General features: G+C 47.2%; 4 protein-coding genes, 1 long non-coding RNA gene and 1 pseudogene across 5 annotated transcripts; 5 read left to right on the plus strand and 1 right to left on the minus strand.

Annotated features, from left to right (window-relative positions):
• The first annotated feature begins 13,349 nt into the window (after positions 1-13,349).
• On the plus strand, positions 13,350-15,201 carry LOC117846844 (probable polyamine transporter At3g19553). The gene is made up of 2 exons (XM_034727945.2): positions 13,350-14,401; positions 14,498-15,201. The coding sequence occupies exons 1-2, from the start codon at positions 13,446-13,448 to the stop codon at positions 14,994-14,996; spliced, it is 1,455 nt and encodes a 484-aa protein (XP_034583836.1). The 5' UTR covers positions 13,350-13,445; the 3' UTR covers positions 14,997-15,201.
• A 6,385-nt stretch (positions 15,202-21,586) lies between these two features.
• On the plus strand, positions 21,587-23,495 carry LOC117850614 (uncharacterized). Its single transcript, XM_034732475.2, has 2 exons — positions 21,587-21,749; positions 22,061-23,495. Exon 2 carries the CDS (start codon positions 22,248-22,250, stop codon positions 23,226-23,228), a length of 981 nt encoding a protein of 326 aa, XP_034588366.1. The 5' UTR covers positions 21,587-21,749; positions 22,061-22,247; the 3' UTR covers positions 23,229-23,495.
• Positions 23,496-31,095: 7,600 nt separating this feature from the next.
• On the plus strand, positions 31,096-32,467 carry LOC117850615 (uncharacterized). Its single transcript, XM_034732476.2, has 2 exons — positions 31,096-31,567; positions 31,702-32,467. The coding sequence occupies exons 1-2, from the start codon at positions 31,478-31,480 to the stop codon at positions 32,218-32,220; spliced, it is 609 nt and encodes a 202-aa protein (XP_034588367.1). The 5' UTR covers positions 31,096-31,477; the 3' UTR covers positions 32,221-32,467.
• A 10,367-nt stretch (positions 32,468-42,834) lies between these two features.
• Positions 42,835-45,811, minus strand: LOC117850638 (uncharacterized). The gene is made up of 2 exons (XR_011897678.1): positions 45,642-45,811; positions 42,835-43,196 (listed from the first exon to the last, which is right to left on the minus strand). It is a non-coding gene; the product is annotated as an uncharacterized lncRNA (long non-coding RNA).
• A 7,402-nt stretch (positions 45,812-53,213) lies between these two features.
• Positions 53,214-55,141, plus strand: LOC117849353 (glutelin type-A 3). The gene is made up of 4 exons (XM_034730898.1): positions 53,214-53,505; positions 53,877-54,073; positions 54,296-54,670; positions 54,758-55,141. The coding sequence occupies exons 1-4, from the start codon at positions 53,214-53,216 to the stop codon at positions 55,139-55,141; spliced, it is 1,248 nt and encodes a 415-aa protein (XP_034586789.1).
• A 10,332-nt stretch (positions 55,142-65,473) lies between these two features.
• LOC140222298 (uncharacterized) lies at positions 65,474-66,667 on the plus strand (annotated as a pseudogene).
• The last annotated feature ends 1,209 nt before the right edge of the window (positions 66,668-67,876 follow it).

Here is a 67,876-nt window from a genome sequence, read left to right on the forward strand (position 1 = left end):
ACATTTGCCTGTGTTTTTATTGTCTGGACAAGTTGAGGTTGCCTGACTTTGCATATCTCCACTGCTGCCTCTTGTTTCGGATTCTAAAAAAATTTGTAGTGGGATGAATAACCAACAGTGGGACAATGAGCAGATGAAGTAGAGATGTAACAGGTGCCAGCATCACTACATGGGATGACTGATGCAACTATGCCTAACTAATCTTATTCAAGCGCCTGACACCAAACAGCTAGGCAAACAGAGCCACCAGACCAGACCTAGCACATCCTAGCCACCAAACGAGAGCATAGCACGGTTCCCCCGAGCGAGAGCACGAATGAATCTGAGATTAAAGGGAGCAGGGCAGGCGGACAAACCTTCCTAGCTCGGCTCCATGCATGCGGAGCCCCTCTCGGACGAGAAACGTACGAGCCCCCCGGCCGGGAGCGAGGGTGAACCTAAACCGGACGGGAAGAGCGGTGAGATTCAGCAGCAGTTGCGGTGGGGAGAGTACGGCGAAGGAGAGGCCCGGCCGTAGGGCTGCGGTGGGTTGGAGTGTAGAGAGGCAGAGAGAGAGGAGGAGGTGGAGCACCGTGGTGGAGAGAGATGGGGCTCGGGCATTAAAGAGAAGAACGGTGTGACATGGAAGCGAAAAGTGGAAGACACACGTGTTACAACTCCTGGAGAGAATCATATATATCTTTCAGATTTTTTTTTCTTATATATATCATATACTGCACGTCGCGTGTTTTTATTAGCCGAGAAAATCGAAGTGAGATGGGTTATTGTGCGTTGCATGAAGCAGCCATTGGAGTGGTGGAACCCGCTGGTCCACGGGTAAGGGCTACGAGTCAAGAATGTCAATGTGACGGCCACGTGAAATTGTTGGTCTCGCTTGTCCACATGCAATGGTTGTGGGTCCAACATGTCTACGGTGTAATTCTAGATCCCACCAGTCCACGTGTTAGGGTTTTGGGTCCAACGTCTTCATGGTGGTCACGTGTAACGGTGGACCCTTTGGATAATAAGTGAGCAAAAATATTGCTATCGCTCGAGTTCAAACCTAGGACCAAACGAAGCAACATAACAGCTCTACCATTGCACTACTAACCTTTTGTGTCTACCTCTTATTTTACCTCAATTTATTGAGGATTCATTTTGGCGTTGTGGGCCCGCATGACATTTGGTAGCTATGGGTCCGTTGTATCTGTGGCTGCCATGTGCAATTATGTCCCATTGTTCCACGTGTAAGGGTTGTGGATCTAGTATGTCTACATGGCAGCCATATGTAATTGTGGGTTCTGGAGGTATTTAGCGACCAAAAAACAAGCCGCTACTGAGTTTCGATCTCACGACGTGCAGGGGGAAGGTAGAACCTCCACTACCAATGCGCTATGAGATATTTTGTGTTTGCATGCACTTTTTTTAATTTACACTAAAATGCGGATACGGCAGCAATGGCGCATGTTCCTAACATGTGGACTCATAGGATATGAACGCGTGGACGAATTGAATCTAATACAAACATGTGGACTTACCATGTCTCGACACGTGGACTTAGGGTAGATCATCCTGATGGTAGGGTATTGCGCTCACCGGACATTGTTTTTGCCACGAGTACCCCCAGTTCATGTGCTATGTGTGACTGCCCTATCACATGTTCTGCTATAGTAAACACAAGATAGGAAACATTCCTTTTTCTAGGCAAGCCAACATGATTTTTCTACCATAGTAAACAAGCTAGAAAGATCTTTTTCATGGTGTACCGTGCTTTTTTCTTTTGGCCATATTTAATTTGGGTCATCTCGCATGCGAGAATCCATGAGGTTGGACTCCGCTGCCAGCATGTTGAGAAATTCAAACTGAAATAAAAGACACATAATAAGGGAAAGTGCGTGAGCCGCATGCTAGCAATAATCCCACGAGGGAGAGAGGAAGCATAGCAGGAGGAAGGCTTAGTCTTTAATTAAAGACAAGAAAAGAGAAGAAGAGAGGATGTGTGACACGGAGGAAGAGAGCATGATGCAGAAAATAGGCCAGGCCAGTGTTGTTGGGTTGATAGTCGACAAGAAACCGAAACGGAAAGCGGAAGGTAAATGTGGTACAGCTCAGTTAGGCGCTAGGGCTCCCTGTCATGTGCTAGGGGAGCGTGGCCACACGGTAGTCGCAGACGAAAATACTTCGGCCACCCATGCGGAGGAAATCCACACCGGCGTGTCCGCCACCTCCACCCTTCTCCTGCTGTGTGTGCGGTGCGCTCATTTTTTTGTGGGCCATCATTGCTTTCTTTTTCTTGGCTCGCCCATCACATGTTCTAACACAGTTAAAAAAAAGTTAGGAATCATTCCTTTTTCTACGCCAGCCCACCACAATTTTTCTACCATAGTAAACAAGCTAGAAAGATCGTTTTTCATGGTGTAGTGAGGTTTTTTCTTTTAGCTATATTTAATATGGATCTCGCATGTGAGAATCCATGTGGTTGGTCTCTGGTCTATGCCAGCATGTTGAGAGATGGAAACTGAAATGGAAAACACATAACAAGATAAAGTGTGTGAGCCGCGCAGTTGCAATAATCCCATGAGGAGGAGAGGAGGTGGAGTAGGGAGTTGGAGAGGGGGGCTCAAGCTTTAAAGACGAGACAAGAGAAGAAGAGAGAACGGTGTGACACAGGAGGAAGAAAGTGAGATGCAGAAATTGGTGCTGTGCTGACAGACGGAGAACAAGCCAGGCCCGTGTCTTTGATCTGGTAGTTGATAAGAAACCGAAACGGGAAAGTGTAAGCTCACATGGTACAGCAAGAATCCTACGTATCTTCTGGAAGAATTTTTTTTCTTACACATTGCACAGTGCACGTGGCGTCTTTTTATTGCCGATGAGAATGATGTTGAATGAGTTTTCATGCATGCTGAAACGGTATTTTCTTTTGTCCATATTTAATATGGGTCTTGCACGTGAGAATCCATGTGGTTGGGTTCTGGTCTATGCTAGCATATTGAGCAATGAAAACTGTAATGAAAAACACGTAACAAAGTAAAGTGTGTGAGCTGCGTGCCTGCAATAATCCCATGAGGGGGAGAGGAGGCAGAGTAGGGAGATGGATAGAGGGGGGCCTTAGGCTTTAAAGATGAGATAGGAGGAGAAACAAAGAATGGTGTGACAATGTATCATGAGCTTCCTTTGGGATTTCAGATTTCGGGCATGGTATTAGTTCCTGCCGTCGCCATCCTTGAAAAATGCGTTCCCTAACAATGTATTTTCTAATTTTTGCCCTTCTACAGTCCAACCATCTTTTATACGCATCCCTTTTGTAGAACTTCCCATAGTAGTATGAAAGCACATCACCAACGGTCTTTGTGCCCAGAAACCAGCTCAGCAGGTTGAAATTTTTCCCAAAAATATAGAACCCAAGGAGAAACAGCGCTGCCTCAAGATCAGTCCAAAGGGCAATGTGTGAATAAGGCAGAGGATTTAATTGTTCGGTTCCTATCTGCTGCATCGTTGGATAATTGGGGACGTTCAAGCCTTCGCAAGGAGCCATTTATCATCATGTGATTGATTAGTGTCACATTCACTCTGAACTGCTGGCACCACTGTATGTTGATCCTTGAATGTTGGATCACATTTGCCTGCGTTTTTATTGATTGGACAAGTTAAGATAACCTGATTTTGCATATCTCCGCTGCTGCCTCCTGTTTCGGATTCTGAAAAAAATTGCATTTGTAATTCCTCTTCCTTCTTAGTGACTTCGCTTGATGATGCCGACATGATCGGTAGAGCTAAACCAACCACGATAGGGTAACCATAGCCATGTGGTTGATTATGTGAGAATCCATGTGGTTGATCTCCGGTCTATGTCAGCATGTTGAGAGATGAAAACTGAAATGGAAGACATATAACAAGACAAAGTGTGTGAGCCGCGCAGTGTATGAGCCGCGCAGGTGCAATAATCCCATGAGGGGGAGAGGAGACGGAATAGGGAAGTGCAGAGGGGGGCCTCAGGCTTTAAAGACAAGACAGAAGAAGAAGAGAGAATGATGTGACATAGGGGGAAGAAAGAGAGATGCTGAAATTGGTGTTGTTGTGACTGACAGAAAACGAGCCGGGCCTGTGTCTTTGATCTAACGGTTGACAAGAAACCGAAATGGAAAGTGTAAGCTCACATGGTTTGGTTCTGGTGGGGATCCTATGTATCTTTTGGAAGATTTTTATTCCTACACATTGCACACTGCACGTGCGTCTTTTTACTGCCGAGGAGAATGATGTGGAACGGGTTTTTGTCCATGCATGAAACGGTATTTTCTTTTCGCCATATTTAATATGGGTCTTGCATGTGAGAATTCATGTAGTTGGGCTTTGATCTATGCTAGCATGTTGAGCAATGAAAGACGTATAACAAGGTAAAGGTAAAGTGTGTGAGCCGTGCTTGCAGTAATCCCATGAGAGGGAGAGGAGGGGGAGTAGGGAGATGGACAGAGGGGCCTTAGGCTAGATAGGAGGACAAAAATTGGTGTGACCAGTACCAATGCAACATACCTCAAACAATGAATCATGAGCTTCCTTTGGGATTTTAGATTTCGGGGCTGGTATTAGTTTCTGCCGTCCCCATCCTTGAAAAATGCGTTCCCTAACAATGTATTTTCTTATTTTTGCCCTTCTGCAGTCCAACCATCATTTATACGCATTCCTTTTGTAGAACTTCCACATCACCAACGGTCTTCGTGCCTAGAAACCAGCTCAGCAGGTTGAAATTTTCCCCAAAAATGTAGAGCCCAAGGAGAAACAGCGCTGCCTCAAGATCAGTCCAAAGGGCAATGTGTGAATACGGTCTTTCGAGAGGGACAGGTTAATGTTTTGAGGCAAGGAATTGACTTTCCTGGCCAAAACAAAGTAGTCGCAAGTCTTGCTTTAATAACAAATAAATACCACGGTAACTAGCATCATCGAAATGATCAGGTTCCAACAGAAAAAATGGCACCACACACAAATACAGGAAACACTAGCTTGCACAGTGGCGCTTGCAGGGAGGAAATGAAGTCAATGCCTATCATGCATAAGCTTCATCAGAGAGGAGCCATCGACGAAATGCCTCTCAAAACAACAAAAATCTCGTCTTTGATGGATTCGATTGAATCCACAATGAGTGCAAAATTGTTTATCGGCATCAAGCCGTCATAAACAGAACCTATCAACCAACACGTACGCTGCCCAACTCTCGATTCGTTGGCCATGTCGCCACAAACCTAGCTACATGACACCAAACAGGCAAACAGAACCACCAGAGCAGACCTAGCAAATCTGAGGCACCAAACGAGAGCAGTCTCGCATGTGAGAACTCACGTGGTTGGGCCCTAGTCTATGGTAGCATATTGAGAAATGAAAACTAAAATGGACAACACATAACAAGATCAAGTGTGTGAGCCGCACACAAGCAATAATTCAATGAGGAAGGGAGGAGGCGGAGTAGGGAGATGGAGAGGGAGAGAGAGGACTCAGGCTTTAAAGACAAGAGAAGAGAAGAAGTGAGAATGGCGTGATACCGAAGGAAGAGAGCAAGACGTAGATATTGGTGCTATGGTGACAAGCGTAAAACGGACCAGGTCATGGTGGTTGGACCGGTAGTCGACAAGACACCGAAATGGAAAATGGAAGGCTAATGTGGTACGGCTTCCGGTCACGCGTTATGGCTCCTATCACGCACTAAGGGGTGTGGTCATGCAGTATTTGCAGATGAAAATGCTCCGGTTCGCCCATGCAAACGAAATCGACGTGCTGACCGCCCCCTCCGACCTTCTCTTGCTGTGTGCGTGGTGCGCTATTTTTTTTGGGCCATCGTTGCTTTCTTTTTCTTGGCTGGCCCATCACATGTTCTGCCACAGTAAACACAAGTTAGGAAGCATTCCGTTTTCTGGGAGAACCCACCATGATTTTTCTACCATTGTAAACAAGCTAGAAAGATCATTTTTCATGGTGTAGCGTGATTTTTTCTTTTAGCCATATATAATATGGGTCTCGCTTGTGAGAATCCAAGTGGTTCGACTCCGGTCTATGCCAACATGTTGAGAAATTCAAACTAAAATGGAAGACACATAATAAGGCAACAAGTGCATGAGCCGCGCGTTAGCAATAATCCACGAGGATGAGGAGGTGGAGGAGGGAGGTCGAGAGAGAGGGCTCAAGCAAGACAAGAGAAGAAGAGAGAGCAGTATGACATGGGAGGAAGAGAGCAAGATGTAGAAATTGGTGCTATGGTGACCGGCAGCAAACAGATCGGGCCAGTATTGTTGGGCCCATAGTAGACAAGAAACCAAAATGGAAAGTGGCAGGCTAATGTGATACAGCTCCCGATCATGTGATACGGCTCCATATCAAGCGCTATGGGGCGTGGTCACGTGATAGTCGCATATGGAAATGCTCCAATCTTCCATGCGGAGTAAACCGACGCACCGACCACCACCTCCACCCTTCTCCTGTTCTTTGCGTGGAGCGCTGATTTTTTTTGTGGGCCATCATTGCTTTCTTTTTCTTGGCTGGCTCACCACATGTTCTGCCATAGTAAACACAAGATTCCTTTGTCCGAGCCAGCCCACCATGATTTTTCTACTATAGCAAACATGCTAGAAAGATCATTTTATGGTGTAGTGTGGTTTTTTTCTTTTGGCCCTATGTAATATTGGTCTCACATGTGAGAACCGATGTGGTTCGGTCCTGGTCTATGCTAGTATGTTGAGAAATGAAAATTAAAATGGATGGCACGTAACAAAACTAAGTACGTGAGCCGCGCTCTAGCAATAATTTCATGAGGGAGTGAGGAGGCGGAGTAGGGAGGGACGGAGGGACGGAGGGAGAGAGGGGGGCCTTTGGATTTAAAGACGGGATAAGAGAAAGTGAGAACGGTGCGACACAGGAGGAAGAGAGCAAAATGGAGATATTGGTGCTATATATGGTGATCGGCGGAAAACGGATTGTTGGGTCAATAATCTGACCTGAAACTGAAATGGAAAGTGGAAGGCTAATGTGGTACGGCTTCCGGTCACGCTAGGGGGGCCACAACACGAGGGTGGCCAGCTGCTCCTCGTGTACCTGAACTTCCCCATGGGCATGCATGGGCTGCTTCGTCACAGTTTATTGCTGGGTACCTTTACGCATTACAGGATGAAGACGAACACAGGGGTCGATCGTTTCTGTGAAGCGGGTGTCGACGAGCGGATCAACTCCAGCCGAGGAGAGAGCAAGAGTTGGCTGCTGGCGGATGCATGCGAACTACACGACACGACCAGAATCGGCTGGTAACCATGACACGACACGAGGGTGGCCAGAGCCACCGCGGAGCCTGCAAACGAGCTTACCTGCGTGGAGCGGTGAGTGACTACATGGCGCAGGAGAGCTTCTTCGAAGGCCGCCCGAGCCTCGGCAGCACGAGTCAGTCCATGCACGTACGCTACGCTGCAGGTGGGGCACAGCTCTCAGCATCAAACCACTTCCGAAGCGCAACCCCCTCCTCGCACGGGCCGTCGGCCCCGTTCACATGCACCCACCACCCACCCATATTGTTATGTTCTCGGAGTTAGAAACCAGCCCAATTCGACCTTCCACGGCCCACTTGCCCACCAACCCTCTCTCAAGTCTCCTCATCCTGTCCTGTCCTGTCCTGCTTCCTATGCGGCTATGCCAAACCCTGTCGCAAGTCTCCGTGAGCTCGGGCACACAAGGGGAGGCTTCTTCGGGTACATAATGCTTTTGGCATCGAGTGGATCGACTACGAATTTGGACGCCATCTGGTGATCACTCTTGACTTGTTGAGACAACATTGTCCAATTTATGGGAATCATAGCAGTAGTATATCTGAACAATCCAGGAACCAAGGACGCAATTCAGCTAATTCTGTGTAGTTTGAGTATTGGAATGCCCTTTTAGCACCTCAGAACAGACTTGTGACCCTAATGGGAGTTGACAGTTCCCGTTTGTACAAATCGGCACTAGACTTGACTAGTTGGGTTTTGCACCTAATTATATGAACAAAGATAGTTCCTTGCTGAAATCGGGAGTAAGATCGAAAACGTGAACAATTTGTATCCTAAATTGTCGATATCGTGGACTTGTATTTTTTATCAAAGCTACCCAACTAAAAAGGTCCTGGCTCCATGAAGAATTTCCATCGGTGATAGGGTATCACAAGGTGGCAGTTTCTTAGTGCACCATTGGTGACTAATGCTTTGCATGAGCAGTTTTCATCTCCGTCTTAATGCAGTGATGCGCAGCTCTCTTGCGTGTCAGAGAAAAAAGAATTTTCATACGGGGAAGATGGAAAAAAAAGCTACCTAGAGGGAAAAAAAGAATTTCCCCGGAAAAAAGGCATGAAAAAGGCTCGAGGCAGAACCTCATATATGTCTACTGGAGCTCAGATCGAATAAGTACGACGGGTCGTGGTCATGTGCTGCGCTACACCGGCCTGTCCGGTCAAATTCAAGCGCGCGCGCAATATAATAAGCTTCATTGGCATGGGCTGCTTCTCGTCACAGTTTATTGGGTAATGGAGGTACAGGATGAAGACGAACACAGAGGTTCGTTTCAAAAAAAAAAAAACGAACACAGAGGTCGTTTCTGTGAAGCGGGTACGGTGTCGACGAGCGGAAACTCCAGCCGAGGAGAGCAAGAGTTCTCAAGTCTCCGACAGCAAATCAACCAATTTCTTTATGGCTGGAGTATATGGATGGCTAGGAATGATTTCATCTTCAAAGCAATTGTGCCGGATGTCAATTGCCTGCTGGTGGCGATTCAAGAAAGAATTTGCTCTTGTTATTCACAGAGCAAAGGCATCACGCAAAAGCTCAATGCATTTATGGCTAGACTCAATTGTAATTCTACTTATCTTTTTTTTCCTTTTATGTTTCTTGACTTCTGTTTGTAAGTTCCAACTTCTCTTCTAATATTTATATATATAATTAATAGGGGCTCGCCTCTCCTGTTATCATAAAAAAAAGAGTTCGCTGCTGGCGGACGCATGCAAAATTGCAAGCTCGTGGTAGTTGGTGGTTGCTCTGATGGCGAGGGAGCAGCCACAAGTTGGCCAAGCCGTGTGGCCAAGGACGACGTGCCATGAGTAGGGTGGCAATGGATCATGGTCCTCATGGCTCCTTCACAATCCAACTCAGTCCTATTTATTTTTAGGTCAAAATCATATATTATTATGATCCAACCTTTATTGAACCCGATCCTTAAATTTATTAGGCTAAATTAGAGGATCCTTTACCACCTCTAGTCATAAGTGACTAGCGCGCAGTAACCTAGCACGCCTGCCTCTGTGTGACGAGCTCGTCCACAAGGCACAACAACTACCTCCTTGCATAGTTGCATTTCCATGTGTCTTCTCATGTGTCAACCACGTGAGCATTTGCCCTACCTCCTTGCCTTTCCACGAGCATCTCCCATGCTTTTGGAACACAACATTGCTCATGTTCCCAAAAATGTTTTCGCAATACAATGGACTTGAACTCGCAACCCACCCATAGAATGGAGCACAATTCAGCGCTGATCTACGCTTCTTTCAATGATTTTGTTATGGATCTCAACATATTTGAACCGAGTTGAACTGCCAACCGCAAAACAAAAAGACATTGATCAGTTGTCGCACCCAGTTTTAAAATAAAATCAAGTGCTACCTATATGTACATACATATAGTGACATTATTAGTGAATAACAACAACAGTATCACGTAAAGGAATATAAATAAAGACTTACGATTAATCCTGAAAACGGAGGCTTCAAACTTCACAGGCAATCAACTGGAGACTGCGTACGCCTAGAACTCAGCATCATCTTTAGGAAACTTCACACACCCTCCTCTTCTAAGCAGCAGTAAGTAAGGGTGAGTACACTTACAGTTGGTACTCAGTAAGGCCACAAGGAATAACCAGAATAACGATTTAAGTCCATCTTCAAGTTTATTAATCATGTAAGGGGCCGCTCTTAACCATGAGCACGGCTGTTATAACAGTTTTACACTCTGTAGAGGTTGTACACTTTCACCACAAGTCGCGTAAAAGTTCAGAAGAACTTTGGATCCAACCATGCTGTGCAAATTTAGCCACTTATCATACTACCGAGGTGTGACTGCATAAGAACGTTATGAGGCCTCCAGTTGAAAATTCTAGATAAATCATTTAACTCACAAAAAATAAGTTAAAAATCCCAAAAATTTCAGGAAAATTCCTAGAGATAGATTGGGACACAATCAATCCAAATAAAATACTTGGAGCTTGTGAAAATAATTCTAGAGCCTTCCAAAAATTGGATTTAGCTCTTAGAAAATTAGAATAAATTTCAGGAAATTCTAAAAGATTCTCGGAAGAACCTAATCATTATCTAAGCGCGTTTTTAAAATATTTGCACTCATGAAACACCAAAATGCATTGGCATGAATGCAACACACAGAACAACCTTATTTAATTTTAAAAAAATAAACAATTATTTTTCCTATACTAAATTTCCTGTAAGGAAAAATAAATGTTGGGAAAAAAATTTAAATTATGAGAAAATTATTATTTATTTATTCTTTTTAATCACATCCTGAAATTTAAATATTTCAGGGTGTGACAACATTTGGATGTCAGGTCCAATCTTAGTGATAGCTATGACTATGTCTAGGGAAAAAAAACTTGTTGACGTCCCCATGGCATACTGCATTTGTTCAATTGTTATCAATCTTGCGTTGCCTTGAGGCCTTGAGGATGAGGGGAGGTGAAGGGACCGTGGATGTGGCCAGTTGGTTTTTTTGGACGTGGCTACGACGAGAAGGTTCTCCTGATAAGCATCGGTCGAAAACCCTCCGCCTCCTTCACGCCTTATCTACTGTCCAACGAACCAACGGAAAAAAAGAGGAACGACACGCTTTTTTCCCAAACCCCGAACCAACCGAGAGCCTTTGTCTTCCTTCCGCCACCGCCCGCACAGATCCACCCTGCGACCGACCTCCACTTCACCGGCGTCGGAGCTGACACCGAGGACCGCCTGACCTCCACCCACCTCTCCCCTCCCCTCCTCCACCTTCCCTCCACCCAAATCTCCAGAGACTGACTTCTCCGACGAGCATCCTTCTTGTTTTCTTCATCTCCGGCACGCGCCCCGCCACTGTCGGCCTCCACCACCACCCACGGTGACCTTGCCGCCATGCCGTTCCGCCCACCCACCGCCGCCGCCCCTTCCCCCGTCCTTCCTAACCACTCCTCTTGCTAGCCCCCGCTGCAAGCCCCGGCCATGGGATATCCTCCACCCCCGGCTGGCGGCATCACCGCCGCCTCCCCGGCCATTCCTCTAGGGCTCGCAGGCAGAAATCATCCCCTTCCCAACCTCGAAACCCTAACCCCAACCCAAAACCCTAACCTGAATTGGAGCCTGCCGGAGTTGGAGTCATCGCCGGAGAGGAGGTGGTCATGTGGTGGAGTTGTTAAGAGCAACTCCAAGAGTTTCCCAAAAAGTTCTTCCCCAAAACTATGTATTGGGGGCTCTTCGAAAAAATTTCCCCCAAAAACAAATCAACCCATAGTAGATCGCTAATAATTAGCCCCTAATATTTCAAAACAGGCCACATTATCATAATTAGGCCCATTAGTTGGGATGCTCACCTTAACCAAGAACAGCATGGGAAACCTTAGCCCCTCACACTCCACGCAGAAGAACAGGTCCTCCGTTGGTTGCTCAAACGGTGGCTCATCGTTGACATTGAGCCCCCAACGCCCAATGTCGCAGAACACGACAGGCACTTCCTGCCTCTTCATGCACGCCAGTGTGTCCTTCATCTTCGGCTAGAACCACGCCAATGAGACCCTGTACACCTAGCACCGCCCCATCGTGTCGTTGGGGGTGATGTCGGTGGTCCGTATCCATGGGTCGTCATCGTTGTCGGGCGGGTCGATGGGCACCGGTTGGTGGATGTCGTCGGCCGCCGCGCGGTAGTACAACAGGGGCGCGACAGAGAGCCGGAGGAGCAGTGAGTCGTCGGCTTGGAACGCTATGACCTCGACGGTCTCGAGGAAGGAGAACTCGAGCTTGATGTCGCAGCGCAGCACCATCGGGGCCCCGCAGGCGTCGGGGAGCGCAAACGCGGCATCGCAGGAGAACACCAGCCGGCAGGCGCCATCAAACGGGTCGACCTCGAAGTCGCCCCCTTGCTGGCGCAGTAGTGTTAGTGTCCTCCGGTTCCGGGGCGCGCCAGGCGACGACGAAGGCATCGGGCGCCCAGGGCTCAGTGGTGTCCCAGTAGTGGGGATTGGGGAAGGACCGGACCCCGCATATATGCGGGGCAACGGAGGTGTATTTAGCATCCACATATTTTTACAGTAAGGATAGGAGAGTTGTTAAAGGTAAGTTTTTTTTGTTTTTCCCCTAAATAAGGTTTTGGGGCAATTTTAAGCGAGCTTTTAGAGTTGCTCTTAGAGCAACTCCAAGAGACTATTAATCTTACCCCAAATACTTTTTTTTGGAAAAAAGAGAAAAAACGAACTCCAACAGTCCACTCAAACCTTCCCCAATTTTTTAGCAACGCTAAAAAACAGCCTACCACCGCGTATATTTTAGCGTTGGCATTCCTCCCCCAATCCTAATTTCCGCACGCTCGTGCGTCCCTTCCGATGGGCCCAATATGATGACGTGGCCTGTTTTAAAATATTGGGGGCTATTTATTAGCGATCTGCTATGGATTGATATGTTTTTGGGGGAAATGTTTTTTGGAAGAACCCCTAATACATAGTTTTGGGGAAGAATTTTTTAGAATACTCTTGGAGTTGCTCTTACTTCCTTGATTCGATTTGTTACTTTTTTTTTCATTTCATTTTCTTTTTTGTCTGGCCCGACATCTCCTCCTATTTCCAAATGTAGGGGCTCTCTCGATAGCACTAAATCGAGAGGCCTCTCCCCCTAGGATTTACGTTTTTTTCCTGTTTTCATCCGTTGAATGAAAAGTAAAATTGAAAAATGGGATGATATTATGCTACAACCCAATGCATTGAAAAATGCATGCACGCAGCACACGAGTACAATTTTTTAAAAAACAAACAAGCAAAAAAAAAACGGAGACAGAATTGAGAGTTGAATGGAAACGACAAGAAGTACCAATAATATAGACTACCTTCCCATCACCAACAATGATAACGATAAGATATTATCCAAACTTAATCACACCATTAGGCACGTGAAGAACACTCGCGCGCCACCGACAGGTGGGCCACAGCCAGCTCTAACCTTCAGGACCCCATTCACAACCTCGTGCCCGCTTGGATAAAGAATCTTCCCAGTCGCCGGGATCAGATATCCGGCCCCACCTGTCATTCTCCAAACCAACCCCCTAATAATATCTCTACCAACAACAGGAACACGCCACTACTCCTCTGCTCACCCGCCCACCTCACCCCTGATTTGTCAACTCCTCCGCGCGCGCGCGTGGCGCCGGCCGGCGTCGGCCGTTGACGCGATGACCGGCTCCCCCGCGGATCCCCCGGCGCGGCCGCGGCTGACGGTGCTCCCCCTCATCGCGCTCATCTTCTACGACGTCTCCGGGGGGCCCTTCGGCATCGAGGACTCGGTCCGCGCGGGCGGCGGCGCGCTGCTCCCGGTCCTCGGCTTCCTCGTCCTCCCCGCCCTCTGGTCGCTCCCGGAGGCGCTCGTCACCGCCGAGCTCGCCTCCGCGTTCCCCACCAACGCCGGCTACGTCGCCTGGGTCTCCGCCGCCTTCGGCCCCGCCGCCGCCTTCCTCGTCGGGTTCTCCAAGTGGGCGTCCGGCACGCTCGACAACGCGCTCTACCCGGTGCTCTTCCTCGACTACCTCAGGTCCGGCGGCGGCCTCGTCCTCCCGCCGGTGCTACGCTCGCTGGCGATCCTCGCGCTCACGGCCGCGCTCACCTACCTCAACTACCGCGGGCTCCACCTCGTGGGCCTCTCGGCGCTGGCCCTCACCGCCTTCTCGCTCTCCCCGTTCGTCGCGCTCGCCGTGCTCGCCGCCCCCAAGATCCGCCCGTCCCGCTGGCTCTCCTTCAACACCGGCGCCGTCAACCTGCGCGGCTACTTCAATTCCATGTTCTGGAACCTTAACTACTGGGACAAGGCCAGCACGCTCGCCGGCGAGGTCGAGGAGCCCAGGAAGACGTTCCCCAAGGCGGTGTTCGGCGCAGTGGGGCTCGTCGTCGGCGCCTACCTCATCCCGCTGCTGGCCGGCACCGGCGCGCTGCCGTCGGAGACGGCGGCCGAGTGGACCGACGGCTTCTTCTCCGAGGTCGGGCGGAGGATCGGCGGGCCCTGGCTCCGCGTGTGGATCCAGGCCGCCGCCGCCATGTCCAACATGGGGCTCTTCGAGGCCGAGATGAGCAGCGACTCCTTCCAGCTCCTCGGCATGGCCGAGATGGGCATGATCCCCGCCATCTTCGCCCGCAGGTGAAATCAAATGCTTCTCTTTTGTTGCGAAATGTGAAGCATTCCTCCATGGACAAAAATCGAATCTTCTTGTCGATTGCGAATTCGCGATTGCAGGTCCAAGCACGGGACGCCGACGTTCAGCATCCTGTGCTCGGCGACGGGGGTAGTGATCCTCTCCTTCATGAGCTTCCAGGAGATCATCGAGTTCCTCAACTTCCTCTACGGGCTCGGGATGCTCGTCGTGTTCGCGGCCTTCGTCAAGCTGCGCGCCAAGAACCCGGACCTCCCCAGGCCGTACCGGATCCCCGTCGGCACCGCGGGGGCCGCCGCCATGTGCGTCCCGCCCGTCGCGCTCATCACCACCGTCATGTGCCTCGCGTCGGCCAGGACCGTCATCGTCAACGTCGTCGTGGTCGCCGCCGGCGTCGCGCTGTACTACGGCGTCGAGCACGCCAAGAGGCACGCGTGGGTCGAGTTCCTGGCGCCCGTGCCACCGCCGCCTGACAGCTCCAACGGATCAACCACGGCGCTTGAAGACGCCGACGTCGAGGACGTCCGCGCCGGGCTGCTCGCCGACGAGACCGCTGACGAAGGCGGCAGCAAGGTCGAGTAGCTTGCCGTTCGGTATACAGCAGTTCAGTAAGGCCTTGTTTAGTTCGGCAAAGTTGGCGTCGCCAAAATCACTGCACGGCACCGTAGCACACTATAGCGTTTTGTTTGTATTTTTGAATTATTGTCCAAATATTGACTAATTAGGCTCAAAAGATTCGTCTCGCAAAGTACAATCAAACTGTGCAATTAATTTTTAATTTCGCCAACATTTAGTACGGTGTTCATCAGAAAATTCAGAACTGCAAACCAATTTCTTCATAACGAAGCCTGAGCCAAGCTCAAGCATCTAATTGGGCCACGTCGCCTGTTTTCTCCCACCATCGGATGTTGATCGGCGTCAGAAGCAAGTGTGTAGCATTTCTCGAGCCTTCCCGAATCCCGAGCTCTGCCTGCTATCGCTGCTACTTTCCCGCCTGGCCGCCGGCGACGCTCGTCCAGGCAGGGAGTCCCCAACGCTCGCCGGCGACGCTCGTCCAGGCGCGTAGTCCCCCAGGCCAACAGCATCGTTCCTCCACCATACGCTCCGAGGATGAGGGTCGCGGAAAGGCGAGGTGTGCTGCGACGCGATGTGGTCATCAATCGGCAGGCGGCGGCAGTGGCAAGAGGCGTGCACGACCGAGGCATAAGCGGCCGCGCGGCCGAGAGGGCCCCGTCCCCGTGGGCAGGAGAGCGTGCACGTGCTCAGAGGAAGTGCACGCTTACCCTCCGTCGCCTGCTTCTGCGCCTACCTCCGGACTCTAGTCGTTCCTGACACGCGCTGCCTGCCGCTCGCGAAGGAGCAGCGGTGTCCGCGCCGGCGCCAAGAAAGGCACACGCGACGAAGCAGGCAAGCAGTGCTGGTCCTTTGTAGCTCTCTTGAACCCCTGTGCGCCCTCCCGCTCAGCAGAGAACACCCTAGCAGGCGGGTCAGTCGTTGACATGGAGGACGCCCATTAGCTGCTCGATGAAATTCCTCCAAGGCAAGCCGCTACTCATCGGGAAGAACCATGCCATTGTCGCCGTGTGTGCTTGTGGAGCTATAGATGCAACAGCTTGCGAATCACTGCAGCCACTCATTTTGCAAGCTCTAGCTCCATCAAAGCCAATATGTTTATAGAGTCTGCAAGCTTGCCTGTAGACTCGATCGAGTCGATTCCTCGCGATTCCGCTCAGCCAAAAACCTTATCCCCAGTTCCCCACCACCTCGCAAGCATTGAGAAGGCCAAGCCACGGGCGTGCTTCCATCGCTGCCGCCTTCTCGCCCTGCTGCAGCCTGATCCTCGCTGCTGCTTCCTGTCCCCTCCCCTTTCCTCCCTGATGCTTGATGGTATGCTCTTCTTGCTCACTATGGATTTGTCAAAATGATTCACCGGAGGTTTGATGATATCTCACGGTGATGTATACTTGCAACAGGCTATTCATTTAATTTGTTGATTTTATTTGCAGAAAAACAGCAATTCTCCACTCATAGTACATGCAATTCCTTGCTCTTTTATTCTCAAACTATCTTTTCATGAGTGAGTCACTGGCTCAATGCTGTTATATATATGTGGATCATTAAATTCATATGCCTGATTTGACACGGCATTCTAAGAAGTCACTTAATTAGCTAAAAAAGCAATAGATCATCTGAATGTTAAATTAGATTCTGTATGTGTGGAAGCACCAGAATCGTAGAAGAAAATGATGCAGTTTCAGGCGTTTTAATGGCTTTTCTCATCCTTTATACTTCATTCAATAGATAACAGTAAATTCTGAACTTTTGATTTATGCTACAAACTTGAAAGTAGCAAGATTTACCATTTGAGTGAACTCTGCAAATCTTAATTTTGATCATCTGCCTGTTTGCATCCCTTAACTATACTGGAACCACATAAAAAGCACACTTGAAGTAAGTTGCTGTATAAAATTTACAGGCAAATAGGCAATGCATTTCAAATTTAACGTTATTCTCCACTGAAAGTAAAATATTACATATCCAGTACAATTTGTGGAAAGGAAAATCCTACCTTTGCTTTTGCTTGGAAGATAGAAATCTGAAGCATTTACCATGTTGTCTGTTTCCTACTAAAGCAAGTGACACCAATCTTGTTACTTCGTAATTTTATCCAGTTTAACGTGTGGGATAAGGAATCCTAAAAAAACATGTGGGATAAGGTGAACCATTTATTTTTCTTTGCTTGACGACACTGCCATTTTGGCTCTCAATTCACCACCATTGCTGATGTATCGATCTTTCACCCATACAGGTTGCAAATAGCTTGCCGTCAAAGGCAATAGCTTTTCAAAAGGTACAACGTGCTCAGCTTCAGGAAGGAAATACAATCTTATATTGCTGAAAATATTGCTAATTTTTTTTAAAAGGCCACTCTATAAACATATTGGCCTTCCCATGGGCACTCACCCGCTCGCTGATTGTTGATTCAGGTCTTCCAGAAGAAGGTACCACAATTCCTCCATCTATCATTTGTGTGCTCTGAATAGATTTGTAACTCGTGATTCCTAAGTGAAATATCACAGAAGATCACTGGTTCCAATTCCAAATGTTGCCAAAAGGATATTGTCAAATATACCATGAAGAAGAAGCCACTTACATGGATAAAGAGCAACATCTACTTAGGTGCTGAGATACCCTGCTGCATAGTAGTTTGAAATATATTAACTAAGAGCTTCATACTACTGATCCTTGAGATTCAGTTTCTGCCAGCAAGTTCTCATAGTTAACTATATTTTTTATTTATTTATACATTGTCATGTGCTGCACGGAGATGTTGTTATATTTTATTCTAATAATGTATCCTGCATCACTTTTTTATACTCAATGAAAGCTTAAGATTGCACGCATTTTGCCATAATTTATTTTGTCATTGTAGTGGTTCAACTTCTTCCATTATCTTTGCAAATAGTAGATAAGATAAAAAAACTGACCATTTGTCAAATAGCAAGTCTATTAAAGGGCGCAATCCAGTACAAGAAATAGAGCACGGACAAGTAAATGCTAAAAAGAACATCAGATCGAAAAAAAAAAAGAGTTGATGACCATTTCACAAGCCAGAGACCGAAGGGCTCTGGTTCACTCCGATGGGTGCGCGGCAAAGCCGCGCCTGTTTTCTAGTGCTTACTGAAGTCTGAACCCTGACCCTGAACATATCTCAACCTGTCAAAGTTACTTTTGTTTTGACACTTGAGTTTGGGAAGAAGCTGTGTTTGTTCAGCAAAGTGTGAAATAGTTTGTACTGCAGTCAACTTCATACCTCAGTAAAGTGACACAACACAGAAAACTCGTATGCAACCATTCAGAAACATGTTCCTTTCATTATTTAGATTATGCCTGAAGAAAATTCCATTCGACTTCGCCCGGCTGTTTCTGCAACTACTTTCCGAGGTGTTCTTTTCAAGTTTGAGCTCGAGCAATGGAACCTGAAAAGGATGAGAGGATGGTGATTTAGGCAAGGTTTTCAGCCTACTCCACCGATGATCTACATCAGACAACAGATGGCACGACTTGTTGGTTCTTGGTACCTCATGAGAACGATGTAAAGGTGTATATCACTACGCCATAAAAAATTTGCGTTGGCGGGTAAAATACATTTGCGTTGGCAGGTTGCCTAACCGCCAGCAACCTTGAGCCAGCAGAAATGGACATATGTGCTGGCGAGTAAGCACCTGCCAGCAAAAATAGATTTGTGCTGGCGGGCGCCTGCCAGCAGAGATGCTTAAGACGCCCACCGGCACAGATCGTTTTCCCCTTTTAATTTTTAATTTTCCCACCATTTTTTCTAATTTTATTTCCCACAAATTCTAAAATTATTATTTCCCGCCAATTTAAAATATGTATCTCTCGCCACAAAGCAAATTAAAACATGAACAATATATAATTTTTTATACCATTAAACATTCCACGGCAATATTACATAAATATGAAATATTCATATTTACTACTACATAAAAAACAAAAGAAAAATATATAAAATATAAAAAGAAAAATAAAATAAAAAAGAAAAAGAGGTCAGCGCGTCCCGCCGCCCTTGCCCCAGCGCTTGGGGCTGGCCGCTGCCGCTGTCCGCCACGCTATGGGTGCTGCCGCCGTGTGCCTTCCGCCCGCCACTCGCGTCTAGGGCCGGCCACCCACGCCCCCTGTGCGCGCCCATTGCTCGGCTACTCATGTTGCCGACTGATCGCATGGCGCTAGGGCTGTGCTGGCTGCCTGTGAGCTGGCCAGGGCCAGGGAGAGAGTGAGAGATGAGCGTGGGAGGGATTGAGAGAGATAAGTTTGAGAGAGATAAGGTCTAAGCGTGTGGGTAGGAGAGAGAGACAGGTGCTGAGCCTGGCCAACCTTGTTCAGCTAATGGGAGATCATCATTTTCAGAGGTGTGGATCGCTGGTGTGGCGACCACCATAAATTTAGAAAGCATTTGTGCTGGCGGGCAATAATGCCGCCCGCTAGCAGGGATTGATCTCTACTGGTAGGTGGCATTATAGCCCGACATCATAGATAATTTAAAAAAAAATAAAAAGTTTTTTAAAATTAGTAATTGAATCCAAACATGTCTTAAACTTGTACATATGAACATATATGTCACATAGTGCATCTAAAAATTACAATCGGATAGAAATCATAATTTTTTTTGAATGAGTTAGTTCACATGTTACTGTAGTACTACGTTTAGTTCACAAGTTTAAGGCCTCACTTGAGTTATATGAAATGTTGTAGGTGAAGTATAAATTTAAGAACAATATATATTCCAATTTTCTTATAACATATTGAAACTTTTATGTCAACATTGTGAACTCATAAAATGATTCCATACGAATTTATATAGTTTTTTTTTACCGCGTTTAGATATTATTAGAATTTATTTTCACTAAAAGTTTTAATAGAAGTGATAAATGTACCTAAAATCTTTGTGAATCTTTCATGAACTTTCATGGTTTGAGTTAAAATGAAACATGTATCTTTAGCGTCATTTTTCTGAATTTTTTTGATCTTATTTGTGAAAATTTTAGTTCAAATACATATTAATTCCAATAAACATCCTTATAATCATTTAAACCTTACAAAATAGTAAATCACTTATAAATTTTTTGCAACACCTACACAACAACATATACGTAGTCTAATATATGTTAAATATATATCGTGATGTGTAAAATAAAGTTTTTAACTAGTTTACATTTTTTTCCTTCCATCCATATAAATTGAAAATCATTTGTGCTGGCGGGTGACATAAGGACATGACCCATCAGCACAAATGGAGGTCATTTGTGCTGGCGGATTTTGACGAAGTGGGCCCACACCTTTTTGTGCTGGTGGGTGCCAACATCGCTCGCCAGTACTAAAAATCCTATGAGCCAGCACAAATCTTTTCTGGCCTAGTGTATGCAACTGCATATGTCAATTCGATTCCATCAACTCGTCACAGTGGCCTGATCGAGAAAAGCGACACAACACGTGTGTTGCGTGATTGGACTGAGAAAAGTAACAGAACACGTGGATTGTGTGATTGGACCGACAATTTCCTTCCGAAGGACAAGCATCCCAATAATACGGAATGTGGCCAACTGGATGCACACTTGAATAACTCAAGTTATTGTGTTGCAAAAGAATGTGCTACGAAGTGGTGGCGGTTCTAGCGCAACGAGCTAGAGAGGTTCATTTTCCTCACTCCTCATCTCCTTTTTTTTCCTTCCTTCTTTTCTTCTTCCTTCATTTTCTTTTCTTCTTCCTCTCTTCATCCATGGCTACAAGCAGCTCAGGAGAGGCTCCATTGCATCCAAGTTCAATGGAAATCACTGTTCTGCACTGTTCTAACTAGGAGCTGAACCCAGCTAGAAACGGCGCTGACCCCGCGCCCTTCTGAGCTAGATTCGCTCCTGTCCGCCCCTGGCTACGATACTCGTGCGCCAACAGTCTTACAAATAGATGAATGATTTTTACGTTTTCTCTTCATATTTTGAATATCTACAGTTTTTAAAATGCAGTATTTTTTCACTTAAAAGGTTAAAGAAAGATACAAGATTTGGTACCGCAACTTTTTGGTTTGCCCACAACGGAAGTGCTTTAAGAATACCACACCTATGATCAAAGATATAAAAAATAATAAGGGTCACCCAGACAAAGGTGAAGTAAAAATCAAGGCTATTTGTGATTTCAGTAAACTGTGTTAAGTGATAATTCTTCTCCTTCTGAAACTTTAGACTACTGTTCTTCTAAAAATATTGTTGAAATGATCTGGTTTATTGCATCAGTCTAGCCTACAGCACAAGCATTCTCGTTTAAGCCAAAAAAAACGTGCTGCAAGTCATGCACGTCATATTATGAGTTAATGAATTATGACATCGATTTCTTTCAAAAAAAAAAGAATTATGACATCGAGTGCCCAGTACTGTGCTGTCTCCCGGCACGAGCGCACGTGCCACGCTGACGCCATCACGACAGCCCAATGATGGTCTCACGTGACTCGTGAGACGCCTCTCGCACTGGCAGCCCGCAACCAGCAACGCGCTGACCACACCCTGACTCCCCGGCCCCACCTGCCATTGAGACATTAGCCCGACACCAGGGACGCGTAATTGCGCACGCGCCCCCAAATAGCGCCACCACTGTTCGTCCCCCCCAAACCAAACCAATAATTTGGGGGAAAATCTCCCCAGTTGCGGCGGCCGGAAAGAAAATTAAAATAAAAAGAGGAAATATTTTTTCCTCGATTTTTCCACCCCCACCCCAATTCCGACTCGCCGGCGGCGGCCCGATCTCGCCGGAACCCTAGTCGAGGTGAGTCTCCCCCCCCCCCCCCCCCTCCCCGAATCCGCTCCATTTCCTCCCCGATTTCTTGCCCCCCGCCCGAATCCCCGCTGTTTCCCCGCACCGATTCGGCCGGAGCTCGCCGGGATTCGCGGCGGGCTCGCTCCCGACCGGTGAATCCCGGCCCGGGGCTTGCTCGGAGCTCGGTTCCGAGGTGGGTCCCGTGAGCCGGTGCCGCTGAATTCGGCCGCGGAGCGATCTCCCGAGCTCGTGTGGGAGTTTGTCCCGAGGCGATTCTCTCTCCGTGTGCTGAATTGCTGCTTCTCGATCTGGTTCCGCAGGTGGGGGGGATAGCTTGGGGCCGAGCTCGAGCGATCGCTTCTCGCGGTGAGCTCGGCGGCCGCGGATCGCTTGAGCCCGAGGCCAGCGGCGGGGGCGTCGTCGTTTAGGGTTTGGTTTGCTCTCCCCGGAGCTGCTGCTCGGCCGGATCGCTTGCGGGGCTGCATTTGGCGTCCGTCGGCGGGCGAGATGCAGCCGCCGCCCAAGAAACTCGCCCGCGTCGACACGCTCGAGCTCAAGGCGCAGATCGTGAAGCGGCTCGGCCACCAGCGCGCCGAGCTCTACTTCCGCGGCCTCAGGAGGTTCCTGGGCTGTCAGCTCGGCAAGGCCGAGTTCGAGAGGATCTGCGTCGCTGCGCTTGGGAAGGAGAACATCAGGCTCCACAATGTCCTCATCCGGTCCATCCTCGGCAACGCGTGCGTGTCGGATGGGCCGGCGCCGAGCAAGCAGGCACCCACCGGGAACTCACAGACGAGCACCGTGTCGAATGGGACGCTGAACAATGGCTTGCTGCCGGCGAGGAGGGTGAGGCCTCTTACTAGGAGGTTTGGTGACAAGCTGAGCCCGATCGGCAAGTCCCCTCTTGGTCATCCGGGGGCTGGGGAGTTTGTGTCAACTGGTAGCAAGGCTCTGCAAGAGGTTATCTCTGTGGAGGATGGCGAGGAGGTCGACCAGGCCCGGGGTAGTCCGGTCTGCGTGCAGAGCCAAAGCCCGATCAGGGCGCCGCTGGGAATTCCAAAGGCTCAGAATTCTCAGCCTTCGACATCTTGCTCTTCAGATGTGTGCTACAATAATGGCGAGTTGCCAGATTCTCAGTGGCTGTCCAAGCTACTTGAGGATAAGCTGAAGGCTCAAGGTCTCAGCATGCGCAAAGAGTGTGCTGATGCGTTGAACTCTGGGCTGAACATGTACATGCGTCAGATGTTGAAGGCTTGTTTAGGTGTTGCGAAAGCAAGGGGAAACAACGCGAGGATGCGCCAACCAAATGGGCGTACTACTGCTGCTGCTGTAAGTAGTGGGCGGAATAACGGCTTTCCCACTGAATCAGGCGGTTCTTACCAAGCTTCGTTGCTTGATCTTTGGACAGCAGTGCAATTCAATGATCGGTTACTGGGATATGATCATGCTCTGCAACGTGAGAAGATCGCTTCTCATCTCCACAACAGATGATTGAGGGCAGCTAGTTTTCCGCTGATTTGTAACAGACCTTATGTCAGACAAGTGTAGGAAGTATATTGCAGCACCATTAATCTTGCTGTAGAAACTACAGGTAGTTAGGTTGAGGTAAAAGTGGAGTTTGAGTGTAGGGCTGGGTAGTGTACCCTTGGTTGGTGAGGATGACACTTCTTAGGATGAAGTACATGATAGTGACCAGTGAGCTTCATTTACCTGTGATTATTCACAAAAATAATAAGAATAATAAAATATTGTAGAATCTGTCTTGGCTTCTTTTCGCACCTTATACGCCAATATTACCATATTCTGCCTGTACAGAGAATCAGGTTCCGTGTCTAGAATGTGTTGCTGCTGGCTTACTTGGATTTGTTCCTCTGCTTTGATAAGTATCGTTTTTCTTGTCTGTGCCCAAATTCTTTGTTTACTTATTTTCTTGGCACGAATCAGTGTTTATAAGAATCATGAGCGGAGGCATTTGCATATCTGTACTTGGTTATTGATGTTGATCATTTAGATAATGTTGTTTCAGAGATCTGTCTGGTACTCAGACCCAGCTAGATTGGGAACCAACATACACCTACAAAATTGTACAGATCATTAAGCGCCTTCTGTTCTGTGCCTATTCTGCTACGCTGAATATATTTATATGCACTCTGATGCAGGCGTTGAGTTTTATCTGTATTTGTCTGATTTGCTACAGGAGATTTCAGTTTGATCCGGTCTATCTTCTGTTGTTCTTGTAGAGAAAATGTGAGTTTCTTGTGAACTTTGGACAGTTTTTTTTTTCAAGACGAGGCTTTACCCCATTTCCATTAAAGCGAACGGAAATTCCGAAGTTTTGTTTACAGAAGAGGTAAAGGGTCCAGAAAAGAGTACAACTTTGCACAGAGTTGGTTCAGATATTCCCAGAAAAAAAAGTTTTGGCCTAAACTCAAAATGATTACGGAGAAGCCAAAATAAACTGATCCTTTGCGGCGCTTGGGCAGGTTCACCAGATGCTAAGGCTTTATTTTCTATGGTGGCAGTAAATGGGATGTCATGGCATGAAACTAACTGTAAAAAATGCTGCACCCCTCATAGCTGCAATTCTCAACCCAACAAGGCAACAAGCCCAACTAAACAAAGCTTTTAGGCCTTTTCGTCATTGGCAACCAAAAACGGATCTTGTGCTTTTAGAAATTAAGCGCAGATCTTGTGCTTTTAGTTTTCCAACAATGAAAAGGGGAAGGAAACTAACGGATTGCTTCTTTAGAACGGTGAAGCTCAATGATTTTAATTTTACATACTCCAGTGATAAAACATGACTTCAAACTTCAAAGTCATTGTTTCAGAACAGCAAGCATAATATTTGCCTTGTCTTTTTTTCTTTTATTAACGAAACAATTTGGAGTGCTGGTGGTGTTTACAACAAGAATGAGTAACGGCAATTTTTTTATTGAGTAAAAGTGATCTTGTCGATTTCATGAAAAAACAAACACAGAAACGACGGGGCTAAAAGCCTTTGTCATGCATGCACACACGTTTCTCATGGCATAGGAAAAGAATTGCCCATGCCTTCTCTCCCAAAAAAAGAACGTACAAATAGATGACCATCAAAAGGAGTTTGTGCACAATAATTGATCCATCAATTGTTGAAGACCATGCCAACCCTAATGAAGACCTATAATTCTCTAAAATTTCTGAAAATCCAGGATGTAATATATTTCAATGTTTCATATTTTCTTTTAAAAACATCAATATGTGTGTAATCATTCTCAAAATTATATTTGAAGTGTTTTTTTTTGCAATTGCAATTTTTTGGGGTCAAATCAAACTAAGGAAGAATATGTAAAGTTTTGCAATTCCAATGTATGTTTGATTTGTTAACCTATTCACCTAGGTTCAAGCCTTTTGACTCAGCATGGTGCTCGCATTTTTCTATATTTATTCTAACAATTGATTGTGGTACTATGAAAGTGTATGTAGGAAACATGCCCATAGACTGTGAGATGCATAAGGCGATTTTGTTGATCTAAATATTAGTTACAACAGTCCCTCGGAGGTCCTTGTATGGTAGGGTGTGTGTGCATCCGTAGCATATAGCGGTCAGCATCTGCTTCTGCATTGGGTTTCATAAACAAAAGATTTATTTAATTTATTTGTCATTATTTTGATTATAGACACGACTATTCTTGTACTTTTTTTCTTAGTATTCCTTTAGTAACCGAAGTACTCCCTCCGTTCCAATTATAGGTCATTTTAGTTTTTTTGAATTCATAAACTTTTGTTATGCACTTAGATATACCCTATATTTAAATGCATAATAATATCTATGCATCTAGAAAGCCAAAACGACCTATAATTTGGGACGGATGGAGTAGCATCTAAGATATTATTGATATTGTGGTTTGTGTCTTCATTTATTTTGTCTTACCCATTATTCGGTTGATATAGTTGCAGTTTTCAGGCAATTTCCCCATTGGGGGTGTTTGATTAAGGGTGTGTTTGGTTTTGGGATGATGTGGGTTGGGTTGGAGCCGACCCACTTTTATGGGTTGGAGCCGACCCATCCCGTGTTTGGATGAGTGGGTTGGAGCCGACCCATCCCGTGTTTAGATGAGTGGGTTGGAGCCAACCCAGTCTTTTGTTTGGTTGGAGAGATTGAGAGGGTTGGGTGGATGTCTTTTTAACACCGTTAGTTGTGGGCCCCACCTGTCAGCTGCGGGGCCCACCTGTCAGCCTCTCTTTTTTTCCTTATCTTCTTCTTCCTCCCTCACGGTCCGCTCCTGCTCATCCTCCTGGCGCGCTCCTCCTGCCCGGCCGCCGGCCCCTGCTCTCCCCACCGCCGGCCCCTCCCCGCCGTCGGCCCGCGCCCCTTCCCCGCCGCCGGCCTGCGCCCCCTCCCCGCCGCCGGCCCCTGCCCTCCCCGCCGCCGGCCTGCGCCCCCTCCCCGCCGCCGGCCTGCGCCCCCCGGCCGGCCGCCAGCGCCCCCCGCCGCTGGCCGAAGCCCCGCGCCGGCCCGAGCCTCGCGACCGGCCACCAACGCCCCCTGCTGGAGCCCCGCGCCGCCGGCTCGCGCCCCCCGCCGCCGGCTGGAGCCCCGCGCGGCTCCTCCCCACGGCGCCTCCTCCTCTCCCACGGAGATCGAGCGGCCGCAGCGGCATCCAGGCGCGCCTCGCTCGCGAACGGAGACCGACGCCGTGCAAGTGGGTCGAGATGGTCCGCTCGATTTCAAGGGATCATCTCGACCCGGATCTTGGAGGAATATTCCTCTACTGGGTTGGACCCAACCCCTACCCTCTCCAACCAAACATGGGTCGAAGTGGGTCGGCTCCAACCCAACCCACTTCGACCCTAGAACCAAACACACCCTAAGCAAATCGACTGATTTTTGGCTTCTGCCCACTCAGATTTCCTAGCTGGCCATTCCCACGTGGCATCTAACTGACTAATGCAAAGAAAATTTTTACTCAATTGTTGGGGAGTCATTCCCATAGAAAAAATGGTAGCGGAAAAGCCAAAAGAAAAAATGAATCGCACTGAATTTATTTCATAATTCTACTATTTCACATTAGCATCACTATACCTGACCAAAATGAACTTAGCCTGATCTCACCGGGCTAAGCCCGACATGGCGACCCATGGCTATACCAGGGTTGGGTCTCGAAGTAGGTAGCCGTAAAAAGAAAAAAAAGGGAGGGTTTTGGAATTCGTTATCGTTACTGGGGGTGTTTGGGTCTTTAGTCCCGACTAAAATTTATGTCACATCGAATATTCGAAGGCTAATTAGGAGGACTAAATATGAGCTAATTATAAAACTAATTACATAGATGGAGGCTAATTTTCGAGACGAATCTATTAAGCCTAATTAATCCATCATTAGCACATGTTTACTGTAGCACCACATTGTCAAATTATGAACTAATTAGGTTTAATAGATTCGTCTCGCAAATTAGTCTTCATCTGTACAATTAGTTTTGTAATTAGTCTATATTTAATACTCCTAATTAATATCTAACCATTCGATGTGACAGAAATTTTAGGAGATGCTAAAGAAACAAACGGGGCCTAAAACCAATTCAGAATAGATGGAATAGCTCGGTTCGGAAGTCATTGACCTTTCTCATTTGCTAAATCAGTCGTGCATCTCGATTGGAAGATACGTTCAAAACTGGGGAAGCGGTTGATACAGATATCAACAAAATGCGCTATTTGTCAGAATATTCAGGGACTTCTTAAGTACCAACCCTCATTTGGGTACATTGGATAGAGGTAATGGGTCTGAAAAAAATCTGGCCTAGCACGATCCCATTCTAAATAAACTGTTTTTATAGTTTTGATCTAAACATGGGTGATCCTAGATCTGAGCATTTTGCGGGGCGGGTCGGGAAAAAAAACCCAATTCATTTGGGGCAAAAATTTGTGCCCACGACCATCCCATGGATGTTGCCGGCCGAGTCTTCGAATTAGGCTCGGGCCGCCCATTCTTTTTTATAGATAAATAAATAAAATTAATTGTTTGGATGGGCTTTTGGGCCAGCCCGATTTTTTCGGGCTTGGCCAACCATATTCGGGCTGGCAGCGAGCGTGGGCGGGTCAAAACCCATCAGGCTCGAGCTGGGCCCATGACCGAGTTGGGCTTAAATGCTCAGGTCTGGGTGATCCAAGCCCAACTCAGGCCCGGTTCGGAAAGGTCTAGAACAAACCGGTTTTTTTGTCCAGCCCACTAAATACTTATGTCTAATTCATATGCCACAAGAAAACTAGGAGAAAAAAGACAGCGAGTTATGTCTCAAGAAAATCCAAGGGGAGAGGAAGGGAGGGAGAGAGAAACGAGGGGAACAAGAGGCCTAGAGAATGTGCTCACTTTAGGACTACAAATGTTAGTGTGAGGTCATGAGGAAACTCGTCTTTTCAGGCCCCTCCTGCCATCTCTTTTCTGCGCTTGCCTCCTCCCTTTCTCGCCACTCATGTTCCTTCTTTCGGTGCGCTGTGGCTCAGGTGGCGAGCGTGCGTGCCGGACAAACCTGTCGGCTCCTAGCCTGAGCTTGCTCCAACAGCACCTCCCCTACTGCCTCCACAGGGATCGATTTCCTGTTGGTTGATTAATCCTGTTTATACCAATTGCATTTTGTACTCTAATCCAATTTGACCTGCATCTTTTTTCCAGATGCATGGTTTCAACATGGCTTTGGAAGTACTCCTGACATGTTTTTTGGGTGGGGTTTCACAAAAGAGTATTGTTCAATTGAAATTTAAATTTTACAAATTAAGGCTACTCATCAGCTGAGTACACTAATCTGATTTTGAGCATACACCATTTGCGCTTCCTGAAGGCGTCACATGGACTTTGGAGCAACAACGGCTTGCAATCACACCACTCTAGCTCACCCTTACGCAATGATGATGACAGTTTCAAATTAGCACCATTTCCCACACCCTAATGCCCTAATCCCTCCACCACTTTGCTCTAATCCAGCTGTTACTCACTCCACGGCACAGGCGTCCAGGAGACCGGAATGATGAGGAGGGCCGGGGCTTCGAGGAGGCCGTGTGCAGAGATGGGGGACAGAATGGAGGCTGCAGCCTGAATTCTTCGCGGACATCGATGTGCTTTCCTCTCTGAAAAGTTCAGCACTGAATTTTAGCCAAACGCCCTCAGCTAGCTCGTGCGAGTGAGCAAGCCATGCTTGCTCCCCTCACTCCCTGATTACTTTATCATTGGCTGTTAGTAGTTTAATTTTTGTTTATTTTAGTTTATCCTCAGTGGTTAGTTTTTTTGTTTCTTTCACTGCATTGGCTTTGCAGCCTCTGCAAGTCTGCTACTCTGCATGCATGGTGATGTTTTGGATCATTCAGACCAAAATGGTCTCAACTTCAGAATAACAAAGGGACCGACAGACAACAGGTTTTGTCAGGTGTGACGTTAGTCTGCAACAAGTTTCAGTTAGCACTTAGCAGGAGCAATTAGGCTACCGTTGCAAAATTCAAGTAATAACCAAGTTTCAGAAACAGCAATCTCAGTCAACAGTAACATCATTTACCGATCAAGTAACAAATTAGAAGAGTACAACCCCTGGCCCTCTGTGTCTTTTCAGTACAGAAATTGCTGTTCTAGTTGGCCGGTCTATGCTTTTGAGAAGCTCCACTGCACTCTGGCCAATTGCTTTTTGCGAAGGAAACAATCGATGAGCTAGCCGGCCTCCTTTTTCCCGTCCTGAAAAACATGAGTAATAAACCCCTGACGAAAGTGGCTTTTTAGCTTTAGAAGTATGCAAAGGGAGAGGAGTGGACTTTCTCCCCTACCTACAAAGCTTCTACTGTTTCACACCTTTTCGGCCCTAATTTGGCCATGACGATGAATGCAAATTAAGTGTTGATTGGTTAGGCTGCATTGAGCTACTCTTGTAGCAATTGTTAATTGTAAAAAGTAGTAACAGTCACAATGATAGAGGAAATAGCTAGTCATAATTTCTAGTACTGATCTATTTTTGTTAGTGACTAAGTGGGGATTACCTAGGCTATTTCCCTAGCAATGCGTGAGATCAAAATGCTTTTAGCGAGAGACATGGATGAAGAAATTCAAGGGAACAGGTAGGCCGGCACTGCTGTCAAACGGGCAGTGCTTTATCTTATCCATCCATAAAAGGCTTTGCACTAGGAAGAAGACCCAAAAGAAAGCCGAGAAAGCAGGAATCTCTCTCTCTCTCTCTCTCTCTCTCTCTCTCTCTCTCTCTCTCTCTCTCTCTCTCTCTCTCTCTCTCTCTCATGTGGGCCCACCACTGAGTACGGCTGCGCCTCCCTCCGCCGGCAAAGCGTGCACCGTTGTCTTGTCGTCCCTTGGACCATCCCTCCCTCTCTATCCATCCATTCCCTTGCTTAGGCTTTCTAATTACTTTACCATCACTGAACATATCCCCGAACAATCACCGTTGCAAGCATTCACCTCCGCAAAATCTTCCTGCATCCTCTAACATTCTTGACAACTATAATTCTGCAACAACACACAATCAACTGACATCGGGAACCATGAGTATTTGGTCGATGAAGCAATTAATTGCAATATAGGAAATCAACCTCAGCATTGTTGCAAACATATGCATGTGTGAACCTTCCTGGCAAAGGGATCTCTGCAACTCTCTGCGTCCATCCACCTGCCTTTGCTGCATTCTGAACCTACTTGGTTCTCCTGCAACCCACAGCCTTCAGATTTTCTTGCTTTCATTTTCAGAAGGCAGAGCCACCCAGCAGCAGCGAGACAGGAACTGCCACTGGACCCCTCTTATCCCTTCCCCAAGACATGGGCCTCGTTGGATTCATCCATTTGGATAGATGCACCCAATTATCCACGCAGCATTGCAAATGTGCAGACGTTGCATCCAGCACCAGCAGTGCCTTCCTGTGGTGGCAATCCAATAATTCAGGTAGCAGCTACCGCACACGCACACACTTGCACTGAATGAGAGGAGCCTCATTGCTCACCCCATCATCAGGTCATGTGACTCACGTCCCTTTGCTTGTTTTCAGTGACAAGCTGACAGCTCCATCTTACTAGGAATTTGTTAGTTACTTGCACACTTAAGAACCAACACTAAACAACTGCTCAAAGCAATGGAAACTCAAGCTTTAACTTGTACAAATACATGCTCTGCAATGATCATTCCACACATGCATGCTGTAGTACATTGTATCACACACACAAAACACAAAAGTGCGTGCACTGTTTGAAATGCACTCCTCTCGGCTCCTCCTGGTTTGCAGTACCAGCTGCAGTTGCAGTCACACAGTTGCTTTGGTTCCATGCATGAACGTGGGCCCCACGCGTGCATGGGGCGACGGAGGAGAAGAGGATTAAACTAGGCTCCTGCAGGGCCTGTCTGCTCTGGGAGGGGCACTCCATGCATGCTTGGCAAGTGAGTCAGTGACAGTGCAAACCATTGGCCAGGGTGCAGTGCATATGCATCAGCTGGGCCTCTTGCTGTTGCTTGGCATGCCGAAAGGGAGGGGAGGCATGGAAAATTTTAAGGCCCCTCCCCTAGTGTGTCTAGCTAGTGTGGGAAGAAAGGCGCCCTATGGGCGTTGGAGGCAGTGTTTATAAATCCCCTCCCCCTGCCACCCCACAGTTTCAGAACCAACACCACAACGGCAACTGCGAGCTCTTCAGTTCCATCGATTTCGTGTTTCAGGCTTTCAGCCAGGCACTGGATTTGGTGACCAGGGGACTAGCCATTTAGTCGAGCTCGAGCAAGAACAGTGTGAGGAGGATGATGATGGACAGGCAGGTTGTGAGGCAATGCGACATGGAGGTCATGAAGATGGCCATGCTCAAGCACGAAGAGACCTTCAGGCAGCAGGTAAACGAGACGCGCATTCTCAGCTCATTCTTTCTGTTCTTCTACCTGGCGCGCGAATTCTTTTATCCTGCAAATGGAAGTGTATGAACTGGTACTCATCACCTGTTTGTTTTTGCCATCTGATCGATCATCAGGTCAACGAGCTGCACCGCCTGTACCGCATCCAGAGGCAGCTGATGAGCGACCTGACCAGGGACGTGCCGGTGCTGACCAACCGCCGGCGCAGCAAGCAGCCGCGGCGCGCGCTGGACCTGCAGCTGCCCGCTGACGAGTACATCGTCAGCGCCGACGAGGACGACGAGGCCGCCGGCGCGGAGCTGGAGCTGACGCTCGCCGTCGGCGGGCGCTCATCGGCCGGCCGCCGCAAGAACAGCAGCAGCAGCAGGAGGAGACAGGAGCAGCACGGCAGCCCTGGCGGCGGCGGCGGCGGCTCCTCCCCGTTCGGGTCCGACGACTGCTCCGGCGCGAGCCTCCTGTCGTCGTCGCCGTCCTCGGCCGGGTACTACTCCGACGACGGGCCGGCGGCGGTGTTCCACGCGCCGCCGCCGCCGTGCCAGAGGGCCATGGCGTTCGACCTCGGCGACGGGATGATGAGGCAGCAGGCGCCGTGGCTGATGCAGTCCCAGCAGTATCTCAGCCTCCGGATGACATGAACATCTGAATTCTGAACATGCAGAAGCAAGCTCACCATCCGCATCCATCACATTGTACCGGTTTGCGTTGTGTTGTAGAAGAAGCAGTAGCCACTAGATTTTCTTTTTCTTTGTTTTTTGTGCTTGCAATGTCTTAGGTGGCCGATGGAGTCAGGGAAGAAGGGTACTACGGCTGTGCCCTATCCCTGATCCAAAAATGTTAATTAAATCATAACTAATGGAGTGCATCATGATTGGTTAATGTTCAGACTAGTGTTAATCCAGGACTCAGGAGTAGTAAAATATACCAGCCGTTCCAGATTCTTGTTATTCCTTATCTACAGTCATGGTTGCAAAGGTGGTGAGGAAAAAAAGGGTTTTGCTGTAAAAGACAGTGAAACTGAAAGAGGCAGAGGAACTGCAGAGAGTAGAAAGCATCTAGTACATGGAAAAGGTGAGTGCTCCAAGTAATAGCTAGTGTAAAGGGGGAATAATTTTTACAGAGAAAAGTTACCGTCGATGGCCAATAGATGGGGTGCTCAAATTAGTTTGGATTTCGGACAGTTTGAGAAGATCACATATTTAGGAGGGAAAGGAGGGCATCTCTGATGATTGATGTCTGAACTTTAGCAGAAACAGAGGAATTGCATTCGTGCGTGTCAAAAGTAAAAAGGGGAGGATTACATTGTTTGAAAGAGAATTTTACACCAGGCCATTTGGATGTTCTTCTAGTGCCAAAGCCCAAGGTGTCAAGATCAACAAGAACATTGGCAAAAGTGCGTGGAATGGAATATTTGACTCATCATTGTGTTGTACCATATGAAAAAAGAAGCAAAATGATAAGGAAGAAGAGAAAAAAAATGTTTAGTACAAAAGGAAAAAATAATGACAGTGCAGGGATGCAATGAGAACTTTCTCCATGAGTTCGCGTTGGTTATCCATCATGGGAAAAGAAAAATATTTTCTTCTTATAGAAGAATGTCTAGATGCAGTAGCATGGCTCTTTTTCTTTCTTTTACTCCTTGTTAATTATAACTAACGTTAACAGATTGTAAAAGGATTTTAAGGCATAAAGTATCAAGGGAAACAAAAATCTCATTTAAAATATTGGAAAAGAGAATAACATGGGTGTGTGGTGCCCATTTGATTCATCTACAGTTATTCCAAAGACAAAACATAACTAAATTAAACCAAGGAAAAACTTTAAAAATCTATATTGTTGAGGGGAGCGAATTTAAGCCTTAACCCCAAAACCACATCCTTGGTGATCAAAACAAATTCATGAAAATAACAATCAATCATGGACAGATGCAGATCATCGACAGCATCGCCCAAATAACAAAACAGATGGAATTATTAGGACACATTTAGGATAGCAACCATGTAGGTCTGCGAAATGAGCAGTTAAACATCCCACATGGTGCTTCAAACAAAACTCGGATCCGGCACGATTTCACGTCGCATCCTGACATGAAAACCATTACAGCAGCAGGTATAGATGCATAGCACGAGTGTGGCCATGATCCGGTGTCTTGGAAAATGACGGCCAATGCAAATGGAATAACAGTGCCACAGGTGGTAGCTAGTGCGCGTCATTCCTGCTTTATATCAGGATAATTGTCCTACAAACTGAAGTGATTGTTGCCCGCTTCGACAATGCAAACAGGTTTCAAGATTTGCGGCTTTGGATCGGATCGGAGGATCATCAAATCTTGGCAATGGCAATGCCATCTTGGTCGATCGGATTGATCTGCCTCTGCTCGCATGATCGACTGAAGCACAAGTAGGGTGTAATGTAGGGGACAGCCGCTATCTGACGCTGGTACTGTATATATACGTTGGACAAGCAGTTATCTGACGTGATGACTGATGACATCTACTCACCTTTCCGTCCTTGCCACTCACAATAGGTTACAGTTGCAAACAACGCATAGGTTGTGACGTACTATAACATTTAATTCAGAATGTCATGAGTAAACATTGTTACAGCGACAATCTGGATGTCACCGGCACATTTACCGTGTGTTTGGTTCGAGGTTTGGAGTGGTTTGGGATGGGTCGGGCCAGTTGGGAAGGTGTTTGGTTGAAAAAGGTAGTAGGTTAGGTTCATCCCAAAGAAGGAATATTCCTTCAATATCCGGGTTCACGTTTCGACTCCACTTAAACAACGTCTTCTTCCGTCATCTTCTTCGCGCGCGCGAGGCTCCTCCAGAGGAGGAGCTAGGCGGGACAGAACGGGGCAGCGCTGCACGAGCCAGTGGGGATGTCGCGGTGCGACGAAGTCGGTGGGGCTGGACGGCAGAGTTGTGTGGGCATGGGCACGGCGGAGAGGTGTCGTTGGGGCCGTGTTAGTTGTGCCGTGGAGGACGGCGCGAAGGCTGAGCAAGGCCGCGTGGGTGTGCGCGTGGAGGACGGCGCGGAGGAGCGGAGGCGGAGCAGGACCGTGCGAGCGCAGATGGCAGATGAGGGTGGGGCCGCGCCGCCACAACGTGGAGACGCCAGCCGGTGGAGACGGGGCCGCGCGGGCATGGCTGGGAGGGGAGGGTGAGGCCGGTGGAGTAGGGCTGCGCGGGCGGTGGCGGTGTAGTAGGGGAGCATGCGACGTTCTGTTGGGGGACCTCAGGATGGTGGCCAGAGGAAGAAGATAAGGTTAGGAAGGAAAAAGGGAATGACAAGTGGGCCCCAAAGATGACAGGTGGGATCCATTACTAACTGTGTTAAAATAGCATCCATCCCATCCCTTTCAACCCCTCCAATTAAATAAAAAACTGGAACACACAAGATGGGTTGAACCCAACCCAGAAAAGTGGGAGGGATCTAACCATCTCACGTGGTCCCCAAACTAAACACATGCTTAGTTCAATTACAAGCAAACATCATTACGTTAGTCACACAAAAATAAAATTTCATTCAGTTTTTTCACTACGTTGTTGTTATTTTTTTTAAGGACACTACGTTGTTGTTACTGAATCGCCTGCTAGATGGATGTTACCGAATGAAACAGCTCCTCACTCCTCAGCTCCTGCTCTAGATGCTTGTTGGGGACTTGGGGGTATTTTCGGGATCATTTCAGCCCAGCTAGTGGGCCGCGGGATCTGCAGTGAAGACGAAATAAGGCCCAGCTCTGTGTGACCTCTACATGGCAGAAGATCCACTCAACAGCAGAAACTCACCAAACGGAGAAAGAAAGATCAGCACCTGAAATGACGAGAGAGTGCAGAGTTAAAAACATGCCGGCAAACAGTTGGGGTAGGATCTGGCGCTACGGCTGGATCGTGTCCATGGGGCATGGAGCGGCCGGCGGCGCAGGTTGCAAGCAGTCTCCAGTCGCCGCCGCGAGGCGCGCATTGGAACGCCAGCACGGGCGCCGACGACCGCGAGGTGTTGTTCACATGGTCGAGTTCCAGCTGCACGGCGAGCATGCCGACCCACACACCTGCCGACGCCGTAGAAGGTCGGGACGATCCTCGCGGCGTCGCCGGGCCGCGCGATGCCTCTGAGCATGCCGCACCCGCCCGTCTGCGGGCAGTTGCCCAGCTCCGCCGCGCTGAGGATGGGCAGAAGCTGCCGCTTTCAGGCCACAATACTAAAAAACTGACCTTCCATCCAAGTACTTTTATCCCGGATGATTTTGGATCTAGGACTAAAGTGCCTTTAGTACCGGATCAAAAAGAGGCACTGAAGGCCACCCACGAAAGGGGCTTTAGTCTCAGTTGTAAAGACCAACCGGGATTAAAGGGAGCCTTTAGTCCCAGTTGTAATCGATTAAAAAATCTGGAACGACGCCCCCCTTTTATCCTGGTTGGAAATTCCAATCGGGACTAGACCAACCGGGACAAAAGGGAGGCCTTTAGTCCTAGTTGGTGGCTCCAACCGGTACAAAACACCCTTCCCATGCAGGCCCCCCCTCTCTCTCCACATTAATATCTTCTCCTCTCACACCGGTGCCTCCTCCTCCTTATCCTTGCGCATCCCTCCACCAGCGCCCCCCCTCCCCTCCTTCTCTTCCTCTCCCGCCCCTCCCCCTCTGCTACCCCTCCCCTTCCCCCTCTGCTCGCCCCTCACTGGCGGTGAGGAGCGGCAGCGGGGCAAGGGCGGGCGGCGGCACGCGGGGGAGCAGCGCGTGGGCGGGTGGGCGGGCCCGCGGTGCGGAGCGGAGTGGCGTGGGAGGAGCGGGGTGGAGCGGAGCGACGGCGACGGTGCGGGGCGGAGTGGCGACGGTGGGCATTTTTAATTTTTTTTAACTGTTTAGTCCCGATTAGTTTTACTAACCGGGACTAAAAGGGTCTTTAGTTCCGGATGAATGATCTGGGACTAAAGAACTTTCTTTTATCTTGAAAATTTAATCCTGGGTGAATTTTCAGTATCTTTGAGCTCAACCAATCCGAACTAATACTCAATTCTCTGGTAGTGCCACGCCTCCCCGTATCCACCTGATCCGAGCTGCACGAAGACGATCGGACGAATACCGTCCAGCCCTGGGATCGTGACAGCCGCCGCCTCCGATTCCGGCCGTGGTGCGCCGGAGCCTGGAGCTCCTCCGCGCTCAGACCGTGCCTAGATACCTTCCCATCCCTGTCATCCTGGCGGCCTTTGCGGAGCTGACGAACACGCGTTTGAGACGATGACGAAGAACAAGCGCATGCTGGCATGTCATGCCACATGCCTCGCCGGAGCGTCGCTCATTCTGGCCGGCTCCGTTCCTTCTGTAGCATCGTCGGTTAAGCTGGCGGGTGCAAACGGTAGAGCGGTCTTGACGTCCTTGTGAGCAACGACTGCCGTGACGCAGAGGGAGGTGGCGGCGGTGGCCGCTGCGACAAGGAAAAGGCGGGTAGCCATGTCCGTTGGCCGGCCGGCGATGCCGTTGCTTACTCTTCTTCCATTTGCGCGTTACCCCCTATTTCCTCCACCTTTGAGAGGATCTGCTCTCTTCAAACCGTACAGTTGGCTGATGAAGAATCTAGTGCCTGGTGGTTTTCTTGCTGTCCAATTCTTGGATGAAAAAAAGGAGGACATGGCATCTCTGAATGCAGAAATCAGAGTTGTTTTAAGAGATGGATGGCTAAAGAATTAGAACACATTTATTAGTTCATGACTGTACGTTACCAAACTACCATAGGGATTCTACCTTGATCTATTAATCCTAGCTTCGGAATTCCGACGCGGCCCTTCCTCGCAGGTTTACCACGTCGGTTAGGACTTAGCCTAAGCTAATCCTCTGGACAATTGCACGGACCTCGGCTCTGCAAGAAGGGTGTCCCTCACGCTCCTCTACTTCTTTGTTGCATTTTGTTGCATGTTGATGAATAGATACCTTGTGTAGATGGAGAATGATCCATTATCATGATTCATGCTGTTCCTGTCACCGTCCTTTTAGTCGTATCCTCAGCTAGATGCCACATACTTGGGATGCCATGAGGCAGATGCAGGATGCATCAGAGCCTGCCCTGATCAATCAACACTGGAGCTCAGAATTCGGGCACGAAGAGAGAACATTCAAACTCTATTGTCGTCATTTTGGTACACGGATTGTAAGAAAGGAACGCTTCCCAGTAATCTTGCCACGTCTCTACGCAGTAGTAGTTGGGACCTGTTCAGTGGACGGTGAAGTTTCAGATTACCGTTTTCAGTGCATAGTGAAGTGTACGGAATCTGTTGATCAGCCAAATTTTTTTTGAAACGAATGCCGATTATATTAAAAAAAAATAGATGAAGTCCAGATTGACGAAAACAACAAAAGAAAAAACAATACAAAGACCGGCAGTTGGATTGGGTCATCAACACATGCCGCACCATGCCATCTCACTTAACTCAACTTAACAACACACGGCTGGTTGGATTGGGATATCAACACGCGCTGAACTCAACACATCTCAAGTGGCAGCAGAGCCGAAGCTATTCCGTGGCACCCACCAACATTCATGTTCATGAATTTGCCGAAACCTCCAGGCGTGGGCCCACATCGATAGGGAACCGATAGAAGCAGATTGCATCGCACCAAGAAGACCACTGCCATGCGGGACCCTCCGCTGTAGTGCCGCTGCAACACCACACCCCACGTGACAGAGTGATACCACCGAATCCGGACCTCTCACAGGCTGCCTCGCAGTCGCCACCATGATAACACACCACGCGGGGGCCTCGCCACATTTGCCATTGGACTTCACTTCACTCTCGTCGCCTCGAACAAACACCGCATAAGGGGGCCTTGCTACGCCCGCCACATTACTCCATGTCAGGGATTCATTTTTTTATCGCTGTTAGTGGTGAGCAATGTTGATCCTGCTCCACAAGATCTCCATCGATCAGCCAAGCCGCTGCCGCAGGTTGACTTCACCTCGTTGCTTTGCAAAAACCTCCGCCGCCATGTTAGCAAGCTAGAGAAGTCGCTTGCGCCATCTTCCAACGATGTATCGCACCGAGTAGCCTAGCCAAGCTGAGCAACCCACCGTGGTCTGCTGCAAGCCTAGTTGTCCCACGATGTCGTTGCCGCAAGCGCGTCCTCCAACGCAGTCCCACGCCGCACTGACCGTTGCCAAGCAACGTCAGCCTCCACGGTCCGCTACAAGCAGCCAATACCGACAACCATGCGCCAACCCCTAGCCACCACCATAACTGCGATCGCCTCCACGTGGCCTCGGCAACACCCGTCCAGCTTACCACGCGGTGGAATTACCGCCACTAGCTGTGGCCGCCCATGACCAATGGACCAACAATGCCACAAATCGAGATAGGTCTCTAGAGACTATGCCTCCAAGAAGAGCACGACGCCAATGGCACCGCCGTCATCTCCACCAGCAAGAACACCGGCGAGGGCTTTCGCCTGAAGCATCCAAACCCTCACTGCACGCTCACAGCTCGGCACTCCCGGACCATTGTCATGGCAGCCTATCTGGGGCGGCGTCACCGCCGCGCCTCCACGTACCACGCTGTCGTACCTCCACCTCCGCTTGCTCACCACCGTGTCTCCACGCACCATGCCGCCATACCTCCACTCCTCGCACGCGGCCACCACCGCACCGCCTCACCATCACGCATCGTTGGGCATCTCCTCGGGGCATCGCCACCTTGCACATGTGCCTCGCCGCAAGCAACCTCCTCCACACGAGCCCCCACCCGCGCCCAGCCTCTTCCCTCTCCCATCATCGCCTCCGCAACTCCTCAACCAAGGAGAGGTGGCCCGACGACGCCCACAGCACCACCTCGGTGCCGCCAGCGTGCTCCTGCGCCAGGCGTCCTTGCCGCGCCTCCTTGGCGTCACTGGCATGCCTTGCACAGGCCACCCCAGCCGCAACACCACGTCGCCGCCATTAGAGACACACGAGCAGCCATGCAGAAGCGCCTCGCTACCCGCCATGGAGCACCGGCCTAGGTCTGGCCGGTCGCTGCCGTCCAGCCACACGCAGCCGGCACGTCTCGCTTCCGGCCACCACAGCCCAACAGCTCGCACCCGCGGTTTGACCAGTTCCCCAAATCCCTCCTCCACCACTTCTTGATGAGATCCGACCACCATGCGGGCCTGCGGGAATTGAGGATCCCACGGTTGCCTCTGGCTACGAGCTCATGGAGCATCACCATCTAGGCCACCCCCAACGCCGAGAACCACTCAAACGGAACCCTGGCAAGCTCCGGGTGCCCATGCGCCCACATCCTCCATCTCTCCGCCGCCGCTGCTGCCGGAAAACGCCGCACTGCGCGTGGGCTTACCACTCCCAGCTTCACCGTGTTGTCTCTGCTCGCCGCTCGCCGGCCACGCCCTGGGCCTCTTCTCTCCTGATGGCGCCACTCCTCCCCTGGGCCCCTCCTCCCTTTCCAGCAGCGGCCCTCACCACATCGGGTGGGTGATGCCGGCCAGCGTGGGAGAGGCCACCACCGCCGCGCCAGACGGCGGATCCAGCACCGTTAGCATCGGATCCGGCCGTGGAGGCCCCAAATCCGGTCCCGCCGCGGCCGTCTCAGGACGGCTCCCTCTAGCAACCTTGGTGGCCGCGCCCGCCAAGGCATGAAGGAGGAGACGAAGGGTGCCCCACCGCCGCCATCCTCGCAAGCCGCGTGGGCTTCCGGCGGCTGGCTCGAGCGGCAGCGTGGCCGTGGGGAGGTGGAGGAAGGGGCGGCGGTTGCGTCCACCCGTGTCGCTCACGCGGGAGCGCTGCGGGGAATAGTAGTAATATTGATCAGCCAAAATTACTCTACCGTTACGAGAAGCCTTGATATGTGAAGTATTGCTCAATTACTTGGTGAAGAAACTACTAGTCAAAATTACTCTACCATTGTTTGTATTGTAGCAAATCCAGAGCGCACAAGGCTAGTGCGTAACACGCGCATAGTTGCAAACCACCACGAAGTGGTGGTGACTGTCGCTGTCCGGCTTGCTAGCCGGTGGCGTGGAGGCCTCCTGACGGCGAGGCATGCCGGTTCACAAGACGTGAGGCTCCGGTGTGGCGGCCGGGAGAGATTCTGTGATGGTGGTTGAACAAATGGCTCGCCGCGTGGGGACTGTTAGTGGTGTGCCATGTCGGTGGTGCAAGCACCCTGCTGCGTCGTTGGCGAGTGTTCCGACGGTAGCTTTGGTAGGAGCCGATGGTCCTGCTCCACCGCCGTCCGTTTCCTTCGACCTTCAGGTCGGCACTACGATCCTGACGTGCTGGCGGCACCGACGCCGTCGTGGGAACAACTGGGGCTGTGACATGGAGTGTGCGGGGGTGCCGACGCGTGTGTGGATCTGTGAGTAGATGGAGGGTCGCGTGGGAAGCCCAGCCGCGGGGAGAGGAGGCCGCCGGTGGTGGCGCGGCCGCGGGGAGAGTTTTGCAAAATGGTCCTTAATTTGGATCGCAACTAATAATCGCGATCCGAATATTTGCATTTTGCCCCCTAATTTGGATCGCGATTAATAATCACAATCCGATTATTTACATGTAGACTCCTATTATTTTCAGACTACCCGATCGCGATTAATAATCCCGATCCGACTTTTGTTTGCAGAAAGGCCCCTGGAATTGATTGGCTCCATTGCCGTCGTCGCTCCTCCCGCCGTCCGCCGCCGCTGCCGCCCTTCCAACCCTCCGCCATAGATTGAAGAATGACACGAGGACGGCGCGGCGGGCGCGGCGGAGGCGGCGGGATCGAGTGATTTAGTCGGCGGCCGTGCCGGATTGGTCAGCGGCTCGAGGCGTTCCCACATCGCCGGCGCTTCTTTTTCCCTCGCCGAACACGGACGGTGCTCGCTTCTCTCGCCGCCGCGGCCGTGCGATCCCGCGGTCTGGGAACAGCTGGGAGAGCGAGTGGCGTGGGCGATGGCCTGGGCGCCGCTAGCTGCTCCTCCTACCGGCGGCATCAGACGATGCTGAAAAGAACAAATACGAAAAGGAGATGCAAGTACAAATTCTTCAGACTCGAACATGTATAGAAGCTTTCTAACAAAGGAGTAATATAATGCTCCTCGGAGACGCAGATAGCACCAGCTGATCAGCACGAGATCAGATGTAGAGGATATGCTTGTACCTCTGATTATATGAGGTTTTTAGGAAGGTAGGAATAGGATATTCTGATTTCAAGTCAGGGTACAGTTCGTTCCTGAAACAAATTGGAGAGCTTTGGCTGCTGCGGCTGGCACCAAGGCATGTTTATGCTCATGTAGATGTAGTCATGTTACATATTTTGCCTCTCCTTTCTGTTCTGGGTGTGCATTGTACACTGCTGAAGTAGAGTTATAATTGTTTGTTTAATGAATCTTTTGTTCTTGCTTGCTTGTTTGACAGAATTTCAAACCTTCCTGAAGATGTGAAGAAACAACTTGAAGACCCAGCAAGCAGGTGGCGCCCTTAGTCAAGAATTTTATTTTAAATTTCCCATCTGAAAGCTCCTAGCTACTAGTAGGGATGTTTGTGCGCAGCAATCACTAGCTCATATGCTTCATATGCATTTGCCATCTACAGGTATAGTAACTTTGGGAGGAGGCATGGGAGGGAGAAACTTGAGTCTGGGAAACTTGGTAAACACTTGATCATTCTGTGATTTCCGTCAAATCATGCATCCTGTCGTATGGGGTGCTAAACATCCTTGAATGATTGTTGCAAAATAAAAATATAAAAACAGTAGATTTGGGACTTACTAAATTCATCCCCATGCTGCATGGTACAGCTCTTGAGGATGCCTTTTGAGCTATGCTCTGGTCTCTTAGTTTTACAGTCATGCGTTCTGACATGATAATTTTGTCCTAAGATGAATTTTGATTACTTCATGGCTGAGACAAGTTCCTTTAATGAGAGCCCCGTTGTTTTGGAGTAGTTGGTAACTAGATTAAATGTTCCTAACATGGAATGCTTCTCTTGATTTACTGTCAGGGTCCAGTACTGTGCTCCAACATTTTAAACCTCTGATGATTTTAACCTGCAGATGTCCATATTGCCAACTGACAATATAATCTTCCTGAACTTGAAACAGCTACATGAATGCATTCGATAAACCCTCAATGTAACTTCTATTAGTTTCTTAATTTTTTTGATAATGTATCAGTTTCTTAATTTGAAATGTTTTCCCTTGACTCAAGTGGTGCAAACTCGTATTACGGGTAATAACAACCAAACTACAGCAAAAATATGTCCAGAAATAGTGAGCAAATTGGAGAAGATAAACTGATACAAAAGGCTGACCACATCCATACAAAGACCAAGCAGCATTTAACAAAGTTTAGACATACATTTTTCTCAAGAGTCAGGATGATCACTAGCTAAATAAAAGTCTCCACAAGCTTACGTTACTGGGCAACCAAAAGTCTCCCTTACATCCATCATTGTTACTATCCAAATAGTTATGGGGCGAACAACACTTGCTAAGTTGCTAGTGATGACACATCTTTTATATGAACTAGTCCAAAGCCATTGCATCTCCATCTTCTGCCACCGATGCACCATCAAGCTGCTCTTGTGCTTTATCCTTCATCTTGCTTGCGGATCCCTGCAACACCATCCCTGACTGGTTCAGAGTCACCTTTGCACCTGCATCCAGCAGAACAGCCCAATGTTTGAGTCACGTCAAAAATTCAGCTGTCCTATCTAAAAAGTGACCATTAGTTAGCCACCTCCTGTGCAAGCCATGCAACCAAACAATCCATATGTAGCCTGCCATTGGTATTAGTCTACAGTTAAGAGCAATTTTCAGCATCAGGGAACCATGGCAAGTTGGAGGTTTTGAATACAAATCAAGCAGCACATTGTGACGTCAATTTGTTAGCATATCACACACAAGCCATATCACACACATGACCACCAAGAGGAACCCTTATCATATTTGCTTCAATGTAACTATGTCAATCCAATATCCAAATATAGGTAAAATAAAGCATGTGAATGCAATTAAAAGTCCACATATCGTATATCTGAAATCCCATATGCCATACCACTGTGCATGTGGCATAATTTACCATATTATATTCACATTATAACTTCATCACATCCAACATTCAAACCATCCTGAAATGAATATCAATGCACATGAACTTCTCCCTTCATACCCATCAAGATATGAAGCTGCATCATTATACTAATTAGACGATGCTATATGCATATGCATATGCATAAGAACTCCTGCCTTCATACCCAACAAGGTATGAAGCTGCATCGTTATACCCAATAAACGATGCTTTACCGGTACGATCGCAACCATAGGTTCGTGACATAACTTCAAATGCCATGCAATGCAATGAAATGCAATGCCACAAGATAATGACAAGAGAACAAGCCATGATGATACAAAGAGATGCACAAAGAGCTTATTCGTTATAAATAGTATCAACCATGATTGAATGACAGAATCTCATGTATGTCAAATATCAACAAAACCACTCTCCATATCATGTTATCTATGGGTCACCTTCATTTCAACAGGCATAGGATAGAATGTAAGTACTATCATTTTAAATATGGAGTAAAGCACCAAATCCGTAATCTAAGTCCAAACCATGTATATCATATTAAAAAGGAACTTCTAAAATAGAGCTAGTCAACCCGAAATTTAATTCTTAAGTTGAACATATATACCCAAAGACTTCTGGAAACTACTTCTGACCTTACTCATAACCCAAACTTCATTTGATCCGCACATGTTAGCGCTAGGAGACATAAGGTAGCATAAATACCTCACCAAGATCACATTCCTCTAAAATAGATCCGTTAGCTACGAAACCACTAATGATTCCATAGATTCCATAGACTTTAGTACAGTAGAAAAAAATATATCATAGAATAAATCACCGAGTATATATGCTATATGTAAAATATACTTTCAGCCCCATATTTTCAAAATTCCTGATCCATTGAACAATCCATTCATATACTCACCCATGTTAAAGTAAAAGGCTGTTTACCAACTATATAGCTATATTAGAATGACATATTCATACTCTTCTCAAACTTATAAACATCACGTATAATATTTCAGATTATCACATAAATGTACATTTCAGATTATCACGTATAAATATGTGCACTTCATTTTATAAGTGGAGGTAGTAAAAATAACATGTTAAAGTTGTAGCAATGTAACAGCTACGTTCACTTGCCTTTACCGACCATGTAGACGTACAAGCCTCATAGCAATACCACCTGCTAAACCACCTATGTATATCAGCACAACAAACCCAAATGGCATTCTCATATAGAAATATAGAGTGCTCATATGTCCAAGACCCTAATATGAATAAGACTAGACAAACTACATTCCTTGTCACCATCATCGATGAAGAGCAGCAATGCTTATCTTTTATGTATCTATTTTTATACAACAGATTAGGTATCAAATAAATATGTATTTGGAAACTTCAGAGAATGAACTAAAACTTTGGTAGCAAAACTATATTTTATCAGGCTTCTAAGGTCACCTAAAACACAACTCAAAACAGCACTTCTGAATTTGCATAACAGCCCAGAAAACAACATATAAAAATTCATATCTCCTAAACTATGCAACCAAAAATTATGAAATTTTGCTGATAGGAAGAACTTTTATTCCTCTACAAAAGTCTTTGTAGTTGGAAGAGCTAATTCGGCAATTTACAAGGTGAAAAATACCAATGAACAGACCTGACTCGATCTGCCAGGCAAACACGAACAGTCACATTGAACCGGCCATAACTGGAGTTCTACTCCACCAAAAATTGCAAAATACGAATTGGAAATCTTACTAAATCCTCCACAACTTCCTAATCTATCTCAAGAATCAATTCCGCACCTACCGTATCCAAAACTTGTACCCTAGAGAAACTGTTGAATCTGCTAAGAAACTACAACTAGAAAATGACGTTAAACCCCAATCCAACCTCTAATCCTTTAATCCCCCACAGCCAAAACCTCCAAAACCACTTAATTATAGAGGAAGGATATGGATTCCACTCTTACCTAAGGCTTCCCTATGGAAATCTGCAAGGGGAGGTTGGGGAAAAATACCGATCTAGCATATATCCTCGATCCTCGCTTCCTCTTCAATCCATCTTGCTCCTTCTCTTCTCGATCCTTGCTGCAATGGAGGAGATCTAGAGGTGGAAGGGAGCAGTGGAGAGTGGAGGAGGTGTGCTGGGAAGGGGTCGTGAGGAGGGGGAGAGGGGGCGGCACTGGGGGTTCGGCCAGAAGGGGGTGGAGGTAAGTGTTACATGCCCTCCTCTATTTTTCTTGATTCATCTCATCCATTCATTCTTCAATTCCACAAAACTTCATGATCATAAATCCAAATGCTACATATGAGTAGTCAAATGGATTGCTTTCGAAAAGATCTATGCATCCACGGTCACCGATTTTCTATACGAGCTATGGATCAAAAAAGTTAACTTTTGCCCCTCCTTAAAACACCTGGTCAGCATGTACACTTTATCGCAATAAATTTTCGATAAATCTGATAGCTCCGTTTGTCGGCAAGGTCCAGTAAAACTATTTTTACCACCGAAATTTTAATGTTCACCCGAATTCACACACAATTGACTGGTCGACCTACGTAAACTGTTTGAAAATAATTGTGTAATTATTTGAAGAAATTGGGACAAAATTTTGTTTAAATTTTAACCGAAAATCAATTTGCTAAACCGTAAAGGATTTACGATAAAGCTGATAAACCCGTTTATCAGTGACCTCCGATAATTTCCTCTTACCGGTAACGTTAACCCTGCAACCTACTGCCACCGATGGTCTGATGCCCTCCCGCAAGAATCCCTTTAGATCCCGCGGCCACATATGCCTACCTCAACCAGATGGATAGCTAACCCCAAGCCCAAACTCGAATTGGATCTCACCGGAGTTGATAAGTCACAGGAGAAAATGAGGTGCTTGGGGCGAACGCGAAGGCCTGTGAAGGCATCGGGTAAGTCGCGAGGAAAAAGGAGGTGAAAGGATAAGCTAACAAAAAGAAAAAATCTCAACGGTCGATGTTAAATTGTAACATCTATGGCCAAAAAATCCGACATATTTCTTCGATCTGTCACCAGATGGATAGAGGGTCCCAATTTTTAATGATGTTTTTGCAAAGTTCTACACAGGAACTGAATCGGATCGTGATTCGTGAGTTCGTGACGAAGTCCGTCCTTTATTCCCAACCAAAATATCATTGCAGGCGGATCTAAAAATTATCATGTACACATCCAGGAGGCCAGGACCTAAGGGCAAACCAATTTCCCATCCCGTCGCCATGGCAAAGCTGAATGTCCCAAGCCATAGGACGACCATCCACGACATCTCCGACGACCTCTTGGAGGTCGTCCTCCTCCATATCCCTTCCACCGCCGGCGTCATCCGCGCCGCGGCCACGTGCAAGCTGTGGCGCCGCGTGATCGGCGATGCCGGCTTCCGCCGCCGCTTCCGCCGCCTCAACGGGCCGCACATACTCGGGCACTATTATTACTACGAACGCAGCGGGACAGAGTTCTTACCCTTCCCAGCTACGCCGCCGGCGTGGCAGATCGCCGTCGACGACATCGGTGCCCGCGTCTCCCTCTACTTCCTCACCACCTCCTACGCCAACCTGAATTACGCTGAGCTTCACGACAGCCGTTGCGGCCTCCTCGCCCTTTACCACTTCGGTTTCGGCATCATCGTATGCAACCCCTGGACAAGGCAGGATAGGCAAATATACCTCCCGATGCCAATGGTGAACACCTCCATGCACTACCTCGGCATCTTCTTGCTCGACGCTGACCCTGACGATGAGACGGGCACGGACATGAACATGTCAAACTTTAGGGTTCTATGTGTGCGTCTGATCCACTATCACCACGACGGCAGCAAAATTGTTGAAGCAAGCGTCTTCTCTGCAAGAAACGACCGTCGTTGGCTCCTGTTGAGCAACATGGCCATTTGCGACGTTATTCCGGGGCGTGGTGTCTTCGGGTCACGCTTCGTGCTCGTGGGGCGTGCTGGTGGCTCGATCTGCTGGTCCACCAAGAGCTCCAATGTCGTGCTCCACCTGGACGAGGGCACCGGCGAGTTCTCCTTATTCACACTGCCCGTGAACGCCGGCGTCGACATAAACCTGTTAAGTTACAACAGGATGGAACTCCGGGTCATCGGCGGGGACGTCGGCACCGTGCACCTTGTCCGCATTGTCGGCGGCGACATCGAGGTTCTCCGGTATGCCCGCCGCGGGGCATGCGTGGTGGAGAGGAGGGTCCGTGTGCCACAGGCGGCCAGCACTGAAGACGATCGCAGGGAGCTCCGGCGGGTATGGTGTTTCTTCGACAGGGCTGAGGCAGCGTCTCCTGGGAGCATTGCTCTTTGTGATGTCCTATGTGATGCTGAGTTCGTCAGGAAGTTCTCGGCCGTGCAGAACTTGAAGCTGGAGCGCGTGAAGTGGCGGAAGGATGGCGGTCGGACGTTCCCGTATGAGCTCCCGTGGACCATCAGCGCGTGCTTGTAGATAACGCCATGGAGGAGGCTAACGTCGGCGGCGGTAGTGTTCTACTGTTCTGGGCTGGGGCATCCTTGATGATGTCCCAACTCCCAGCACGGCCAGCACATTTTACAGCATCCATGACAGCAACGAATTGGTACAGTCAGTATCTTTTGATGTGAAGAAGATGTGCTGCCTGTCAGTTTAAACTTGATTAGTAATTACAATCTCAATTTGTGGTTCCATGCATATTTGATTTTTGTAGTTCAAAGCAGGTGAGTATACTAGCTAAAAGTTTTCAACCAGTTTTGAGAAACTCATTTGAGATACTTAGGTTACTCTGTTTTGGGAAACTAATGCTGCAAGAGTTCAAAATCCTAATCCAATTAATTTGGAAAGATAACCGGTAACTCTCATAAGCACATTTTTTTATAAATGATAAATCTTGTTTATTTGATTTTTTTGAAAACACGTGCCCTACTAGTATCACAGAAAAAGTATATCATGTTAAATACTACATTGATTTAATTTTAAGCGGACCCTCACAACTCTGAATACATGAGAGATGTAAATTTTTCTGAATTTTTTTTATGAGTAGGCAATATGTCTAGTAGTTCTTAGTTTCTTTCTCAAGTGGCCGATAATTTTGTAATATATTTTTTTGTCTTTAATAATAGTTTTGTCAAATTCCCAACAATGCCATTCCCGACAAACATATTATCATTATTAGTTATATGCGATCGATAACTAGAATAAGCCTAGAAAGTGGTAGTCGTTTCAATATAGAATTTGTTAGGTAAGATTATCAATCTAGTAGTGCTTAGACTCCAATCCATGTGGACTAATTAATTTTGTAACAGCAATACATGTGCCATAAGAGGCAACGATACTATTAATAAGCATAACATTATTGAAAGAATCTTTAGCCTAGTGAGTACCTGAATAGCACCTAGAGTTAAAAAAAAATCCCCTCGTTGGAATGAGCCAGGTTCAGAGCACGCTCCTACACAAATACAACATAAATGTTATTAAACTAATTTTAACGTAGATCAATAAAATTGGGATGTAGCGCAATTTGTAGAGCGCTATGTATTGCATGCTAGAGGAACAGGTTTCAATTCCTTGCATCTCCAATTTATTTTTTTAAACTCTTGACACAAATAGAGCACAAATGTTAATAAACTAATTTTAACATGAATCAATAAAAGTGGGGATGTAGCTCAATTAGTAGAGTGCTATGTATTGAATGCTAGAGGATCGGGGTTCAATTCCTAGTATTTTTTTTAGTTTTAAAGTATTGACACAAATAGAGTACAAACATTATTAAATTAATTTTAATGCAAATCTATACCTAATATTAAAGTGCGGTTGTTTCTTCCAACCATTGTGGTTATTTTGCAAAAAAAAAGTCCCTCAACTTTGTTTAATCAACCCACAGTCCTGGGAGTTAATCGTTGATGATTTGTAAAAAAGTCCCTCATCTTTTATCGTAATGGCCGCTGAGCGCGAGGGTGGGGATGGAGTAGCAGTCGAGCGCTTGGCAGAGCAGCGCGGCCGGCACGGGCCGGCGCGGGCATAGCCGGTGCCGGGCCCGAGGGGTGGCCTTGGCACAGCTACGCCACCGCACGTAGGAGATGGGGGTGCCGCGGCTTTTGACGAGGGCGAACTGGCGGCTTTCCCAGCGGTTGGCGCTGGGACTCACCGTAGTGGCGGCATGTTGCATCGCCGTCACCCTTTGCTGGAACTTGAAGCTAATCCCGGCGGGGAAGGCGTCACAGGCATAGCATAGTGGTGGAGGACCTCCCCCATGACGTGCAGCAGATCTCGCATGGCCATAGTGATGTATGCTACCACCCACCAGTGTGGATTTGCTCGCATGCCCAACAATAGTCCTCAACCAGAGGCAGCGCTAGCTGATGTTGTCTTCATCAGCAACACTCACCGCCACCTGCTAGAAGGGCCGCCGCTTCGACCTAAGCAAGAAGCTCCACTGCCCACTGCTGCATTACCAAGAGGGCAATCCACAATTGGGAACCATATGCGTAGGATGAAGAGGAAAAATCCACTGGAGCACGTCACTGCTGATCTGCATGGGTACTTTTTAAGTCACAAGAATTAATGATAAGAGAGGTAAATTAAGGATAAGAGGGATCTTCTTGCTCCACTTATTTTGTAATATGATTGAGGAGCTTATCGTGGGTCACTCGGATATTGTGGTACTTCTTAGGGGTACACTTCATGGTCACTCAGATGCAGTGCCTTCTCTTCTACAATTTATGTTCGTCTTAGTATAACGCCCTCTCTCATATGCCTAACAATAATCATAATTTTTTTTGTTGTGAAGGATTTTAGCCCAACTGATGGACAATCAAATCTTAAATATAATTTGTCCATATATTTTGAAATTTTCAGCCGCAAGATAGTAGGTCGATTGCTATGCCTTTACTATCTGCATCTGAAAATTAATTTGTAGGTAGAACATTTGGTCATCATTGACTATATTATGAGGAGCAAATTGCAGAAGGATACTTGCATTGGTTGATTGCTCATGTTTCTTGGAGCAACTAGGTCATGATGTCAGGCTGTCAAGGTGTATACACTTATGCATGAATTGTTAAGCATATTATAATCAAGGACCGAGTATTTATTTTAGCATTGCAGTTTTTTTCTTTTTATAGGCTGATAGTTTTGTGGACAATCTCTTATGTTCATAATAACTTGCATATTCATAAAAGCTAGGACATGAGTTGCATTAGTACTGAATCTTACCAGAAGTTTTAATGCATGTTTGAACCAGATACGGGGCACACTACATATGTATAAAAATTGAAATTCCATCGTTCAAATAGGCCATGTAGAATTCAAAGGAGTTGTCTGCTTATTATTATCAGAGATGTATACAAATATTATGAAACATCCTAAACGAGATTAGAAAGTGAAGCAAGCGAAATAGAACCTAGCGGATGACAACTTGGGAGGAGGTAAGAAACCGTAGCAACGCACGGGCATTTATGCTACTAAGATAAAATTGGGGATGTAGCTAAATTGTAGAGGACTAAGTACTGCATTCTAGAGGTATTGGGCTTGATTCCTCGCATCCCCAATATATTTTTTAATCTTAAACTGATGACATAAATAGATCATAAATGTTATTAATCTAATTTTGACACAAATTAATAAAAATTGGGATGTAGCTCAACTGATAGAGTGCTATGTATTGCATGCTACAGGCACGGGGTTCAATTCGTGGCATCTCCAATATTATTTTTGAAAAAATTAGCTATGGACACAAATAGAACATAAACATTATTAAATTAATTACATTGCAAATTAGATAAAATTGGAGGCGGGGTCCATGGGTTTTCACGATCCATAGTTGAGGTTGTCTTCTACCTTCACACAAATGCTTTTAGGGAGGTCTCCCGGACTGGTCACGTCATTATTTTTATAATCAGGGTATTAAAAAGAAACGAGGAGCATTCATGTGCTTGATGTAGTGGTGTAGAACAAAGTATGTAATTTTACATTCGTAGATACTTCGTGTTCCATGTTCAGAGCGCACTTCTACTGAAGCAGATAGCAAAATCTGAATCTTGATTTCCGATGGTAAATTTTCATGGCAACAGGATCGGAAGAACCACGAGGTATTGTCAGCATGATATGGACAGGGCACAGGAATTCACATGACAGACGCCAAGAACTACGCTGTAGCGTCAGCACTCACGGCCCATTAAATTCTTTCACGACACTGCATGAAGTGAACCATGAGGTATGATTAGGCGTTAGTAAAATAAATACTGCACATCACGTGCACGGCTGTCTTGCCGTCAAGCGAGACGCGAAGTGTGATAATCTCCATCAGTGCTGAGTACCAAAAGTCTGTTATATAGAATGTAGATTAACTCAGCACAGTGTTTGGCACGGATGGATATCAGGATATATGTACGTGATCTGTACTCCATCCGTCCTAAATACTCCATCGTTTTGATGTTTCTAAGTATATCTAAATACTCCCTCCGTCCCAAATTATAGGTCGTTTTGACTTTATTAGATTCATAGACTTTGTTATGCACTTAGACATACACTATGTCTAGATGCATAATAATATCTATGTATCTAGAAAAGTCAAAACGATCTATAATTTGGAACGGAGGGAGTATACATTATGTCTAGATATACAGTAAAAGTATATATGAATTCAAAAATAACAAAATAACCTACAATTTGTGATGGAGGAAATGTGTGATCAGAGACATCGAAATGGAAGAAAGACGGTGATAACTCGGCAGTAGAGGAAATGGAAAAAAAGACGCTAGTGATAACTTGGAAATGAACGGCCAAAACACGAGAGTACAGTTTGACATGCAGGCACGCGAAAAAGTAGGAAAGGCAATAATTTCTTTGTAGCCAACGACGACTGTGCTTGGAAATGTACAGTCCATGCATATGGGCACGTATTCGCGTGTCAGATGTAGCTAGGGTAAATAAAAGTCAAACGAAATTTGAGAACTGATGGAACAAAAGCACAAGTGCAGGAGCAGAGAGAACTAACAATATTCATAATGTATTATCTTAGTAATTGGCCAACAATAAACCATATACGCTAATTGTTGAGTTGTACTCCCTCTCTCCTAAATTGTAGGTCGATTTGACCTTGTATAAAAAAAGTCAAAACAACGTACAATTTGAAACAAAATAAGTAGAAATTAACATGTTAACACAGATATGTATACATGTTGAATATGCAGCAGAAAAATGAAAATACCCTTGTAGACCAATTTTTTATTAGGAGTGTGAGTAGAACAACTACTGTAGCGATAATGAATGTTGATGAAGCAAATTGATCATCAGCTGGACGCGAGTGAAACAAGCAGTGAGATTTGAGAAAGGGACCGCATGCTGCTAAGTTTGAATAGCACGTACGTCTAGTCCAAGTTGATGGCAATATTTAAAATTATTCCTGGCTGCTCCTAGAAATTAAAAGTCCAGCTGAGCCCTGCAGCCTGATGTTGTATATATATTAACCCTAGGTCCCTTGCTAACCAGCTACCTCTTTGTTCATTTCATGCATGCACATCATGGCTCCTACTAGTTGCTTGCGCACCGGCTTCTTCTTCCTCCAGCTCCTCCTCCTGGGCCATGGATCCATGGCCATCGAGCTGCAGGCGGAACGTATCAGCGGTCTGAGCTTTGCACAAGTTGCTCCTGCTGCTGCTTCTGCTTCCAGCTCCAGCAGCTGCGAATTCGCGTTCGATAGGCTGCGACCGCTCGACCCGCTTCCCGAAGTAAGAGCGGAAGCGGGGACCCTTCAGTATTTCGACGACCCGAACCAGCAGCTCACATGCGCTGGTGTCTTCTTCGTTCGTATCGTCGTTGACGACCGGGGCCTCGTTCTACCTCGCTTCAACGACGGCGGTACCCTAATCTTCACCGTGCAAGGTTAATATAATCATATCTATGTTTAGGCCAGCTTGTTTTCCCCTTAGATTATATAAGCTGGACTATGATCCAAGGGTAGGAGGGTAAAAGATCGTCATGGGACCACTAGGGGACCACAAATAATTTGAAATAAGCTACTCAAGGCTAGCTTATTTCAGATTATATGTGATCCCAAAATGATATTTTACCATAGTACACATGATCCATAATCCAACAATATAATCTAGGTGGATATATTATAATCTCAAACAAACAGGGCCTTAATTTATGCATTCTAGCTAATTCTGTACATGGGTTTATCAATTCGTTGTACTCTGAGTTTAGTAATTAATACACGGTTAAGAAGTGTATGGTTTTTCATTGTGTTTCAGGGAGAGGTGTTGTAGCGGTTGCCTTCCCTGGATGCGGCGGAGAGAAGCGGTACCGTTTTGCTCAACATGATGTCATTGCAGTACCGCCCGGTGTTCCGGCTTGGATTTACAACGACGACGGCGGCAATGGACCGCTTGAGATTGTTGTGCTCTTCACCATAAGCGGCAAGGCTAACCAGCTTGAGCCACAGCACCGGGTAATTGAGGAGAATGAACAACAAACTGCTCCCTCCATCCTAAATGATAGTTCGTTTTGGATATTCTACATTCATAGATTTTGCTATGCATATGGATATACGCTATGTCTAAGATGCAATTTATGAATCTAGAAAAGCTAAAACGACCTATAATTTAGGACGGAGGGAGTACTTGCACTAATGAACTATTGCGGCACATAACAGATTAATTGGCGCATGCAGGATTTCAGTTTGGCTGGTTCCAACGGGGACAGAAGCAAGAACATTTTCAATGGATTCGCCGTTGAGTCGCTTAGCAGATCGCTTCGTATCAGCCAGTACCTGGCCACGATAGTTCAGGGTCAAATGGACCAAAGGGGCACCATAGTTCGTGTGCCGGCTGGCCTTCTTCAGTTGCAGCCAAAGAACAATCTGAACGCTACCATGGCGGTGCAGTTCCAAGGTAGTGAAGAGCAAGAAGAAGATGTGCAGGATGAAGCAGGTGACATGTGCAGGATGAAGGTGACGATGAAGTTGAAAGAGACGGTTCTGACCAGCTACGAGTTTCCCATCCTCAACTCCGTGGGATTGAGCATAGAGAGAGGGACTTATAAACCGGTACGTTCCTCTTGATCATACACTAGTCATTATCATTCGTTCTCATGTAATTAACTTGATTCAGTACAAATTGAAACGTGCATGCAGAACACTATTTCTTCGCCATTCTACACCATCAAAGCTCAAACCGTGGCGTACCTAACCCGGGGAAGCGCCCGGGTGCAGGTGGTTGACAACCGCGGGGTCGCGGTGTTCGACGGCGTGCTTCGTCGGGGGCAGCCACTGGTCGTGCCACAGTATTACGTCGTCATAGTAGAAGCAGGGAAAGACGGGTTCGAATTCATCGCATTCAAGACCAACGCGAACCCTGTGATCAGCAACATCGCAGGACCAGGATCCGTCCTGTGCGATTTATCGGAAGATGTTATTGCCGCGGCATATAATGTTTCAAACCCTGAGGTGTGGATGATACAGAATTGTCGGGGAACTAGCAAGGGAGCTACAGACAGAGCTCGATGGGCTGAACTGTAGACCATGTAAGGAGCGATGATGTGTTGTCACGAATACTGGGCTGCACTGTAGACCATGCATGCAAGGAGCGATGATGTGTTGTCATGAATACTGGCTACTACGTAAATAAATCATGGCAAACTGTGTGTACCAACCAACCTATATATACATGTTAATAAAGTCAATCTCATACTCCTCAGTCCCAAATTGTTAGTTGCTTTAGTTTTTGTAGGTTTATACATTTTACTATGCATCTAGACATAATATATACCTAAAGTGTATAGCAAAATTTATGAATCTAAAAAATATAAAACGAATAATAATTCGGAACAGAGGGAGTATTAGTTATTAGCTAGGCGTTTGTTTCTTGGGATGTTGTGTACTACTCCCTCCATCTATGTTTATAAGGTATAGTATGACTTGGCACGATCTTCTAAATAACACTTTGATCATTTATTTACCTTATACTCCCTCCGTTCCAAATTGTAGGTCGTTTTGACTTTTCTAGGTGTATAGATATTATTATGCATCTAGATATATGTATGTCTAGATGTATAATAATATCTATCAACCTAGAAAAGCTGAAATGATCTACAATTTGGAACGGAGGGAGTATTATATTGTTTATGGTTATAAACTTATAACAGTATATTTAATTACGAATCCAACCGTATAAAGTTTACATTATATAAATAAAAAAATAATAGTCAAATTATTGGTTAAAAATTGCAAAGTTTAATCTTGACATGTGAAACGGAGGGAGTAATATTAGTAAATGAGCAGGCTCGCTGCAGAGTCTGGCTGCGAGGGCAGTGGCCAGTCCAAGATGGAGTTGAAATCAGCAGCAGAAGTGAGGGTGAAGACATCAATCCGTGTCTGCATTTCTCCGTGTTGGAGGCTGACCCCAACGGAACGATCAGTACAACATGAGTAGGGGAAAACAAACAGAGGTGACTACGTGGAGAGGCTTCTCCATCCTTTAAGCACGAGGTGGAGAGTCCTCGGTTGTGGGATATCAAGTATGGAAAAAAATTGCATGCAGGCGGGAAAAGTATAGCACGCGTCACACGACACATCTTCGATTGAGGTCGGAACTATTTCCTTAATTAAAGAAAAAGCAAATCCAAATTTAAAAACGCTGTAATTTCACAACCGAGCATCCAAACCACGCATATTCTTGAACCGCATCGAATCGTGCAGGATCGAACTACAATTCCTGCCTTTCCCAAACTTCCCTAGTTACACAAGGAAAAACAAACACAAATTCACACGTGCACACCTCCGGGCCGGCCCAAATAATTACGAGGGCCGGGCAACCAATACCTTCATCCCCAATTCCCCATGCATGGAGACGGAGAGCCGTCGTCGCCGGCGCCTGAGCACGGGCGAGACCAGCAGGGACGGCACCCGTGCCGGACATTATTCTTTGCGCACGTCCCCGCCGACCGGCATCCACGACCTCGCCGACGACCTCCTGGAGCTCGTCCTCGCGCGCATCCGCTCGCCCGCCTGCCTTCTCAACGCCACAGCTACCTGCAATCTGTGGCGCCGCGTGATCGGCGGCGCCAGCTTCGTCCGCCGCTTCCGCTCGCTCCACGCGCCGTGCGTACTCGGCCACTACAATGCTGGCGGCCAGGACCATCTTCGTTCCGTCCCTTGCGCCGCCGGGGCACCGGCGGCCGTGACCACGAGGTTGGACATCTGCGACGGCGTTCTCCGCGACTTCCTCCTCGGGAAACTCGGCCGCAGATAGGGATTGTAATGCCCTGCTGTAGCTTTGATTTGGCACAAATGATGGAGATTATCACACTTGCCGGCAGGACAGCCGTGCACGTAGACGTAGTGTAGGCCTATCTACTACAGTGGAGTAGCTTTGAATCATAGTGCACTGGCCTGGTAAGTGACGAGTGGACGTCTATGCATATGTATTGTCTTTCTTTCCTGATAGGTCCCTTTCACTGCACTCTTGCATTTCTCACGAGCTATCACTGGCCCACTGCGTACGGTATATATCGATATAATCTTCAAGATATGTTGATTTTACTAACGCTATATCTTACCTCATGGTTTACTTCATGCATTGTCGTGAAAGAATTTAATGGGCCGTGATGTTGACAATAATAGAGACTAGAGAGTAGTTCTTGGCGTCCGTCATGTGAATTCCTGTTGCCTGTCCATCTATTATGCACACAACACCTCATGGTTTACTTCTTGTTGCCATGCGAATTTACCATAGGAAGTCAAGATTCAGATTTTGCTATTCAAACTACTAGGAAAAATGACTTTCCATCCCCACATAGATACCGGCCAAATTCATTATTACCGGATCCAATTTGATAGCCCTCGGAGGCCTTTTAGGACAGAGTGGTAACAACAACCACTATTAAAAATCATCTTTACTGCCGGTTGGTGTTACCAACCGATACTAAAGGGTCCTTCACGGGTTACTTCAAAAGGAAAGCATCCCGTACCCAGTTACATGTGATGTATAGGTGAGATAGTAAGAGCATCTTTAGTAGAGTTGGTATACGAGAGTGAAGATTTTGGAAAAATAATTGTGTTTCTCCAGCAATATACCTAAAACTGGTGACCTATATTCATTCAAGGACTAAACTGCGAATAGAATCATTTTTCAAGGACCAATATGCAAATCAACACATTCTCTCCCCTCCCCTCTTCTTCCCCCTCGTTCGTGCGCTGCCGCTCTCCTCATTAGTGCCCCCTCTACTCCAACCCCCCTCCCCTGCTATCCTCCGCTCCCACCCCTTGTCGGACCGGACGAGGACCACACGGCCCGCCCACGTCCTGCCCCGTCCTTCGCCCCGAATTGATAGCAGCGTCATCTCCTCCATGCGTATCGACGAGCTGTGCCCCATGAGATCCTCTCTCATGGTGCTGGATGGTGAACTCCATTGCTATACTCACCCCTGGACCCTCTCCTCTACTCCTCCTACCATCCTCTGCTCCACTTCCCCGCCACCTTGTCCTCCACTCCTTTGGGTTGGCAAAGCTTGCGCGCATCGGGGCTAGACCAGCGAAGCATCGCTCACACGACGGAGCACTTCTGCGCCGGGGTTGAGCTGGTGGCGCTCGCCTGTAGAAATCAAATTGAGCATAGAGACAGCGAAATCGAGCACAGGGTGGATTTCCATGGTGGCGCTAGCAGTCGGAGATGAGGACAGAGGATGCTAGTGGTGCGGGGGTGGAGGGGACGTAAGTGACGCGAAAAGCTCCGACCAAGAGCAGTTGGCCTTCCCGCGAGAGAGGAGAGAATATAGCAATCCATGAGTTGGATTGGTATATTTACATATTGGAGAGAGAAATTTAGGTCATAGCTTAGGTATATATAAAGCAAATCATATAGGTCATCTGTTCGAGCTGTTTTTTTTGTGATTCTTAGGTATTCTGGTAATTTTTAGGTATAACAATCCATTATACCAAATTTACTGGAGATTCTCTAAGGAAGAAATCGATGATGACCTGTATACACGACCTTCTTACAATGTTTCAAATACATGCTGCAAGTATCATCTAAATAGTGCGTGTAGGCTCAGAATCCCTTGTTTGACTGTCCGAACAGATTACCAAGCACCGGCCAATCATTGATGGTTACGAACAACAATGCTCGTCGATTAAAAGTCTCATTTTTATCCCCATCCCACACACGTACACTTTCTTCCTTCCATAACAGTAGAAGTTCATCAACCAACGGTCTTAGGTAAACATCAATGTTGTTACCAGGTTATTTTGAGTCTTGGATAATTATCGGCATCATAATGAACTTCCGTTTCATGCACATCCATGGCGGAAGGTTGAACATACATAAGGTCACAGGCCAAGTCCTATGATCACTACTGAACTCTTCGAATGGATTGAATCCATCTGTACTTAAACCAAACCGTATGTTCCGCATCCTTTTTAAACTCGGGAAATTCTCTATCAACTGTTCTCCACTGGGGCCTATCAGCGGGGTGTCTGGTCATTTCATCTTGCTTACGTTCTTCTTTGTACCAACGCATCAACTTTGCATGTGCCTTATTTCTGAACAAACGCTTTAACCGTGGTACTACATGGAAATACCACATTACCTTCGCAGGAACTTTCTTCTTGATGGCCTGCCCCTCAACATCAATGGGGTCATCTCGCCTGATCTTATAACGCAACGCTTTGCACACAAGACACGCATCCAATTTCTTAAATTCCTCACCGCGATAGAGGATACAGTCATTAGGACATGCATGTATCTTTTGTACCTCCAAACCCAGAGGGCAAACAATCTTTTTTGCTTTGTATGTTGAGGATGACAATTCGTTCCTCTCGGCAAGCATGTTCTTTATGATTTTCATTAACTCATCAAAATCCTTGTCAAAAACTCCATTTTTTGCCTTCCATTGCAGCATTTTCAGTATGGTACCCAACTTTTTGTGCCCCTATTTGCAATCTGGGTACAACAATTTCTTATGATCATCTAACATACGCTCGAATAGTTTTGACTCCTTCACATTCTCGCAGTCTTCCTTTGCATCTCGCAACAACTAACCTAGATCATCGATAGGACCTTTTGCCTCGCCCATCTCTTCTTCAGCATCGCCCATTGGAGCATATGCAAAGGCACTTCCTTAAATCCAGTTAGGAATGTTGTCATCTTCTTCTTCTTCATCTTCATCCATCATAACTCCTCTTTCCTCGTGCTTGGTCCAAATAAAATAGTTAGGCATGAATCCAGAACTGTATATGTGGGCGTGAATAGTCTTTCTGGATAAGTAATCCTTCTTAGTTTTGCAATTTCTACATGGACAACAAATGAAACCGGACGGCGGTGTGTTGGATTCTGCCTGATCGAGAAAACCACGCAAGCCATTAAATGTACTCCATGGAACGTTTGTCTGCATTGTACATCCATTGCTGATCCATCTACAAAAATATTTCTAAACCACAGATATTCTGATCATCCATACAATTATAAATGAAACATAAAAACATGAAAAAAATAGCATTAAACTGAAATATTGCTGACATGATTTTATATAAATTCTAGCTACTTCAAAAAAAAATTCTAAGTTAACATGATTTTCTACAATTTCCTATACAAAATGGTGTGAGCTCTAAATAACACATTCATATAAATGAATTAGCTAGAGAATATAGAAAAATTCTTAAATTAGCGAGAAATGAACATTATTTCCTACAATTTGATAATGTAATTGCTAAATTAACATGATGTAATTTTTAATTATTTTATATATTTCTAAGAATTAACATGATTTTATATAAATTCTAGCTACTTCAAGAATTTTTTTTCTAAGTTAACATCATTTCCTACGATTTCCTATACAAAATGGTGCATATATTTAAAAAAACAAATATGAGCTCTAAATAACACATTCATATAAATAAAGAATTTCTCCATTATACCTTATTCTAAAAATCATAAATTACTCTAACTCTAAAGCATAAAACTTAGTATACTATCCATGTATCAAGGGAGGATGAAGTTTCTAACCTTTAGAATACTTGAATGAGTGAAATCCCCAAGAAATGGTCACAAATCTGGTAGCACCTCCCCCTATTTCGCCATGGATAGGGTGAAGCTCGAGCTGGAGGAAGAAAGAGGGGTATTTATAGGAGGGACTTTAGTACCGGTTGGGGGCACCAACCGGTACTAAAGGAGGGAGAATTAGTACCGGTGCCCCATTTGTACCGGGTTGGGGCAGCAACCGGTACTAATGGGCACCCCCTTTAGCCCCCAACCGGTACTAAGGCGGGGTGGCGCATTAGTACCGGTTGGGGCCACCAACCGTTACTAATGTGCACCCTTTAGTACCGGTTGGTGCCCCCCAACCGGTACTAAAAGGGCTCACGGGCGTCTCCTGAGGAACTAGCCGTTAGGCTCGGTACTAATGTCTAACATTAGTACCGGGCCAAAAAGTGATAGGTACTAAGTCTTGGGACGAGATGTCATTTTTCCAGTAGTGACGTAGAACATTAATGATATTAACTTAATTATATAGATATTATAATAAGTTGGGGATGTAGCTCACTATGTATTGCATGCTAGAGGGTTGGGGTTTAATTCCTCACATCTCCAATATTTTTAAAAAAAATAAGTCTGTAGCCATGCAAATACATAACAGAAACATTACAAAATTAATTATAGCGCAAATTAAATCAAATATTAGCACTCATATATCTCTGAGTGCTATGTGCGCATGCATGCTAGAGGCATGGGGTTTTATTTCCCGCATCTCCAATAAGTTTTTTTTTAAAAAAAGGAATCGAACTATAATCTTCAGCTTAACATAAGAATTACAAAAATGAATTTTCCACACGATCTGTGCACATGTGAATTTTGTTTGCACATAGCAGCAAATAAACCCCAACATCGGCTCGTTCTCACTCAATCTGATTGACTGATTCACACAAGACCTTTGCTTGGTATTGGACATTTGGACCTCACGCAAGCGATCAGCAGCCAGAATCTACCGCGCTAGCTCGTGCTAGCTATTGCTGACGGTGGATTTTTTTTAAACGAACCAGGCAGAAGAGCTACTGATTATATTAAAAGGAAGAAGCACGGACCGGGTGAAATAACAGAACAACAACAACCCAAACTCAAGGGGTGGAGTAACGACAACAACAACATCTAAAACTAAGAGAAACTCACGACCGACAACCGAAAGCCACCTAAAACAAACTCTGCAAAGCGAGGCGCTGCCACCAAAGCCAACTATGAGTAAAGACAAGCGTAACGAGAAGGCAAAGAAATCCTTCACACCAGGTCCAAAAAGCACGACCTTTCGTACGCATGAGCGAGTTGAGGACGTCCGGCGGTAGCAATTCCTTCAAGTAGTCTGCATAATCTTGAATTGTATCCTCATCAAACTCCCCGTCGTTTCCAATAATTGTATCCTCATCAAACTTCCCATCGTTTTCAATAATGCCCAACCTCCTTAGTGTATTGCCTTGGGTGAGGCGGATGCTTCGGCGGAGCGATGTTCTGTCATAAGACTTGCGTTTGCATCTTGATGTCATTGTCACGGGTGGCGTCCTCATTGATAAGGGATCATCTGGGGGTTAGGGCTCATCTGTCCTGACCTCAACAAGAGACAAGGTGGGGCCATCTATGACAGTGACCACGGCTAGAGCTTCCTCATCATCGGATGCATCTTCCACTAACACAACATCCTCAGTAGGAATTACACTTGCAGTTCCTCGATCTTCATTATGGTGACATCCATTGGAAATGCTACCTCCATCAGCGGGTCATCTGGATGTTCCGACTTAACCTCAACTGAAGATTGGGTGGAGTCATCCGCAGCAATGATGAGATCAACTGGGTCTTCAAATGTCATATCTATAATCGAGTTAGCTTCCTCGTCCTCCGATGCATCTTCCACCATAACAAACTCCTTATTAGAGGTGCCAACTTGCAACATCATCTGCTTCATTGGTAGGTCCAAAGGGGTCACCATATGTGGGGAAGTTGTTTCCACATCATTTGTAGTTGATCGAACTGCAAGAGTCTACTGAAGGCTCTACAACTGTCTCATCAGTAGTAGGAGGCACACAGTCCTGAGTAGTTGATTGTTCCACATCACCTGCAATAGTGGCCACATATTGCTCATTGTCCAGCTCGGAGTCCCGGGTTGGAGTGTAATCAGCTGCAAGTGAGGTGAAGGAAAGCGGGGTTGGAGACCGTTGAATCGGAGAACAAGGACCAAAAAGGTCGACCAAGTCAGTAGCGGGAGGGTCCTTGCAAGATGGCGCCTCGCGTTCCAAGTGGTTGGCCACCCGTGCTAACCACAACCTGATGACAGATGCCTCAGCCTTGAGCGGGTGCACTGCTTCCTCAAGTCGAGATATGAAGAACTGTTGGAGGTCCGAACGAAGCGACTCTACAAGAGGCTCGATATATAACAGATTGAACATCTTGCGTGGGCGAGCAATACGCGGCACGATAAGAACAACCACACGCAGGACAAGGGGCGACATCCATGCCACCCCTAAGATCAGTTGAAGCCTGCAACGAAGGATGATGAGGCTCTCTAGATGGAGATGTGGCCACAACATCCGCCCATGTTCGAGCATGCTGCGGATGGCGATATTGCACAGAGGAGGTGCGGGAATGCAGCGCAGCAGTTGAAGACCGGTAGCGGCATTGTCACTCCCTATGCCCAGTACGACAACAGCGGATGCAGCGAAAAGAGTCCTGGCAGAAGCGAACTTGATGGTCGCTGAAGGCGAGGCTTCGCTCCTCATGCATTGTCGACATCGGTGATGACGGAAGCACGGAGCGGGCGGCATTGACTCAGCAGCACCTCGAACGGAGGGAGCGTCGGGACTGGCAGCAACAGGGAACAGACGATTGAAGGGCTGCTGTGACTCACGGAGAGGTAGCTACCAGCAGCGTCGAGGGTCGACGCCGCCTGCGGCAGCAGGGGTGGAGAACACCTCAACTCACCATGGCCATGACCAAGGCGTGGAGGCCTCTTCGGTAAGGAATTTGGATAAATCGACGGCCGAGAGTGTGGGAGTGCTGGATCTGTAGGTTGATTGGATTTTCGGAATGATTTTGAGGGGTTGCGGTGGATTCAGCGGACGAGCAGCCGGCAGTGAGCTGTCGCAAGAGACTCGACAGAGGTTTGAAATACGGGCAGATTTTGGATTTCTGCATGAAATAAAGCATTGGACGCAGCATGCATGCGTATTCCATTTGGACACGTACTGCATCTGCGTGGTTGCCAAATCCATACAATAGAGTTTCTGCATGTTACTAGGCATTGATCTGTTGACAGAAATTCAGTGTCAAAATCTGTCAACGTAAGGGTACGTGTGGTATCTTTGATTGCTATAAGCACGCAAGCCATGAACGTGATTGTCGGCGACATCCTCATCATCATCCTGCAGCACATCGACTCGCCGGTCTCCGTCGTCCGCGCGGCCTCCGCCTGCAAGAGACGGCACGGCATCATCGCCGACGCCGGCTTCCTCCGCCGCTTCCGCTCCGTCCACGCGCTAACCCTCGTCGCCGGCGACTACTTCAACGACTCCAAACGACTTCAACCATCGTTTGTCCCCGCCGCGTACTCGTCGATTGATCCTCGCCACTTCTCCCTCGACTTCCTATCCGACACCGACGACCACTGGGCTCCCGTTTGGGTTGTGCTAGACACCGCGGCAGCCTCCTCCTGCTGAACGACGACGTGGTAAGCGGGAAACTGAGCCATGTCTTCCTGGACATTGTCGTCTGCGAGCCCGAGACGAGGAGATACAAGTGGATCCCTCCGCTGCCGTTGCCAATACAAGGGCTCCTACCTCGTCGACGGCGACACATCGGCATGTCGAACTTCAAGGTCTTATGCATGTTCAAGCATGTCATCAAGAGTCAACGAGCCATTTGCACCGGCAGCGCCATGTTCACTGCCTGGAGCGCAGGGTCGTCGCCGCCGTCATGGGGTGACTGGACTTCAAGACTCGCCGTGGGCTCCGCCAACGGCGGCGACGTCATCAAGCAAGATCTCGTGAACCTGCGCTAAGTGGGCCGCGCCGGGGGCTCATGGTACGTCTACGCGCTCAGGCCGGATCCTGATCGTCCTCGACGGCGGCACCGGCGAGTTCTTCCACTCCGTCCTGCCGCCGACCTCGGAACTAGAGAACTGGTGCCACGACTTCCCGCCTACCTGGGAGGACTTTTATGGCGACTTTGACTACCTCATGTCGTAGCAAAAAGTCCTACGTCGCCAACGGCCGTAACGGAGAGCCACGCATCTTCACCGTGCACGATGAGACCGTGAAACTTTTTCGGTACTAATTTGCGCCTAAAAACAAAGTCTATCCGTGGGATTCGAACCTACAACTTTAAGGCTCAGCGAGCCTTCCTTACCATCCTACCTACGCAGCAAATGTGATGAAGGTAGATATGCTTTCTCAAAGTAACCTGTGAAGGATCTTGAGTATCGGGTCATAACACCACCTGGTACTAAAAATATCCCTTTAGTACCGAGTGGTGTTATGACCCGATACTAAAAGTTCTAAACCTTTTAGTACCAGGTCGTAACACCATCCGGTACTAACCTTTAGTACCGGATGGTGTTACAACCTGGTACTAAAAGGTGTTCGGGGATCCTAAATTTGGACCCGGTAGGAGTGGATGAAAGGTTGTTTTTTTAATAGCGCGTGACCTGCCAGGTACAAGGACAAATTCTTCATCCAGACCCATCTCCTGAAGATCCTGACGAGGGGCCCGGGTTACGTCATCCTATCGCCCAGAACAACGCTAGACAAGTGGTTAATCTCCATCGACTTGGAGACCATGCAGGCGTCGGTCGTGGCGGAGGACATATATGGGGACAATGCTATACCGGTGCGAGATGCCATGGCCGCCGGTGTTGACACACGTTCTGTCTCCCTCGTCCGCGCGGCCTCCACATGCAAGAGATGGCACGGCATCATCGCCGACGCCGGCTTCCTCCGCCGCTTCCGCTCCGTCCACGCGGCCACCCTCATCGCCAGCGACTACTTCAACGACTCCAAGCTGTTCTCTTTCATTCTGGAACCAGGGCAAGGATTAACGGACCGCCCCCGCCGCATCGTCCTCGCCGATTAATGCCCACCACTTCTCCCTCGACTTCCTGTCCGACGTCGACGGTGGCGACGGCGACGGCGAACGCACTCCCACTTGGGCCATCCTTGACAGCAAAGACGTCGCCGTCTGCGAGCCCGTGACGCGGAGCTACAAGAGGATCCCTCCGCCGCCTAACTACTCCGACCATTATTGCAGCTACACGGGGTCCTACCTCATCGACGGCGAGGCCGCCGACATGGCCGGCGATCTCATCGGCATGTCAAACTTCAGGGTGCTATACATGTTCGAGCACTCTGTGTCTCCACTAGACCATTGCACTGGCACCGCCATGTTCACCGTCTGCGGCAGCACAGGGTCGTCGTCATGGGGAGATTGTACACCGAGGCTCGCCGTGGTGGGCTCGTCCGGCGACGACGTCATCGACCAAGATCTTGTGGACCTGCACGAATTGGGCGGCGCCGGGGGCTCTCAATACTTCTACGCCCCAGGCCGGAACCTCGTCGTCCTCGACCGCGGCACCGGCGAGTTCTTCCACGCCGTGTTCCCGCCTCCCACGGTGAGCTGGGCCGGCGACTTCGACGTCCACGTGACGAGGAGCAGGTTCTACGTCACCGGCGGCCGCGACGGCAAGCCACGCATCTTCACCGTGTTCGATGAGACCATGAAAGTGTATGCGAGGCCCGACGGCGGCGAGTGGATGCTGCAGAAGAGCCTCTCGCTGCCGGAGGCGACCCGTACGTGCCCTGCCAGGGTACAAGGAAGAATTCTTCAGCGAGCCCCAGACCCTGGACATCCAGACCAGCGGCACCGGGTACGTCGTCCTATTGCTCAAAACAGCCCTAGACAAGTGGTTAATCTCCGTCGACATGGAGACCATGCTGGTGACGCTCGCGGCGGAGGACACAGGGCCGGTGATGTACCGGTGCGAGATCCCATGGCCGCCGGTGTTGAACAACGTGTAGATAGATCAGAGATAATATATGTCTATGTGTATGATGGCCTGCTGATTCCTTAAATATCAATTTATAGACACAGTAGAACATAAACGTTTACTAAATAAATTATAATACAAATTAGAATAAATTAGGGATGTAGCTCAATTGGTAGAGCACTATGTATTGCATGCTAGAGGATCCGGGTTCAATTCCTTGCATCTCCAATATAATTTTGTTTAAAATTCAATCTATCTATGATGACAAACAAAACATCAATATTATATATTAATATTATACAAATTAGAATAATTGGGGATGTAGCTCAATTGTTAGAGCACTATGTATTGAATGCTAGAGGATTGGGGTTCAATTCCTCACATTTCCAATATAATTTATTTTTAAAATTCAATCCATCTATGATGACAAACAAAACATCAATATTATAAATTAATATTATACAAACTAGATTCAATTGGGGATGTAGCTCAATTGGTAGAGCACTATGTATTGCATGCTAGAGGATCGGGGTTCAATTCCTCGCATCTCCAACATATTTTTAAAAAAATTCAATATATCTATAATCACAAACATAAATAAATATTATACAAATTAGAATAAAATTGGGGATGTAGCTCAATTGGTAGAGCACTATGTATTGCATGCTAGAGGATTGGGGTTCAATTCCTCACATCTCCAATATAAATTTTTTAAAAATCAATCTAACTATGATACAAACAAAAACATAAATATTCTAAATTTATATTATATAAACTAGAATAAATTGAAAAATTAATTATTAATTATAATGCAAATTGAAATAAATTTTATCATCTTTTAACAAGTATAACAACCCGTAGATAGATCAGAGATGATATATGGCACTCGTACTGGTCTGTGTATTCTGGTTCCTTAAATCTGAATATATAATTCTTGCTCGATCGTTTTGCATTTTATTTTTCTTGCAGCCTATCTGCCTATGTTATTATATCATGTTTATCCTAATATCAGCTGCATTTGTGGTGACCTTCGGTAAGGATCGGATTACTGCTGTGTGCGTTAGACAGACTGCATATGGTTCAGTACTGAAATCCACAATTTAAATGTTCAGACTTTTAGGGGAGATTCTACCTACTCGACTAAATTTTTGACACAAGGTTTGATTTCTCAAACCATCAATATAATTAGTTCGTCTTTAGTTCAAATTATAGTCCAAAAAAGAAAGCAAATCATTAAATT

Source organism: Setaria viridis, chromosome 3 (assembly GCF_005286985.2).
Source record: "Setaria viridis chromosome 3, Setaria_viridis_v4.0, whole genome shotgun sequence".
Taxonomy (NCBI): domain Eukaryota; kingdom Viridiplantae; phylum Streptophyta; class Magnoliopsida; order Poales; family Poaceae; genus Setaria; species Setaria viridis.

Bases quoted from the DNA above. Each gene is read 5' to 3' on its own strand.
- LOC117846844 (XM_034727945.2), top strand. From the start codon at position 13,446: ATGACCGGCTCCCCCGCGGATCCCCCGGCGCGGCCGCGGCTGACGGTG. The intron at 14,402-14,497 runs GTGAAATCAAAT...TCGCGATTGCAG, and splicing joins CCCGCCATCTTCGCCCGCAG to GTCCAAGCACGGGACGCCGA.
- LOC117850614 (XM_034732475.2), top strand. From the start codon at position 22,248: ATGCAGCCGCCGCCCAAGAAACTCGCCCGCGTCGACACGCTCGAGCTC.
- LOC117850615 (XM_034732476.2), top strand. From the start codon at position 31,478: ATGATGATGGACAGGCAGGTTGTGAGGCAATGCGACATGGAGGTCATG. The intron at 31,568-31,701 runs GTAAACGAGACG...ATCGATCATCAG, and splicing joins AAGAGACCTTCAGGCAGCAG to GTCAACGAGCTGCACCGCCT.
- LOC117849353 (XM_034730898.1), top strand. From the start codon at position 53,214: ATGGCCATCGAGCTGCAGGCGGAACGTATCAGCGGTCTGAGCTTTGCA. The intron at 54,074-54,295 runs GTAATTGAGGAG...TGGCGCATGCAG, and splicing joins AGCTTGAGCCACAGCACCGG to GATTTCAGTTTGGCTGGTTC. The intron at 54,671-54,757 runs GTACGTTCCTCT...ACGTGCATGCAG, and splicing joins AGAGAGGGACTTATAAACCG to AACACTATTTCTTCGCCATT.